The 72,089-nt window shown below is 40.3% G+C and overlaps 1 protein-coding gene across 1 annotated transcript; it reads right to left on the minus strand.

The window, feature by feature from the left end:
* Positions 1-26,915: 26,915 nt before the first annotated feature.
* Positions 26,916-53,876, minus strand: LOC134839695 (outer dynein arm-docking complex subunit 2-like). The gene is made up of 15 exons (XM_063855317.1): positions 53,574-53,876; positions 53,187-53,344; positions 52,925-53,120; positions 43,337-43,580; positions 41,322-41,438; positions 40,321-40,433; positions 39,787-40,035; positions 39,234-39,405; positions 38,350-38,496; positions 37,832-38,041; positions 37,363-37,707; positions 36,659-37,056; positions 36,107-36,410; positions 27,509-27,730; positions 26,916-27,149 (listed from the first exon to the last, which is right to left on the minus strand). The coding sequence occupies exons 1-15, from the start codon at positions 53,789-53,791 to the stop codon at positions 27,036-27,038; spliced, it is 3,207 nt and encodes a 1,068-aa protein (XP_063711387.1). The 5' UTR covers positions 53,792-53,876; the 3' UTR covers positions 26,916-27,035.
* Positions 53,877-72,089: the final 18,213 nt, after the last annotated feature.

Below are 72,089 nucleotides of genomic sequence, written 5' to 3' on the forward strand. Positions count from 1 at the left end.
TTCCCACTCTTCTTCGGGCAACGTTCCCAAGAAAGGTACTCTGGCTGAGCCCTCTATTCTTCTTCTCCTAGGTGATTCCATAAGGATTATTTGTTCGTTATTTCTCGACTTGCCAGGAGAGCTGCTCTCCGGCAAATTCCGTTTCATTTCTGTAAAGGCTGACGGAGGTTCCAGTGTCGAAGTGCCTTCATCTGCTGGCTCATTCGCCTCCAACGTATCCGCGTTGTTCTCAAGATCACTGAGGAAATTGAAATCCAGGCTGGATATTCCTCCTGTCGATGCCCTGTCGTCTTCCCCACCAGCTTGACTTGCATCTTGTTGCATGGGTTCTTCCGCTTGACGGCTTCCTCCGTGTCCGTCATCTCCTGCTGACATATCCTTCTTCGAGCTTGAGGGTCCTTGCTTTTCATTGTCGGCCCCTTCCGGAAATTTCGGTATCATCAGTGTGCCAGCTGATCCATCTTCCTCTTCTCCATGGACCACTTTGATTTCCTCACAGCCGAAGGGTGCTAGGAAGGTTCTCGCCTGCAGCGTTCCTCCTTCTTTCAATTCCGGTTTCACACTAGTCAGGATCGAGGAGGCCTCAGACAGTTCGGTCCTGCCTCTCATCTTCATAGGCGCTAAGCCTAATCCCGCCCATTCCTCGTCAAATCTTCCAGGCTTGGGAGTCGCGGCGTTGCTTATTCGCCTTCTCGTCGCTTGATCCGTCTAGGCAAATCGTGTGTACTGTAACACGGCGGCATTCCTCCCCACAAAGAATGGATCCATCGTTCCCACGAAATTCCCTATTCTCCTTTCATTGGTTTCAAATGCTCTCAACCTAGGAGTTTGTACCACGGAGACTGCTCCGAGCAACATCCTTCTTATCAGAGGGAATTCAGGGATTTCTTCCGTCAGCTTCTCGTAATCACCCCAATCTTTCGTCTCTTCTCTCACCTTGTGATATGCTGCAGTAAGACGAGGAACTCTGGTTATCTCACCTTTCGTCTTATCATAGGGTCTCAGATTCCAAAGCTTCGGAAACACCTCGATGTGTCCTCTCTCTACTTCTCCCATGCGATCACGGAAGTGATCGTCAAAACTGATGACCGTCATTTCTGGCTCTGATATCTTGGCAAACAACAGATCTTCACTCATGAGCTCCCGCAACACGTGCTGCTCACACCAGTTCAGCGCATTACCGTCCACTGCTGATATGAGGTTCAGGTGCAGCACCGACCTCCTATACGCCACCACCTTGACATCAGGGAACGCAAATGTGACTGCTGGTCCATAGATCACTTTCACAAACTCCGTGGCTCCTCTGATCAACGCTAAGGGATCGGTCCTCATAGCCACGCTCAGATCGGTTAGTAGGGGCATGCCCCCAACATGTCGTCTCACATCTTCTTCTCTCTCGATAGTCTCATCTTCTCCCGTTCCAAAGCGATTTTGTTGTAAGAGATATTGGATGAGAGTGTGTCTCAGGTCTCTTATCTTATTCCACGAGTCCGTGGCTTTCTTCATGTCCAATTTTCTCACCTTCTCTCTCATCTGCTCTGGACAACGTGTCAGCTTCATTAATCCTCCCAAGTTTCCGTGGGTAATCGCAATCAACGTTAGAAGCCCATCTAACCACAGGTTCTGAACTCCTTCGGTGAGCAGTACCGCCGGTCCTTTCACGAAACTCTTCGCTCCAAACGTCACGAACAGGGCTAGTAGCTCCACAATCGATACTTCCACTACTGCTTGGAGGAATTCCTTTATCAAGTAATGAGAAACTTTCGGGTAAACTTTCGCCAAGAAGGACGCGGTCCATCCGGCTCCCAACCCTTCCAGCATGCTATCTGTTCGTTCAAAGCCTTCTTCCCCCTTCACTTCCTGGGTCCAGAAGGTTTCCAACAATCTGGCACATTCTATTCACAAACTCAGCTGTCTTTTCTTCAGCATTTTCCGCTAGGTTCACCTCCTTCAACAAGTAGGCATGGATTTTCTTAATCATTATGGGGCCTTGCTCAAAAGCATCTGCACCCAATCCCGCTACTCCAGGATTCAAGTGTAGCCACTGGTTGGCTTCCGGCTTGGTTCTCAAAACCAATGCCTCCAAATGAGCTCTCGTCTCATTTGAATTTTTCCTTCTCGTGTTTTCACCTGTGACTTCCATTGCTCGGAACCATAAGTCGTTGGACATCGCCGCGATCACTCGATGGTCGTCGTCTATTCCCGGTTTCAGTTTGAGCTGTCGACTGAAATTGGACAGTTCCAACATCAGCACCTCGTTCAACACTAACATGTGTAGCGCATGGTCCTTGAATCCTCTCATCGCGTTTGAGATATCTGACCACACTGCAGGTAGTTCAGCCTTGAGTGGCCTCAGGTTCTCCATCTCTATCATGCGATTTGGGGCTGATATGATCACATCATATTTCCCTTCCGAAAGCAAGGTCACGATCGCATACACGAATTTCAATCCATCCGGGAGACATGCATACCCCGGAGACAGCGCGAACACTACTCTCGGTGTCACCTTGGTGAACGAACCCTCCATCGTCGCATCCACCACTTCACCCATTGACTCCAGGGTATCCTTTATCGCTGGCCACACTGCATTTTCTGCCATTGTAGGATCTCTGAGTCTGCTCAGAAAACCTCTACTGTGCAAGTGGTCATTGATGCCAGCAAACACGATCGTGACTGGGTTCATGTCCGTCTGTCTTTGTACCCCTAATGCCAGAGATACGGCTTCCAGTAGGTCCAGGTCGACCGCTGCCAACATTATGACATCCGGCCAAAACAGAGACTTGGAAGTGTACACGAACTCTGAATTCGCTACTATCATAATCTTGGCCTTCCTCATTTCTGCTTTGTCGTACACGGCAAAGATGGTCTCATCTTTCTTGATCGCTTTCAATCCGCCGTACCTTTGGACGTCACCATCTTGACCTACTTGTTTCGGGTATATTCTATCTTTCACATGACCTGGGGGTGAGCTCAACTGCCTGAACATCTTCACATGTTGTCCGATCGGCGCCCTCGTTACCAGAAATCTTCCAAGTCTCTCTTCTCGATTACCTTCGTCGTGATTTAGTTTCACGTCTTGTAACGGTCGGGCGTTCACTGGTCCCATTGTGTTGTTAGAGGGCAGTCCCTCTAGGTCAGCAAATCTCAAGGCCGTCGTGGAGCTGAAGTTTATGCCAGCGGCTATCAACCAGTCTACGCCTGTTATCGAGTACAGTCTACTGACGGATAGCCTCGCTCCATTCAGCATCCTCCTGGCATCCTCGATGAAGCTCACTCTCTGGAGATCCAGCTTCATTAGTTCGTCCTTGTACACATGCCAGGGGTATGGGCCTTGACCAAATCAACGAGCCTCTATCCGGGCGTCTCTCCTCTCGACTAGTACTTGTCGTCTCCGATCTCGTGTCTGATCTAGACGTGCTAGTTGCCTCTTCCATTGGGTTGACAGGCCCTAGTCTTCTCCTAGGATGAATGGCCCTCCTCACCGGCGCTTCTCCCAATCGATCTTGAACGTCTGTCCTTTGACCTGGTTCGCTGGAGCTCTGCTGTCTGTAGTTCGTGACTGCCGGGACCGTCCCCAAGCGTGTTTCCAGGCTAGGAGGCACAAAGGTGGTAATCACCGTGTTATTCGATGTTCCTTCCTCCTTTAGCACTCCTGTGTCAAAGAGTTCCACTTCCAACTCATCCAACCGCTCTTGGAAGACTCGATTCAACCAAGCCTGTCCTTCTATACTATCGAAGTGGATGCCGTCCGTGGTCAGTCTGGCCTTGTCCATAGCTCTCAACTCATGTTCGATGTCCATGAGGATCATTCTTCCGGCATTCCGACTTGCGAGATTCCTCAAGATATTATTCCACCTGACCACTCCTTCGTTGTGCCTTCTCCCTGCTGCTGTCAAGCTCCTTGTATTCATTGGCACAGTGCAAACGGTCAGTACCGCGCAGTTGAATTTCTGCCAGAGAGTAGTAAACAAGCACATCATCATTTATTCCCATAGTGCTTCCTGCTCATCCGAACCTCTAGAGATGTTATTCGTTCCAACCAGGATCATCACATTGGGGATCCTTCCTGGATTCATTAGTTCCACCATCCGATATAACTGGGCTATCGTCGCGCCTCCGAAGGCCATCACCGTGGTGACCCAAGAGGTCCTCAAATTCGAGAGTACTCTGACTAAGCTGTCTCCCAGTATCAGATGTGATGTCCCCAGTGGCGGTTGTTGCAGGTTTACTGCCGGGTTCCAAGTCGCTCGATTGAAGCAAGCTCTCGGATCTGTCTCCGGGACTCCCGTGAAGTTATATCTCAACTGGTTATTCTTTTGTACGTCTACTACACGTGACACTTTCTACGCTGGCATCTTCTGTATTCTTCTCTCTGGGGCCTTAGAGCTCCCCATTAGTGGCGTCGTGTCGCTAATTCCCTGTCTGATCACGGTCTGGGAGAGTCGTACTCTGCCCGTGTCGTCGATCGTTCCATAGGGTGCAATTACCCCGGAACCTGACGCATTCTTGTTGGCGACTAGTCGTCCGGCTGTCTCTATCAGCTTCCTCACCGTTTGTTCCACGACTGGGTCACCCAAGGTGTCACTAGGGTCCGGGATTATCAGTCGACCTGTTGCTGTCGGGAGTTGGGTCTCCGTTGTCTGGCTCATTTCTCGAGTCGACAAGAGCTCCATCGGGGACTGCCCACGAGGAATACTCCTTGCAGGTATCACCTTCTCCACGGCCGTTGTCAACGCCATCCGCTCTTTGTAATCCCGCCTCAAGCGCTCAATCTCTTCGCTCTGCTTTTTGCTGCAGTCCTCAAACAATCTTTTCCACATGTCGTACTGAGCATGGTCTTAGTCATCTCGTCGAGCTCCCTTTTTGTTCTTTCCAGTTCGTCCTTTATTCCATCCAGATCTTGCATGGTTTGGTTCGTCTGAACCTTCTGTTCTACTTTCGCCCTCTTTGGTGGCACAGCTGCTCTCAGTGGTGAACTAGACGAGGCAGCCTCGCTGTTCATCTCCTGATGCATTCTCGTCAGCCCAGGTTTGGGCTTGGAGGGCATAGGCATTTCACCTGGCCGGTAAGTCCTAGATCTTCCCAATCCAGGCTCATTCGCCAAGTCACTCCCTGAGAGAGCCCCGTTTTTCCACCTCATCGCTCTCATGTTCGGGCGGTCTAGTACTCCCCTCTCTCCATATGCTGCCATCAATAGGACTTCCGTGGGGCGGTCCCCACGATTGTCATGCCCCAAGATGTTGATCAGGGCGGTCAGCATCATGACTACCTCTGGGTCCTCCAGAACGAAGTTTCGATCCATTAGCCGACGATAGATCGCATCTATTATCGGTCCTACATATGCCTCTGCCAGGTCCATCAATTCATCCAAGTTGAAAATATCCATTCTGTTCTTCAGGTTCGATTTGATTTGATTCCAAGGTTTTGACTCAAGTGAGCAATTAAATGATCAATCAGGATCTAGAAAAGAGGTCACGAATATCACAGTTGTCAGTCTCACCTTAACTTCTCATTAAAATTTACTTAAAAACAGTCAGATAAAAAGATTTTTATCCTAAAATTTATTAAAATCAATCGGTCTCTAAAATTTTGGAATTCAACCTAAGATTGGACAGTCCAAACTTTGGATCTAATCCTAAGATCGTCATTCAGTTGTTCATGGTCACTAACCCCTTCTTACCCAAGAGCTTAATAACAAAACACATAACATAGCATACATATCACACTTATCACACATTACATACAACTTAGTCCTTAGCCTAACACCCTCTCGCACGTCACTCAGCCTATACTTAAGTAATATTTCTTATGTAAATATACTTGTATTTTAGTATCAGAGAATATCACGTGTACAAGCGCGTACAATTCCCGAGGATGCAGTCATCCTCTGTTTGGATCATACACTGGAAGCGCGAACGTCCATTTCCACGAGGAAGTCTCTCAACCTCGTCAAGGACAAGACTAGGTTCTCTGGGTCCACGTGCTGCTTCTCCGTCGCCCTCGTCACCAAGAAGCATAGGTATTTTCCGGTATCTGTGACGCCGCCGGAGGTAAGGCCGCTACGCCCCCTACTCCTGGTCTTTGCTTACATAGGAACTCTATGTTTTTATATTCTCTCTTAAAATCTGCCGCTAACGCTGTCCTAAAACTCATGTCTGCTGTGATTGCTATCGCACATGTTCTATCTGTGAGTATGAAATCACTGTCTGTTAGTATTATGTTACTTGAATTTTCATTTGGTAGGTTAAAATATGACTCAATTACCCTCCCTATGTCAAGTTTCTTAGGTTCTTTGCCTGTTTCTGCTTCTAAGTCTCCTGTCTCTCTTGCTATTCGTAATTTTTTATTATCAAGTTTTCAGTGTGGGTAAGTCCTACCCCCACTCCCCGGACAAAAATATCCATCGACGTCCCCGTCGATCGCATACCGGGTATCAAATCGAGATTGGAAGCCGGAATGAGTGGTCGCCCTTCCTGGGCAGCCCAGGAAGGATCATCTCGTTCGGTCTTCATGTATTTTATGCTTGAATCGTGACACTGGTCTCCTCTGGGTCCGGCGTCATTTCGTTGAGCCATTCTAAGACACGCATTTTCGTCAAGTCTTGTTCATATGACTGCTGTTGCTCGTCGTCGAAATCTACCTCGGGTTTCGACCGGTCGTCGACCCACTCATCGTCGTGATCATCGACTATGTCAATGTCTTGTGACACAGTTATTTCTTCTAGAACCACTAGTTCTTCCCCTATCTTATTTAGGTCTATCCTGTCCACAAAAAAAAATCGTCGCCGTAAGGGTTATATTTCTTCTTGGATCTTGTCCTGTCATTCTGACGAGTCTGTATCGTGAACGGAAGATCCGGTTCCAAGTTCTTAGGAACCTCCTTTTGTTCAGGGTCCTGCCAGTCCTCCTCTGCATAGGGTAAAGTTTCATCGTCCGCTTCGATCACATCGTTTGGATCCAGGTCCAGCGGTGTATTTGTTCCTTCTTCCACGACTTCGTTTCCATCGTTTTTCTCCCTCGTGCCCTTCTCGTTGACCTCACAAGCAGGGTCCATCATTAGATAATCCCCTTCTTCCATGTCTGCAAGTATACACCAGTCTTCTGTCGATAGATTGTGTGGCTTAATGTTTTCGTAATGAGCGGCTCGGCCAGTACTCAGTCTATAAAAGCGTCCCTCCTGGTGCACTTCCGTAATCATGAAGGGTCCCTTCCACTTTTTAGGAGCTTTTTCGTTCCTTTCGGTGGTATAACGTTCTGAAATACCCATACGTAGTCTCCCACCGAGTAAGCTTTCGCACCAGCTGCTTTCTTGTCGAATTTTTTCCTCTGCCTTGCCTGTGCTTGCTGAGTATTTCGTCTACACAAATTGTTCAACTCCTGTTGACGTCTGATCACATCCCTCACGTAGACCTTTGGAGACGTTTTCTTTCTCTCATACTCTGGGTAGAAAAAGTTTAAGGGTAAAGACTTCTCGTGTCCAGTTAGCATCATGTATGGACTAACCCCAGTGGTGGAGTGTTGCGTGCTATTATACGCTCCCATCACCTGTGGAAGGTATCTGTCCCAATCGGTCATGTGCCTGGAACAATATACTCTCAGCATCGACACTAACGTCTTATTCTGCCTTTTCACTAAGCCATTTGTCTGTGGATGGTATGTCGTGGAGTGAGCCTGAGCAACCTGTGAGCGTCTCATAAGCTCTTTCGTAAGCTCTCCTACAAAAGCTGTTCCATTATCCGATTGAAACGTCATCGGACAACCATGTCTCGCTATCAATGTTTTGATCAGGTGGTCGCATGTCTCTTCCGCCGAGGCAGTTATGCAGGGCACGGCCTCTGCATACTTCGTGAAATGATCTATCATGACCAATACCTGATTATAACCACATTCTGTCATGCATATATTTTGGTGATCTATCTGCACTACCTCGTTAAATTCAGACGACTCGATCGATTGCAAGGTAAATTGCAATTTCCTTGGATCCTTGACCTGTTGACATGACAGACATGCTGTTACCCACTTCTCGCATACCTTTTTCATTCCAGGCCACTCAAAGCGCTTCAGGATCCTCTGATACACTTTGTCGATCCCCTGATGGCCCATCTGATCATGCGACCCTAACAAGAGTTCTGTCTGATAGAGTTGCGGCAACACTATCGCGTTATACTTGTAAAGGACTTTGTCCTCATCTCTTCTCTTGCAAGCCACGATCCCGTCCTTGTTCAAGTATAACCTTCCCTCTTTCTGCATAAAATACTGTCTCAGGATACGGTTACTGTCTTCCTCGAGGTCTCCTTTATCCGGAGAACCATTCTCGATCCACTTTTTCAGGTTGCTTGTCATGCGGTCATTTCTCTGCGCCCTTAGAAGATCCGAGAGTCTGTATCTCGCCTTCAAGTACGTCTTCATGACCCTCATCTGACTATTCAGCTCATTGGGCTGGTGTGTGTCTTCTTCCATCTTAACGCACCAAATCCTTGCCAACGGCTGTGTTTCTTGCTTGAACGGCTGCAGATCAGTCCTGACTACCTCTTTTTGTGGCAACAGACTTATCGAACGTTTCGATACCGCTATTGTTTCCAAATCATCCGTTGCGTTGTCAAAGACCTTCTCACTTGGTATGAGGTAGCGATCACTATCAGGGTCCTGGTATATCTCCCTATCCAGATCACTTGCACGAGTTTCCACTAGTAGTGTGTGGATCGCTAGTTCGAACAGTTCCTGTCTGAGTAGGTGTCAATTCCTGAGTTTCGGGAGTCGTCATCTGTTGAGGTTGTGATGGAGTGTGCGCCCTCCTCCAGATCATATCTGTGCCTTCTTCGCATCCATCTGAACTCCCCGGTCAAAACTTTGTTCCCCAGGTCCTGTTTTTTATCTGGAACTTCTTCATCCATCTCATACTCCCCGGACAAATTTCCTTGTCCCGTGTGTTGACCTTGTACTCGCTGGCTCTTCTCATTGTTCGTCTCCCCGGACAAACAATCTTGCACCAGGTTTCGCTCTACTGTTTCACCTTCTTTTTCCTGGTCCACAAAGGTAACGGTTTTCCTTCGCGTATTGCTCCCCTGTTTTGTTCGTCCGTAAGAAGTACTGGTTAAGACCTCGTGTGGTATTGAGGATACTAGTTGCTGAACTTTTGTCCTACAATCCCTCTCGTTCTCTTCGTGTTGTCGTCTGGACGGCATGATCTTCACTTTCTCCCTGACTGTTAGTGATGCCACTGCTGCTGTCCATTCGGGGTCATCTCTGGTCACTTCTCTTTCTAACAATCCACCCAACATCCGCATCAGTTGCGGTGTGACCTGCACCGTTTTATCCAATAATGAGAGGCTGTTTATGTTCATGCGAGAGAGTTCTTGCTGGACCAGGTTTGAGCGTAGCAACAGATCCAAGGGGACCGGGTCCTCCTTGGATAGGATCTTTATCTCGGCTGCCTTCTCTACAGGACATCTCGTTAAGGGAAGCGCTTCATAAGTTTCTTTGTCCAGAAACGAAAATCCTTCCTTTATTTCTGGCTGATTGGCTTGCTTCTGTTCCAATCTTTCATAGAACTCAGTTTTCTTGCTGAGGTTGTCAGCATTCTGGTGTTTATCACGCATCTTGTGCTCGATTATCATGTGGTAGCCATCCAATCTTACTATCCATCTACCAATATAACTCTGATCCATCGATTAGGTCTTCAACCAGGATAACGCTCTGTTGTCTACGCGTAACTTAAAGGAAGCGCTCCACAAGTATGCGCGGTATTTTTCCACAAATGTGACTACTGCAAACATTTCTGCTTTTGGTGCACCATATTTCATCTCAGTGTCACTCAAGACCTAGCTGCCGTATGCAATGGGACGGAAAACCGTTCTTCCATTCCATTCTTGCTCCTGATGCAATATTCCTGAGATGGCTACTACCGATGCGTCTGTGTCGAGAACATACATGCCTTTTTCTGTAGGCATACCTAGCACTGGCGCTTCGCACAGTTCCCGCTTTATGTTCTCGATGGCAACTTGTGCTTCATCGTTCCATTCGAACTTTTTTCCTGTGTTGCGCATCAGCTTCTGAATCGGATACACCTTGTCCGCATATCCTTTTATGAACTCACGGTAGTAGTTGGCAAACCCTAGGAAGCTCAGGAGCTGTGTGTCCGTTCTGGGAGCCTTCCATGTCAACACTGCTTCTACTGCTTCTGGGTCCGGCCTCACACCATGCCTGTCCACCATTCTTCCCAGGTACTTGATTGAATCCCTAAGGATTTCACATTTGGATGGTTTGCACTTCAAGCCTGCTCTCTTCATGCATCCAAAGACCTCATCGAGCCAATCAATATGGTCTTCCAGGATCGGTGTTGCTATGACTACGTCATCCACATAACACATCACAAGATTCCCGTACTTCTTGGTCACTCTGGTCAAAGCCTGAGCCATCAGTCTTTGAAAAGTGGCCGTTGCATTGCACAGGCCGAAGGGCATCCTCTTCCACTGGTACAACCCTAATTCGCACGCGAATCCGGTTTTCTCTCTATCCTTCTTCCGCAGAGGGACCTGCCAGAAGGCAGAACCCAAGTCCAATGTAGTGAAAAACTTGGCATCAGCAAATTTAGAGAGGCTCTCGTCTATTCGCGGTATCGGGTACGTATCTTTTATCGTTACCGCGTTCAAGTAACGAAAGTCGCAACAAAATCTAAGCTGCCCTCCTTTCTTTTTCGCCATCACTACCCCGCAAGCCCATGGCGATTTCGAGGGTTCTATCATGTCGCATTCAAGCAACATTTTTATTTCCGCTCGGCACGCTTCCGATTTGTGTGGCGTCATTCGCCTTGCGCCTTCCCTATGGGGAACGGCGCCCTCTTCTAGTTCGATTTCGTGTTCGACGAAATTACAGCAAACGATATCCGCCTTATGTCTTGAAAATACATCCGCGTTCCGATTTAAAACCTCCCTTAGTAACTCGAAATCTCCCTCGCCTATTTTCCCTTTCAAATGTTCTATCTCTGGCAAAACTGGTTTGTCAGACTCTAGTTCATATGACGAGGGGCGTTCCGGAAAATTTGAGTAGCTCGATAAGCCGTCATCCGTTTCGGACTTCATTGAAAACAATTTATGAATAGATTTTAATTCAATAATTCCAACCACTTCCGAACTAAAGTTAACCGGTTCTACCTACTATAGTAGTGCAGTCACGATGTAACACCCTAATTTAGCGCTTTTTTTCGTTTCAAAAAATATCGATATGTCAAAAATCGCGATTTGTGGGGGATCAAAATATCGCTATTTTGACCCTAAAACCGGTCTGCTTTCTGTGTTTTTCAATGAAAAACGATATAGGAGTATTAATATAGGCTATATAAGTAATAATATTAGTAATACTATACCCCTCCGGGTATGTTTAATATCCGAATCAAGGTGCTTAACTCGGATATTCGCAGTTCGGTGAAGGTTCACTGCAACGCAGCACTGTCGAGCCCCCCACAGATTACTATCTTAATTTTTGTACCAAAAGGGATACAAAACTTGTTAACTATACCCAACAGTCGATTCTTGTGGTTGTTGAGCCCTTTCTTGTTGCTCCTTGTACTGCTTGCCGGATCAGTCTTCTCCCAAGACCCCTCCTGATTGAGCGCAAATCAGCAGACCCTTCCGGATTGAGCGCAATTTATCATTAACGTGCTTAAATGCTCAAATAATCCTACAGTACAAGCCTCACAAACGGGCCACAAAACTGATCGTATCAATCCTGACTGATATAAATGCCTGTAACAACAATATATCTATCAACAACAAACGGGGGGTTCGGATCACATCTTGTCTGGGGGGATGATTTCTACTGATTTTTTTTAAAAACTTTTTTTACTGTTTTTGGTTTTTCGGTTATTTTTTTTATGTTTTTTTTTGTTTTTTTTGGGTACTATACTACTTTTTGTTTGGTTTTATGGGAGATGACGGGACCGCAAATCCCCCTCCCTTCCTGGTTCGTGAATATTCGGTCTTAACTAGGTTAAAAAGCTATTCACGGTAATCCGGAAGGCTTCCGCGTTCCGAACTACCCTTCCGCCCCGGCGGTTTTGGCCTATTAAGGGCGTTAATGTGAGCATCCGCTCGGCGCGGAGTGCTCGTTAACGGTTCTGCCGGTCATGATGTTAAAAAAGAATAACACCCAGGAACGCGATAAAAACATCTATGTAACATTCGCCCGGAAGATACATATCGACGGAAAATAAAGCTAGGTTTTAAGACGCCTGGCTAACGTCTAAACAGAGCTCTACATGCTTTTCACCGTCTCTACCAAGCCAGTTCTTTTGGTGGTCTTTCTAACATCGGGTCGACAAAAACGTTACTGCTTTCGGCTTCGGTCAAAACACTCAAATTAACTTAATTACATGCAGAAATAGTGAGCTCATGGCTGGGTTTCAGTATCCCCAGACCACGAGGTCACTCCTAAAATCAGGTCTACTACTACACTTATTATATTATGATTGTTTTTGTTCAGTAGATGAAAATCATCATCTTCATCGAAGATGGATCAACACTTTCCCCCAACTCCTAGCTTCTCATCCTCGTAAAATGAATTCAGATGTTAATTAAAAATTCAACTCAGGGCATAGTAGGGAAGCTAAAAATTTATGTAAAACAGTTTCAGTCCAAATCCCGAGACCCCTCCGGATTCTTGAATCCGGGGAAATAAGACTCTTATTCTCCTTCCGGAAGGCTGTCTTCCACCTTTCACCGTTGTTCCCAACGGCCTTACAACAATTGTAGCGACACAATAGTTGCAACTCGGAGCGGTCTCTGTTACCTCTGTTTTTGTTGTTGTTTTCCAATCACAATTTTTGTCGTTATCGCTATCGCAACTAATGTTGTTGTTGTTGCTGTGTCTTATTTCGGTTTTTCTGCCAAAATGGTTGTTTTTGACGTTTCTTAGAATTATTACGTCATCAATTCGAATTTTTAAAATTTAGGAACTTCCGAATCCTTCAGTCTTTACGTTTTCTTCAATCGTCCAAATAACGCTCTTATTCCTTCAAAACCGCCAATTCGGAAGGTTCGCTGCTAAAAACTCGAAATTGCTGCATCTTCATTTTTGTCCATTCTGGTCGAATGTCACAACAAGCAGCTATACTGTTCGCTAGTTTTGAGCTTAATTGAAGACTTATTGCAACTCTGAATTATTGGTTTGACAGTTTCAACGTTGATTTTTTCACGGGATGACGTTCAACCATTGGGAGCCAAATCTATCTTGGAACAAACTAAAATTGTTAAGGTCCGATGGTTCGAGTCGTAAAAACAAGTCTGCAACTTTGCAGTCAAAAACTGAATTTTACTGTGTACTCGTAGTCGGTCCCAGAAAACAAAGTTCGTACTTTTCATTGATCAAGCTTGTTCCGATTTCAGAATGTTTCTAAGGTCTCGGATTACTAACTTAAAGTCGTCGGCTTAATTTCCATCAATTTGTTCCGATTTCAGATGTTTCTAAGGTCTCGGAATACTAAGTCGTCGGCTAAATTTCAATCATCTAAATACCAGATGTTAATTTTCGACTACAACTGTTTGACTATTGTCTGAATTGTTTCCGCAAAAATGAGTGGGGCCTCAGGATCGCCTTGCTGAATTCAGTCTTCTGACAATATGATGGAGCTTCCGTAAAAAAGGTAACTGCGTTTACTATACGCGCAATAGGTATATTTGTACAAATTGGGACAATTTGAAAAAATATGATTTAGGCTTTTTTCTCTGTAAAGGGGGTAAAGGCACTCTAAAAAGCTAGTTTTAAAAAAGAATGCATTTTGAATTGTCGTTCCGCCGCTCAATTACGTTTAGAAACAAGTCTGCACCTATTTCTGTTCCTAGTTTAGTGCCGCATCCGACCTTCCAAGAAAACTTTGTCGCTCGGAAAAGGCCTTCCTTCCAGCGCAGTTAGACGCAATACGTCTCAGCGTGTTCTTCATGGCAATCGACCTCAACCCTCCGTCTATCTTTATGGGGGCGATAAGCTTTGCGCCAAAAATTTAAGGGGTCCTGCTGCTGATCCGTTCGGAAAAGACATTATCGCTTTGTATAGATCGAGTTCGCTTACAAAAAACCATCCAAATTTTTTGCATGTGGATCTAAAAATTTGGCTCGCTGAGGGCGCTTAGACAACAATTTTCAGTGGTTATCAGCTGAAAAAAGAGAAATTTTGTCATATCGACATTATATATTTCGCTTCAAAACGTTTACGTTTTTTTTTTCTGTGGAACTATTAATATATGATTAATCTAGGTTCAGCAACCGCGTCTGCCCAGCAACGAAAAATGACTGTAGTCTTAAATTGTTCTGCCTAAACACTGAGTAACATCAGCTCAATAACACAAAATGAAACCAATTAAATAATACAAAAAATAACAAATTACTACTGTAGATTAATCATCTCATTGCTGGTTTCAAAATCGCACAAATTTTTATAATATAACATTGATGACTTATATAAAATATCTTTAAAGCTAGTTCTCACAGAAAAGATTTACGTCAATGGGAGGGAACAGTCTAAAAAACGAAAAACGTCATGTATTTTTTTGAATAAAAAACTGAAAATAATTGGGACTAAATTTTCAGTGTCAATTCCCTGCTTTTACTCATCGCGCGAGTTCAATACCGGTTTCTCTAACCTGATATGTTTTGCCTCGAGTATGAGCAGTTTAGTTTAGTTGTTTGACCTATCTATGCTTTCCTAATTAATATCTGCGCTATTTCCCTCAAAATCTGCATTGCTGAAGGTGCAGTGCAGGCCTACTGGTGAGTCTGCTTTCTTATTTTCCGCAATTTTAGTGGACAAATAACGAACAGTTTGTCCGACATAGCTTAGGGTACATCCACATGACAGTTTATAAACCACTCTTGACTTGAGTTCATTAGAAAATACTGACTTCAGCGATGATAAACATGATTGTAAACAGCATTATAAACATGATGTAACCTTCGTAACCTTCTTGAAAAAACTGGCTTTGGTTACCCTTATATTGCATCAACAGCTTTGGGTACTTTACAACCTTCGCTCATTAAAATAAAGAATTCCGCTCATTGTCCAGGGGCTTGCCTTTACACCCGATGATTTTTGCTCAGGGCGTCTGCTGCAACATTTGCTGACCAATGTTCAGGGTACTGATTTGTCAGCCATTGCACCCTACTAATTTCAATAGCCTTGTCAAATTTCCCCCAGTTAGATGGACTCATGAATACCCTATGTTCAGTTCATTGGATAACACGACGCTTGACTGAGTTGTGGCGCAGCTTCTATAGTTCAAAATAATCCGAGTATCTATAGCTTTCGATACCAATTGCAGGTTATTCCCTTGTCCTGCTATTTATTCATGTTCAAACTCGGGAACGTCAAATGCCCCTCTGAAGTACTTTCGGCTAGAGTGAACTATAGATTTGGATGGAGAGAAATAGCGGCATCAAGAAAACTATTTGGCCCACTTTTGACTGTTCTAACAAAGGCATCCACATAACTGAGGAACAATTTTAACTATCGAGTTTCTTTCTCATTTTTTCCGCATCTAAGATAGAATATGTTTCGGTATCTCTCGCATTCAACTTCTTTTGATCTATATGCTACTTTCTAGCTGCACCAAACCGTTCCACTACACGGGCACTAAACCGCTCTTGTCATCCGCTGACTGTATCTCAGCTCCGGCCGGTAGTTCTTGTTTTAAAGCAGACTCGTATTTTTTCAGCCATAAGTTTGCAAGAATTACAATGAGGGAAACGACCATTGCTAGACATTCAACTTGAACGTACCATGAATCATTACACTTGAAATATACCTTGAAATATACTGACCACCACATTCAAAAATCTGTTTGTTGTGGCTTTTCAAGTTTCAGAAGGAGACTCCTTGCTGTACAGCTTCTGCATGGCGAATTCATATGCTTCCTTCAGGGCTTCCAACATTAACGCATAAGTTTTTGGCATCAAGAGATATTATAGTTTCATCCGGATCTAGAGCAATGTATTCAATTATTTCTCGGGCATCCTTAGTGCTGGTTTCGATAAATTGCTCCATCGATGTTGTTGACAAATTTGCCAGCGTTTTGTTAAGACTTTCATACGAGTTGCTCAGAAGAGATAAAAATGGTCGTAGGGGTGTGAGTTGTCATCTCAAGTGAGAGTCTTGTTGTTATTTCACTCTTCGAGGTCTTGTTAATTTGTCCTGGGATACTCCTAGTTGTCATACTTAACGGCTCAAGACAACTTCTGATCAAAAGCTAACAGAAAATTAGTTTAACCTACTGACTTGACGGTTAAAGTAAAGTTTAAACTAAACACTCTCGAGCATTCGGACGGAAAAAGTGCACGAAAGTAATGAATAATCTTTTCATTTCTCAAAAGAGTTATTACACCTTTTACACATACTGGGGTCTTTTTTCTAGCGTCCGAGACTTGCCCGAGCTGTTATATTTGGTAGCTCGAGGCAATCACACAATCAAAACCTGTTTTGATATTTGATATATACTGCCAAAAAATTGATATATAGTTTGATTTTTTGTACGCTTTTATCCGTCTGCCAAAAAAATTCATTAGTTTAAATTGATCTAAATTTAGATAAAAAAACTAGTTTTTTTTTGGTACGCCTTTCAATATCACAGGAAACTGAACTACGTAGTAGCTCACTGCGCAGATGAATTTTCTGTTGGGAGAACCTCGGATATTCAAAAGCTTTTATGTAAACTTTTGAATCAAAAACAAGTCAAATTTTGACCAAAATTGGGTTATTTGGGTCTAAAAGGGAGATATATAAGAGGCAATGATGGACGCAATCTATTGCTATTCATTAGTAACTATAACTAAACCCTCCTTTTCCCTTAATTTGCCGAGTCAAAGGAACTGTCTGGAGCATTCAGAATCGATGGGGAGTACAAAAGGACCGGTTCCGATGTGACTCCCACCAAATAAAGTTTATTGAATTAGTCCCCGAACAACACTAAAAATACTCTACAGATACCCTGCAGTCAAGGTAATTGCTACTGACTACTTCAGCTGTCTGGAGTACGTCTATACTAGTTCCACACTACCCTCCGGTCACCGGCCAAAATATCAGTTACGTGCTTAAACAACAAAAAACCGCTCGAGTACATTGAAACACTTGATCTATTATTCAGAAAAGATACCTTTCATTCTGAAAAAACGCTTAAAAAAATCAGATCGAAGAATGACCGGAAACAATGAAAAAACTGCCTTTTTATGTGTTTTAAAGTTTTTAGTCTTTTATGGTTTTTTAACCCCTTTGATCTTTTTGATTCAGGTTAATTTTTATATATATTTTTTAAAGCACCATTTTTGGTCAATTTTATGCGCTGTCTTTTAATTGATTTTGGTCCTAGAACCATGGAAGTTGCGGGCTCATGACTTTCCACCGAGCCACCGACTTCTGGAAATTTTGGTCTTAGTTAAGTGAAAGCTAGCTAAAAAGCTAAACCGAGATATTTGGAGGATTCTTACCCTCTATTTAGTAAAAGACAAGTCGTTAGCACCATTAATTTGCTTGGAGCGAATTATATGTCGCTAATGGTTTTCGCATTCATAACGTATTAACCTGTTTGACCAAACGTTCGCTGATCATTATGGTCAAAAAATTCAAAGTTATCCGTCCCCAGAGCGCCATAAATTACCTATGTAACATTTATCCGGAAATTACTGAGCGACAGAAAAAAATAAAACCCCTTTTGATAACTGGCACGTTTTTTACAGGCGTTTTTCACGGTCTTGATTTAGCCAGTTGATTTTGGTCTGTTTGAGGGTCAACGAACTAATTATCTAGGCTATTTGCACATCAGTTTTTATGAGTGTTACGTAGTTCTTCGTCATGTGAGCCCAACTGAAACAAATGCAATGAGTGTGAAGGCCGTTTCTAAATGGTAAAAACACCGCTAGCAAGCAAGTTTTGATTGTTTTTCTAGGGTTGAAATCATAATTTTTACAGATGCACGGATTTAATCAAAATTATATAAATGCAGACTTTTTTTCATTAGTGCCGAAAGTGTTGGAATTTTGTAGTAACATTGAGCTATCTAGTTTTTTTAGATTCAACAGTGGTTACTTCAAGAAAAGCTATTCTAAAACAAGATCATCAACAATTCAGGCGGGTTGACCGAAAATACTCGACATAAACCTTTCATTTAGTACAAATGCTTAATAACCAATTTAATACAACTATATGCTAGCAAAACACAGTATGACACTTCTGTAATTAATTTTTTTTCCATGTACGAAATTTGTATGGAGGCCATTTTCTACACATATTTGAGGAACAATTTACATCTTTTAGGCTGTCAACAGAACGAATCTTAGTTAGTTTTCGACTACATGCACAATCAAACACAAACATGGGTCTCAAATACCCAGCAAACTTGATTAAGACCAAAAACGAGGCTGAGAACTGTTATTGGAGTTTCTTTATGGGACAGTTACCTATAGTTACATTTCTGAAAACATAAGCAATAAACTGAACTTTTCCATGAGCTCAATTACTTATGCTCTAAACTAAACTCTTATTACAAAAACAAGCTCAAGTGGTCAGTACAATCTAGTTGCTAAAAAGTCAATAGCTAAAGCAAAAACAATCTTTAGGAACTGGGGCTCCTTCCTTGCTCTAACTGGGGAAAACTTCGCTGTCTCCATTTTCGAGATTCGGAAGGTTTGAATCGATTCTGAATTCGCAACTGGGCTTTTCGGTTCTACTCAGCTTGTCGCCAAGACTTTTATCTTTACTGGTGTGCTAAATTGACTGCTACTTTCCCGCATTGGAGTTCCACGAATAAAAATCGATTATAATTGAGTTTCCTTGTCAGTGTCCACAAAAGTAAAAACAAATCGATTATAATCAATTCAAAATGAATTATAAAATTACTATTTTTCGAGGCAACAAAATACTTTTATTCATCCATTATATTCGATTTTTTTTTCACTATTGTGGACACTGACAATAAAACTAAATTATAATCAATTTTTTTTTCACTTTACTGAGATACGAATTTCAATGCACATAAAGTCTTTTCTACATTTTAAATTAAAGTTGGTAACGTTGGTTACTTGTTGTGCAATTTTTTTTTCTGCCTAACTTTGATATTTTTGTTACTTTTCTATGTTACTCGAAAACTGATTTTTGTTCCTTTCAACAATTTTTTTTAATTATTAGAAATTTTGGGGGGTATTCAGGTAGGGGGTGATTTCAGGTGGGGGAGTGGAGCAAAGGGGCACACGTTAGGGGGATTGAAGGGGAGCAAAGGGGGCAAACGTTAGGGGGGGGGAAGAGAGCTTAATGGAATCTTTTTGCAATTTGAGTTAAGGTTAAGAAATGGATTAGGCCGTACACTAGTTTTGCAAAGTTTCCGCATAACTCACTTGACAAATGCAGAAATTCTGGCAGAATTTTGCACGACGCGTGAAACAAAAATAAAGTGGAAAAAATCCATTTTCATGTGATTTCCTACTTATTATATAATCAATTATAATGGGTTCCAAATGAATTATAATGCATTTTGTTTTGGCGAGAAAAAATCGATTTAAATCCATTTTTAGTCCTATTTTGTTGTCTGAACGTAACATGGGAATCGATTATATTTACAACATTTTAGACCACAAAAATCCGTTAAAATCGATTTGTTTTTACTTTTCTTAAATGCGGATCAATTCTTATCTCTTTCCATCGTTCTTGCTCGTCATCTCAACGGTTGTTTTTGGTTCTCCAGAACTGTCCAAATTCTGAAAATATTTAGCTGGTCAATCGAAATATTGAAACTCGATTTAGAATAATGAACCTTCTCTTGGCTGATTTTCATAGCTTTGAAAAGTTTCTCGTCACGGAGTCGGAACTTGACTGTGCCTTCTTGTGAAATGGTAGATGAAACTAATAACTCGGACAAACTTTTGACATTCAGTCAACTCGGACAAACTCGAAAAACTCTTGACATTACAGCATCAAGTTCAACTCAAATCGGAAAAAATGGCAACAGCCATGATAAATCAGAACTATCGACAGTATAAAAAATCAGCTACCGAAAGAAACAGGCAAAAAAACTTGCTTCTCCAGGTTTCTATTTTGACTCATTTGCGTAAGTCAAAAAACTGTAAACAGCAAATACCTATCATCTAGATGCTTTCGCAACTAAAAAGAACAAATTGGATCTTAGAGCGTGTTTTGTTTTGTACTTTGAGTAACTGAGAATAAGCAAAAAAAATTTCCGAGTCAGAAATTTTTCGGAGTGCAAAATTTTTTGTAACTTATTTCAAAGTTTCAAAAAGAAAATCGTAAGTTTGCAATTTGCTCGATTTTGCCAACTGCAACAAAAGCATCAGTTATTGCATCTAATTGAATCTTTTAAATGATAATTGCATCTAATTCATTCAGCCAGTTATTGCATCTTTTAAATGATAATTGCATCTAATTCATTCAGCCAATCGTTTCGTTTTTTTTTGCGACTTCAGTAAATTGGATTCTACTTTCGTCATAGGTTTGAGATTTTAGTCAGCATAAAAAATTTGCTACAATTTGCAAGATCAACTCAAAATAAACGTAGAGAGTTTTAATGCTCGAGCGTGGCGTGGTTTCCGGTTGAATTATTATTTTATATAACCTCTGTCTTTCTCGAATAAAAAAAGTCAGGGCAGCTTATTCAAATTGTTTTCAACCGAAACTTTAATGATTTTTAGATAAACTAAAATGTATTCAAATTGTTTTACTTCCTGTAAAAACTACTGTGTGTTTCTCTCTCTATTTATCCATCTATCTATCTATTTATCCATCTATCTATCTATCTATCTATCTATCTATCTATCTACCTACCTATCTATCTATCTATCTATCTATCTATCTATCTATCTATCTATCTATCTATCTACCTATCTATCTATCTATCTATCTATCTATCTATATATCTATCTATCTATCTATCTATCTATCTATCTATCTATCTATCTATCTATCTATCTGTCTATCTATCGATCTATCTATCTATCTATCTATCTATCTATCTATCTATCTATCTATCTATCATCTCTCTGAACTGAATGATTGAAGCACAACTTGTTTTCTTCTTGCAGTGCATCCTAGGAGAAGCTGAATTCTAACTAATCCATCGATTATAAAACTCCTTGCGATGTCACCATTTTCGACTAGATACGCAAATTTCAATATCTATAGCAGATACTATAGCAAACTTCAATATCGACACAATTGTTAGCGGTTTTGTCACGAGTGCCTTATTTTTTTTATTCTAAAGTTTTTTTGCCAATTTTTCAGCTCTGGTTAGGAAGATATGTTTCAGAGTTGAGCCATACAAGAAAGATCAAAACCATCTCTAATCACCAGAAAACATGGAAGTATCTAAATCAATTTTTAGAGTAATCGCGTGTTTTGACTTTTTTGTGATATTTAGATGGGTCTTTATATATCCCATATAGTCTTTTTGGTTCTAGTGAATCACTCTCTCCAAAACTGTTGGTTGTGGTGTCGAGTTTAAAACAGTTTTTATTAAGAAATTTGCTGAGATCTTCCAAGGAGAAAAAATTGAACTTTAATTCAAGATCTTTTTCCGAATGTTTTTTAAAACCAGATGCGTATAAATTAATGTATTTAGAGTTCTGAAAAAAAATAAATGAGAGAGTACGCTCACAATCAAGTCGGCTCAATCTTTTTAGTGCTGCTAGATGTATCCCGCACTGGATTTCCATAGATAGAAATCTACTATACTTGAGTTTTATTGTCACTGTCTAGAAAATGAAAAACACCCCAATATAATCAATTACAAATTAAGTTTATTGCTATTAAGTGATAGAACATTAAAAAGCGTTGCAAATCAAATATAAACAATTACTTTCGCATTTAAACTTAAATACGATAAAACTTACTTTATTTTTGCCCACTTTATTGACATGTTAAGTTCGATGCACACGAAGTCGTTTATAAGTTTTAAGCTAAGGTTTGGGGTTGTTGTTTATTTTTTTTTCTGTTTCTTTCTTCTACGCACTTTAGCAAAAAAATGCAATTTTTAGTCAAAATCGTCAGAGCAATTGCCCAAAAATTAGCAAAAGACTTATCAAGGGGATAATTTGACCTGCACTTTCAACAAGTTGCCCAAATAAAATTCTGTTAAAACGTTGAAACGGGCCAACGTTCTGTTAAAACGGGCCAACGTTGAGGGAAGGGGTGGTGGTGTTGGTGGTTGTGGGAATGGAATCGTTCTGCTATTTGTGAATATTTAGGTTTAGAAATCAAATAAACTGTGTATTAGTTTTGCTTGAATTCTGCATTACTCATTTGATAAAGGCAGAAGTTCTTGCAAAACTCGCACGACGCCAAAACATATGTTAAACACCGAGGCAAAGACACTTGCGAGAACACAACCAAAAAACAGTTTATCGAGTGACATGACAAAAAAATAGAAATAAGCCTAGAATTTGCAAAAAGTCGAGGCTCAGCAAAACTCAAGTTAGCAAAAATCTGCGACCTAGCAAATTCGAGTCTCACGCACTAACCATTCAGCCACGGATGCTTAAAATCCCAAAAACAAGTCACTAATAATGCAGCTACGTTTGCCAATAAATTGCCAATTCGATGCAGAAAAAATAGCGTCAAATACAAATAAATACAATTTTGCATAAAAAAATTGCAAAACATAAAACCACATTATGTATAAATTATGCTTTTCAAAAAATTTCGAGATATATTGGGCTAGACAAATTCTGAAGTCGAGATTTTTCAAATTGTTATGTTGTTTGGAACAAATGGCTTTCTTCGGTTCACTTGATGAAAAAAAATGCATCAACTGTGTAAACTTAAAACTATTCGAATGTCAAAGCACATGTTATCAATAAGCTGCAAAGGTGCAATTAAATATCGAAGGTGCAACAAAATATCAAAATATATTAATGCCAATTCGATGCAGCAATTTCGACGCAGCAAATTTGGTTGCTTTAAGTCGCAACAATAATTGCGACTTTGTCGCAACGAAAGTCGCAACAATATTTGCGACTTAGATTGGAAAAAAAAAGAAAGTTCGTACTATAACACCTTGCTTCGCAAGTGTAAAAAAAACACAGTTAATTGATTTTAAACGGATTATATTTAGTTTAAAATGTGATAAAAACGACAAAATATAACCGATTTTTTTTTTCATTTTGTTTCTGAGAGCAACATCGGAATCGTTTACTGACCAATTTGAAAAAAAGCCATCATTTTAAAAAGTGTGTCAATTTTTTTAAAATTTAAATTATATTTGATCGACCTTAAAGTGCAATTGGAACAATCAGGGCTTTCTTCCTATACGGGTAGTCTCTTCTGTTTCATTTGTGGACTTGGTTATTTATTGCTTTCAAATTTTGCATTAAAAAAATCTTGATTTTGAAACATCAACTTCAAAAACAACTCCCTGCTGCTTGCAAACAGCAAATTTTTTTATCATCCAAATCTAAAAAGGCTATAAGTTTTTTAGATGATTCCGGCAAGAATTTTCCCCAGTGATTTGCAAGAAGCATGAGTGATAACTTTATTTTGACTACTATGTTGCGGATATAAATTCTCAACTTTGTTTCATCAAATTTGTAGCTTCCAAGTTTTCAGAAAGTAACCATTCAGTCATAAAATTGTCTTTTTGTAGGTTTTAAACAATAAAGGATAACAGTATCAGCTTCCCCCCCCCCCCCTCCTCACCTTATTTAAACATCAATTCTATGGTGTAACGAAGGGTTTTACAAGGTTAAAGATAATGATCAAATAAAATTTTGTCAATGTCTAATTAGTTAGCATGACAATTTTTGTTACAATCGGATAACTTGATCAAAATTTAACTAGTAAATGGGGGGGGGGGGGGAGGAAAAGGAGAAGGAGCTACAGTACCTTCAAGAAGTTTTTATTGCAAAGAGGGCCTCTTTGCGAGAAAAGTTTCTTGAGGTACTGTAGCTCTTTTTCTCTCCCCCACCTGCAAAAATTTCACCAGTAAAATTTTGCAGGTGGGGGAGGAAAAGAGCTACAGTACCTTCAAGAAGTTTTTCTTGCAAAGAAGCCCTCTTTGCATGAAAAGCTTCTTGTTAGTATTATGCTGCTCACTTAAGGTTTTTTTTCACGTGTCCCTTTAATGCTGACTTCACTAAAAGATAAACTTTCAACCGAGTATCCTTATTTATAAACTACTTTCCGAAATAACCACACCCCAAACATCGAAACTTTCTAGAATAAAATTGACAATGATTTTTTCAGTAAAATAACCAGATTTTGTTATTTTTTGTCCAAACAAACTGAGTGCGTTTGCTGAATATTAATAGAAGCAGCATTGCATTAAAATTATTTTAAAAAAACGGATAACAGTTTGTTACTTCACAATGCATTTTTCGTTTTAAATTTTTTTGATCAATGCTTATGTTTCAATAGTTTTTTTTTCAAAATAAGATTTTTAATAGAGCAAGGCTTATTTTTCAAAGAAATACTTTTTCTAAGTTTTTGATTGCGAATTTTTTGGCGCCCACAGCTCAGGGCATATCTTTTGAATACAAAAGCTAGCCGACCAAATTTAAAATCTCAATCGAAGACAACAGACATCAATTTTTTTCAGCCTCTAATCTTATATCAAGGAACTGAAGTATTTCAATTGTTTTGTTTACTGACAGAGGAAACTCGATTGTCTAGAGTATCTGTCCAGTACTTATACACTGAGTGCTCAGATTCGCAACTTCAAAGCTAGAAAATCTTTAGTTTGTTTTACTGTAACTCAGAATATGTTATTTCGATTCAAATGAAATTTTTCATGTCTGGTATGCAACGAAATTTAAAGACATGCAGTCTGCACTGGTGCAAATTTTGATGAAGCAATTACAATGCCTAAAAGTTTGAGTTTGTTCGAAATGATCCTACAAAAATTGTTTTCCCACTCTTCACGTTATAATAAAGCAGCTTCAATTCCTTGTCTTATGATGGCGAACATTAGGCTTGTCTTATCAAAAGATGTTAGTGAAGTTTAACTCAAACTGACCATTATACCAGACATGTTTCTACAATTACACAGTAAAAAAAAACGTTTTCTTTTTCAATTTGATAGATTTGAAGTAACCGATTTAACTTGATTTGAAGCACCTGGAGTGACGCCTCTCTCAAAAGGGCCTGAGTGGAACAGTCCTGCAAATAACTGTTGATTGATTTTTTACGACAATTGTTTAAATCATGTGAATTTTTTTGTTTGTATTTTTCCTAAACTTGTAAGCTGTTTGGCATAGATAATTTTTCCAGCAGCTGTTGAACTAAACAAGGGGGTTTGTTTTCAGCTCGACCTCAGAAGAAGGGGCTTAAAAAAAGTATAATTGTCAAATTTAGCTTGTGACTCATTGCAAACAGCAAATTACAAAGAACCCTGTCGAGTCCTTTGACCCGGTTGCTATAGAGGTGTGCACACGTGGCTGGGCTCATGCAGATGAACGAATCGATCCCCCGAGGGAGCAGAGTTTTGTGAAAGTGGTCTGAACGAAAGAAACAACCCCGAACATATATATATTCCTCAATTTTCTCCAAATTCGAAACATTAAGACAAATTAACTTGCCTTAATTCAATCTGAAACGCAATAATTCTCCGCTTACTCTTGTTTTAAGAACGTAAATTTTTGTGCGTTACGCACACCCGAATTGACCAATTTTCCAATCGGCATGATTGTATAAAAAACCATCACAGGTAAAATATCTTTTTGAAATTGAGCTACAGACAGCAGAATCTTTCAGATGCTATAAAAAATTGTTAAAAATTCTTAGTTAAAGATTCGAAAATTGACTGATTAAAAAAACCACCCCAAGCATAAATATTCTTCTGCACTTTCTGCGAAAGTCGGAACAAATCTTCAGACTGCTAAATCCCGAAACTGCATTTGGCTACGAAATAATTGAGTTTTTAAGTGTATATTAATTAGTCTTCTATCTTTAGGAGCCCTCTTGAGGTACGTGAAACCTACTTGAAAAATCATATCATTCTTGAGCTGTGAGTGCTTAGAAGAAATAAAAAGTACCAAGTAGAACATTTTGTTCCAGCAGATTTTAAATGATGCTGGTTTAATGGATTTTAAATTTTGCCACAATATTTGGAACTGATAGCAGCAATTACTTGCTGTGCTGAAAAAGACGTATTGGAAATATCAAAAACTTCCAGCCATTTCTTCTCGACACTGAGATTAAAGTTTTGATTTTTTAAATCGAAAAGTTCGAATAATTTGAATAACTAAAAAGTCTTCGATATGATAATTTGATTTCGTAAACTGTTTCGAGATACCTAATTTGGCGATACTCTTTGAGAAAAAAAACACTCCTTCCCAATTCGTAGACGGAGCCATACGTTAAGACTCCATTTGCTCATCAACTTAAAAAACTGCTGCATTAAGCAGGGGCGGATTTAGGGGGGGGGGGGGTTGCGGACGCCCCCCTCTCAGGGATTCGACCCCCTGCCGACCCAAAGGGTCCCCCCTTTGATACTTTTTCAGAAATCCGTTTTTGGCCGACCGACCCTAAAATTTTTCTAAAGGCGCATTCGGCGCCAATATATACTAACTTTGAGGGGGAGCGCGCGCCAAAAAAAAACGCGAAATTTTTCAAAAAGTGCCCAAAAACGGCTTTTTTGACTGTTTTTTAAAAAATTTGCCTGCGGCGCAGAACATTTAGCCAAAATAGGGGCAAAACAGTGCTCTGGGAGACCTCGAAAAATCAATTTGGTCGACCTAAAAAAAAAAGTCGTCAAAATTTTGGAACATTTTTTGAAAATCCGCCCCCCCCCCCTCGAGAAAATCCTAGATCCGCCCCTGGCATTAAGTCTATGAAAAAGTTGGGCTGCTGCATCCTTTCTTCTGTTCATGTTTCTTAACTTTGTGAAAAATCTCAAGATCTTGAAATTTTAAAAGAAGCTCCATAATTTCAAAAAAAAGGTGATTATAGAATTGAATTTACTATATACAATTTAAGCGTTCAACTTTGAAATGATTTGCAAGTTGATATGAGATGGAGTTTCCCTGTGGTGACTGTGTTAATGTGTGGCTAGCTTGGATCTCATTTGTACTTGGCCTTTTCATTACACATGGCCAGACGGCGGATGTTTCCCAGACACTGGGCTGCGTTTTCTTGGAGGTCGTAATTCTTGGATCCAACCATCTCCATCAAAACCTGAGAACCAAAGCAGTCATAAATGAAGACTCAATTGCCGATTAGAAAATTATGTGTTTTTTTTTAGAAAAAACAACAAATTTGGCTGCTCAAGTGTAGTTTTTGTGCTCAAGAGAATGTTTTTTTTCTGCTTGCGATATTGAAGTAAATACATAGTTATTTTGTCCAATTTGGAAAACATCTTTCACCTTGCAGATTAGAGTAATTTGTAGACAGGCATATATTTCAAATTTGATTAATATTATGTTGATAAGTTATTACGACTACTCAAAAATGGGCTTTAATTGTTGAAGTGAAGTTGGGTAGTCAAATACAAGCATCACTTTAAAATAAGTTTTCACCCGTTTATCACTACTCACTTTCACAACACCCTCTCTGTGCATAGTGATGCAGTTCTCGGGGTCCTGCGAGAGTTGGTTGAGGGCGAGGGTGGTGGCCCAGTGCACTTCCTCGTCTTTAGAGCCCAGGTAGTGCACGAGGGGTGCCACAGCGTCCTTCTCACCAAAAGTGCGTCTGTTCGATCCCCACTTGCAACACCTGGCGATGGCCTCGGCCAGGTGGCGACGGAGCAGGTCGTCTTTCTAAACAGTTTCATTAGATATTCGAAGTGCAGATTCTTTAAACGTGCCAATTGCCACAATTGACTTCGAACCAAGCTAATCATATGGAAAATCGGAACTACGTTTTCTACCTTCAGAAAGACGAATTTGATGCGTAACCATGACAAACAATTGTCATGGTTACCCACCCATCAAATTCGTCTTTCTGAAAATGTACTGTTGAAAATCAGGGTTCGCTCACATGATCATGACTAGTATACCAGGGGCCAGTGTTGGTCCTTTAACAACACAGAACGTTTTAAACATGTTTTAAGGGTGCCGGAAATCAAGCTGACGGGACTTCAAGCCGAAATGTATAATGAGGGACTTCAAGCCGAACATTTTGTCAAAAACTTGAGAAATATGATTACCCGCATCCAAGTTTAGGCGTAAATAATCGATTATAACGGATTATTATGATAATTTTTTGACAATTATAATCGAGTATAATTATGAAAGTTAGGTGCTTAAGGGATTTATAATTGATTTTAATCGTGATATTTTCCAAGAGATTATAATCTCTTATAATCGATTATAATTGATTACAGTCCTTACTAAAAACCCTTAAAATCAATTATAATCGATTATAATCTCGCGTTTTGCCAAAATTTTGCGATATTCGAATTATATCTTATGGTTTATTAATTTTGTGTCAATAAGAAAATCTCTAAAAGAGAGATCTCTTGAACACTTTGGTTCATCTGAACACAAAGTTTTACCACGAAACAAAAGTTTCATAGAGATCCTTTCATATGAAGGGAAATGTTCTCGCCGTAAATGAAAAATAAATTTTCCGAATCAATCATGAGACTGAATCAATTTGCTGATGTTTTGGTGTTTAAAAAAGCTTAAAATATGCATCACAAAACAATCCTAATGGGGAAGAAATGAAAAAAAAACTTATAATTTTGAATCAATTGGAAAACTTTTAAAATATTTTTCTCATTTTTCATAGAAACCAATGTCCACAAAAAGCAAAAAATATAAGCAATTTAGATGCAACTTCGAAGACAAAAATGGACAAACAAAAGGGATTATAATCTATTATAATCAATTATAATGGATTTTTGTGCAAAATTAATGAAATAGAAATTTGAATAAAAATAATAGATTATAATCAATTATAATTTTATCGAAAAATAAAATGATCATAATTGATTATAATTTGATTTTGAAAAGAGTGATTATAATCGATTATTAATTGATTAAAATCGATTCTTTTTCAATTTTAGTGAGACTGGTACTAAAATCGTAATATAATCGATTATTAACGCTTGAAACTGGATGCGGGTAGTTTGAAAACTGTTTCAAAAAATTTCTCAATTTCTTCGGCTTGCTTAACAAATTATTATTGGCTTTTTCATAATTTTTGCGCCTCTAATTGATGTTTAGGAAAATTAAAAATTATAACATAGTTAATGGGCTTTTTCATGTGTATATAATTTATGCATTTCAAAATCCGGCTGATCTAAAAATCTTATGCCCCTCTTAAGTGGTGCATTGTTATTAAGAACGCTTATGGTGAACTAAACTTGCCTAATTTTTGAAAAATAACCTTTTTATTGATAAAAAATTAGTGTTTTTAGGTGCTTCTAATGTTTAAATTTCGGCTTGAAGTCCCTTCGGCTCGAAGTCCCTTCGGCTTCACGTCCCGTCGGCTTGTTGTCCTAGACCCGTTTTAAACACTGTTTAAAACGTCTGTCAGAAATAGCGTGTTATTTTCTCGTGTCATAAATGACGTCAAAACAAGTCAGCCAAGCTCGCTAGCAAGAACAGTTAGCAGTTATATGTTGCTAAGTTAACGCATTGCTTAACCACTTAATTGTTAAATTTCTCGCTACTAGAAACACGTTACAACAGTATTGTTTGAAACAATTGACGGCTCTTTTTCCTTCTCCCCCCCCTTCTCACATAAGTATCGATTTCATGGGGAATCGAGTGGTTTTACAAGGTTGAGTATGAACACTAAATATGTTTGTCATGGCCTAATCAACCCGTATGCTAAATTTGATCACAATCCGATTATGTTAATAGAAAAATAACTCTAAAAAATTTGCAGGTGGGGGGAGGAAAAAGGACCTAAGTGACAAAATAGTGTATGGTCTACGCCTACTGGAAGAAAACCTGACCCCGTCTGGGCAGAGTATGAGAAACTTGATAACCATGAAGCAAAATGCCGATACTGTGAAGCAGTTTTTGCCGGAATTCCCTCTAGGATGAAGAAACATTCCGAGAAACACAACTATCCTCAAACTCCTGAAAATGATACTGATACTCCGAGCACTCCGAAACAACAAACAATCAACAACTTCATGGTCAGAACGACTCACTATGACAAAGTAAAGTTCGACAAAGCTCTTGGGAAATCCTTTTTTGCCTGCAATATCCCCTTTCGCGCTGTTAAAAACAAACAATTTAGAAACTTTGTTGAGATGTTACACCCAGGATATAAACTGCCGACTAGAAAAGTTATCGGAAACGAAGCTTCGGACGAAGTATATTGCGACCTGCAGGAAGAGGCGAAGGTACAACTGAACAGATTCCTTGTTACACATGCTATCGACGGGTGGTCTAACGTCTCCAATGATCCTATCGTTGTGATGTCGATTCAACATCGTCACAAGATATATATTCTCGACTCTATCGATAGGTCAGGGTATGCCCATACTTCTGATTACCTAGAAACCTTGGTAAATAATGGGATACAACGTTCCAAGAAAAACTACAAGGCAGAAGTTGTTGGAGTTGTGTCAGATAATGCTAGTAATATGGTGAAGTTGAGACGGAGCACCGCGGAGGGGACATCAATCACCGAGTACGGTTGTTCAGCACATTCCCTGGAATTGTTGGCAAAAGACCTGAAAACTCCACTCACCAAAATTGTGACGGTGGCCAAACTTCTCAGAAACGGCCATCTGCCCCAAGCATGGCTCAAGGTTTCCGAGGGATCAACTTAACCGCCATTGGCTTGCGAAACAAGATGGGGTAGCAGTGTCAAAACCCTGGAACGGTTTATTAAGAACTGGCAACTACTTCGTACCATAGTTTCATCTAACACTGACCAGGGATGCGTAATAATATATTGCAATACTATTGTGTACCCGTTACCCAATATATTGTATTGGTTCTACCCTGCCAATCAATTATTGCAATAATTGCAATTAATTGCCCGATGCTTTGAGAAAAGACGTGAAAAAGAAGGTTGTTGGACCCAGCAGATAACTTCTGCATTCGCTTGTTCCCACATTTTCATTCAAATCGGTCTCCCCCAAGGACGGCGAAATAGAAATTCGCAACTTAATTGCTCGTATGGGGAGTGCAGTCAAAGGCTTTAGGCATGGCTGTGCTCTGAAACCAAGTGATGGCTGAAATGAGTCAATTTGCGTCGGCAACACTTCCGGCCAATCACTGGCAGTTGCGGTGTTTGTACGCTTTGATCATATTGTTACACTATATTGTCGACAGGACACTCAATTATTGTATTGTGTGAAAGCTGACAATCAATTATTGTAGTATATTATATTGCAATATGTTGTGACCGCAATATATTTTTACGCATCCCTGACCCTGACTATTTCTCCAAACAACCTGCAAAGGAAGTTCAAAAAATATTGAATGATTTAGTTGTGTACCAGCACAGTGAAGAAGCACTAAAGTCATCGAAGCCTGTTTGCTTAGCTCTGAACAAAGTCCAAGGCGACCATGTAACAGTTGCCGACTCTGTTGCAGCATGGAAAGCTCTATTAGCTGAGTTTCGTTTTTTTTGGGAGCGAAGCCAGAGAATGGATTGAGCTAGCAGAGAAAGGATACTTTAACACTTTGGTGCCACCATTGTTCACTGCGTATGCCATCCTCGGTATTTTGAGAGGGACCTATCATCATCTGAATGGAAAGAAACAGCAGGCTGGGTTGAAAACGAAAACCCATTCTGTTATTCGTATTAAATGAACTTATTGGAGGTGGAAAAAACAACCTTGAGCAAACTTTCCGTTCATCCAATTGTGAAATCGGGAACTTTTATCGGGCTCAAGTGTTAATCGGTACTGTTCCAGAAGTGTGCTCCGATATGTGCTTGAGATTACTTGCACTTGTTTCCACCTCAGCCGGTCTCCAAAGAATTTTCTCGACGATGGGAATGGTTGAAAGACGGAAAAAGAAACAACTTGGACAGTGCAAAAACTGCAAAAATTTCATTTTGTATGTGTGCTCTAATGATTGAATTTCAATAATAAAAGTTTTTGCTTGGTTTTTACTTTTGACATTTTAAACATTAATGACGCTACAAACGTTAAAAATGACATAAATTGACCAACACTGCGAGGGGCGGACCTAGGATTTTCTTGAGGGGAGGGGGGGCGGATTTTCAAAAAACTTCGGAAATTTTGACGACCTCTTTTTAGGCCGACCAAATTGATTTTTTCGAGCTCTCCTAAAGCACTAGAAAGACGCTGCTTTGACCAAATTTTCTGCGCCGCGAACAAATTTTAAAAAAAAAATAGGTCAAAAAAGCCGTTTTTGTGCTTTTTTTTGGAAAATTTTGACTAAAAAATTGCGTTTTTTTGGCGCGCGCTCTCCCGCAAATTTAGTATATATTGGCACCAAAGGCGCCTTTAGAAAAATTTTAGGGTCGGTCGGCCAAACATGGATTTCTTAAAAAGTACCAAAGGAGGGACCCTTTGGCTCGGCAGGGGTCGAATCCCCGAGGGGGGGGGGGGGGCGTCCGCTCTCCTCCTAAATCCACCCCTGTACTATAGTATTAAATTTGAGATTTAATAAAGCCCAAAAAGTCAAATAAAACAATGATTCAAACAAGGATAGCCGGTTACTGTGCAAGAAGCACAGAATGTTCCGACCTTAGTCTTAAAAATACAAAAATACGTTTTTTTTCAAGAACTTAGGCATATTGGATTGTCATATTAAAATAGGCAAATTGGCAAACAGTTTGTGTAAAAAATGATTAAAAAACAAAAAAGTCGTTAGAAAAACCAAAAACATTTACAATTTTTTTCAAACTTTTTCGCAGATACTTTTTTAATTTTGAAAAAAAATTTGATTACCAAAATGGCGCAAACTCCAAAAACTAACTTTTATGCTGTTACGCATCATTTTACTCAAAAATTTCAAAAGGGTTTTTCTAGACACTGTCGTTCGAATCACGACTGAATTTTTAATGTTCGAATCACGACTGAATTTTTAATGTTCGAATCACGACTGAAAGAGCTTTAATATGATATATCATTCGACACTTTCCGATGATTATTTGTGGTACGTGATTTTGCATGGAAAAAAAAATTAAAACACTCAAATACAAAAATCCTTACCATTTTCAATGGCCGGAACAACAACCAGGAGTTTCTCTATATCTTTGAAAACAATTATTGAAAATTGAAATATTCTGGAAATGAATGATAACAAGGTGTTGTGAACTTCAAAAACGAAATCATAGACGCAGTTTTGTCACGCCAATTAATTACCTAGAAACCTTGGTAAATAATGGGATACAACGTTCCAAGAAAAACTACAAGGCAGAAGTTGTTGGAGTTGTGTCAGATAATGCTAGTAATATGGTGAAGTTGAGACGGAGCACCGCGGAGGGGACATCAATCACCGAGTACGGTTGTTCAGCACATTCCCTGGAATTGTTGGCAAAAGACCTGAAAACTCCACTCACCAAAATTGTGACGGTGGCCAAACTTCTCAGAAACGGCCATCTGCCCCAAGCATGGCTCAAGGTTTCCGAGGGATCAACTTAACCGCCATTGGCTTGCGAAACAAGATGGGGTAGCAGTGTCAAAACCCTGGAACGGTTTATTAAGAACTGGCAACTACTTCGTACCATAGTTTCATCTAACACTGACCAGGGATGCGTAATAATATATTGCAATACTATTGTGTACCCGTTACCCAATATATTGTATTGGTTCTACCCTGCCAATCAATTATTGCAATAATTGCAATTAATTGCCCGATGCTTTGAGAAAAGACGTGAAAAAGAAGGTTGTTGGACCCAGCAGATAACTTCTGCATTCGCTTGTTCCCACATTTGCATTCAAATCGGTCTCCCCCAAGGACGGCGAAATAGAAATTCGCAACTTAATTGCTCGTATGGGGAGTGCAGTCAAAGGCTTTAGGCATGGCTGTGCTCTGAAACCAAGTGATGGCTGAAATGAGTCAATTTGCGTCGGCAACACTTCCGGCCAATCACTGGCAGTTGCGGTGTTTGTACGCTTTGATCATATTGTTACACTATATTGTCGACAGGACACTCAATTATTGTATTGTGTGAAAGCTGACAATCAATTATTGTAGTATATTATATTGCAATATGTTGTGACCGCAATATATTTTTACGCATCCCTGACCCTGACTATTTCTCCAAACAACCTGCAAAGGAAGTTCAAAAAATATTGAATGATTTAGTTGTGTACCAGCACAGTGAAGAAGCACTAAAGTCATCGAAGCCTGTTTGCTTAGCTCTGAACAAAGTCCAAGGCGACCATGTAACAGTTGCCGACTCTGTTGCAGCATGGAAAGCTCTATTAGCTGAGTTTCGTTTTTTTTGGGAGCGAAGCCAGAGAATGGATTGAGCTAGCAGAGAAAGGATACTTTAACACTTTGGTGCCACCATTGTTCACTGCGTATGCCATCCTCGGTATTTTGAGAGGGACCTATCATCATCTGAATGGAAAGAAACAGCAGGCTGGGTTGAAAACGAAAACCCATTCTGTTATTCGTATTAAATGAACTTATTGGAGGTGGAAAAAACAACCTTGAGCAAACTTTCCGTTCATCCAATTGTGAAATCGGGAACTTTTATCGGGCTCAAGTGTTAATCGGTACTGTTCCAGAAGTGTGCTCCGATATGTGCTTGAGATTACTTGCACTTGTTTCCACCTCAGCCGGTCTCGAAAGAATTTTCTCGACGATGGGAATGGTTGAAAGACGGAAATAGAAACAACTTGGACAGTGCAAAAACTGCAAAAATTTCATTTTGTATGTGTGCTCTAATGATTGAATTTCAATAATAAAAGTTTTTGCTTGGTTTTTACTTTTGACATTTTAAACATTAATGACGCTACAAACGTTAAAAATGACATAAATTGACCAACACTGCGAGGGGCGGACCTAGGATTTTCTTGAGCGGAGGGGGGGGGGGGCGGATTTTCAAAAAACTTCGGAAATTTTGACGACCTTTTTTTAGGCCGACCAAATTGATTTTTTCGAGCTCTCCTAAAGCACTAGAAAGACGCTGCTTTGACCAAATTTTCTGCGCCGCGAACAAATTTAAAAAAAAAATAGGTCAAAAAAGCCGTTTTTGTGCTTTTTTTTGGAAAATTTTGACTAAAAAATTGCGTTTTTTTGGCGCGCGCTCTCCCGCAAATTTAGTATATATTGGCACCAAAGGCGCCTTTAGAAAAATTTTAGGGTCGGTCGGCCAAACATGGATTTCTTAAAAAGTACCAAAGGAGGGACCCTTTGGCTCGGCAGGGGTCGAATCCCCGAGGGGGGGGGGCGTCCGCTCTCCTCCTAAATCCACCCCTGTACTATAGTATTAAATTTGAGATTTAATAAAGCCCAAAAAGTCAAATAAAACAATGATTCAAACAAGGATAGCCGGTTACTGTGCAAGAAGCACAGAATGTTCCGACCTTAGTCTTAAAAATACAAAAATACGTTTTTTTTCAAGAACTTAGGCATATTCGATTGTCATATTAAAATAGGCAAATTGGCAAACAGTTTGTGTAAAAAATGATTAAAAAACAAAAAAGTCGTTAGAAAAACCAAAAACATTTACAATTTTTTTCAAACTTTTTCGCAGATACTTTTTTAATTTTGAAAAAAAATTTGATTACCAAAATGGCGCAAACTCCAAAAACTAACTTTTATGCTGTTACGCATCATTTTACTCAAAAATTTCAAAAGGGTTTTTCTAGACACTGTCGTTCGAATCACGACTGAATTTTTAATGTTCGAATCACGACTGAATTTTTAATGTTCGAATCACGACTGAAAGAGCTTTAATATGATATATCATTCGACACTTTCCGATGATTATTTGTGGTACGTGATTTTGCGTGGAAAAAAAAACTAAAACACTCAAATACAAAAATCCTTACCATTTTCAATGGCCGGAACAACAACCAGGAGTTTCTCTATATCTTTGAAAACAATTATTGAAAATTGAAATATTCTGGAAATGAATGATAACAAGGTGTTGTGAACTTCAAAAACGAAATCATAGACGCAGTTTTGTCACGCCAATTAATAACGCATAAATATTGAAAACCGATGCATTGTATTTGGCTTGACTCAATTGGTATGATTTATTTTTTTTTGAAAACTCAAGTTGATGCTTACGGTGATGGTTAAACTGGATAACATAGGTACAACGTTGTGGTCTGTAATGACAGCCAAATTTTCCTCATCTTTCGCAATCTGAGCAATAGCAGCGCAAACAGCCGCCAAAACTTCAAAGTGGTCAGACTCCAAGAGGTTGACGATGAGTTCCAGACCCCCGACGAAGGAGCGGACCATCTCGCCTGCCTCGCGGTGGTTCATGATGCAGGGACAGATGGCCCAGGCGGCACTGGCTTCCACCTCCCAGTTCTTGTTCTTCAAAAGGGACCAGAGAAGACGCACACCATCGTAGTTGTCAATGATTCTGTATGGAAATTAAAAAAAAAAACAAGTTACTATTTTTTGGCACAAACAATTTAGCCTGTAATTAGTTCATTCAAATAAAAATTTAAAATTTTCACAATACCCTTGCTTATTGCTAGGGTAAAGAACAAAGTGAAAATGATCACTCGTGCGTAAACTCGCAAAGAACTATTTTTTTCTTCATGTTATCAGATATTGTTTCTAATTTTCCCCAAAAAGTTTTAAACTGAAGCCTATGATTAAACTTACGGCATGCTCTCTTTATCTCTGGCACAAGCCCCGATTGCGTTAGTTGTGTTGACCAACAAGGCATGGTTAGTTCCCGTCAACTGACTTATCAACGGAGGAATTCCATTCTTGTTCCTGATAGTGTTACGATTCTCTTCCGACTTAGCGCATTCGCTAAGTGCACCGACAACATTGATCAGGACATCTTCGGGCTGGTCTTCAAGGAGCGAAACCAGACGCTCAATAACACCCATTTTCTGGAACATCTTTACGTTTTCATCGCTGATCGCGCACTTCCAGATAGCGCCAGTAGCTGCAGCTAGGAGTTCCTTATCGTCTGATTGGTCAAGAAGGTCAACCAATGGCTGAAGTCCGTTGAACTTTCGGACAAGATTTCGAGTTTCCTCATCCTCAGCACACTGAAATGTCAAAATATGAAATCAATTATAAAGTGCATTTAGGTTGTTTCGAAAGAACTCCGAAATATTTTCTTGGCTCACAATAACAATTTAAATTAAAAATTGCGCTCGAATGTTTTCAGCGGCCATTTGCGATAAAATTTAAACGGTCAAAAGGTTTGAGAAGTGGAAAAAGGACCACGGAACCAAAAAAAAACTTTTTCAACTTTCGAAGAAAATATATAAACGGTAAAGCTCTCTGAATATCAAAAACAACTTATGATTTTCAAGCCAAGAAAAAACTTAATCAAGTAAAAAATATATGACCTTAAAAATTGCACTAGCGCAGTGCATCCTCAGTTCCAGGTTCTCGCTCTTCAAATTAGCAACCAGATCCTCGATCATCCCTTGCGTCCTAATAGCCAGTCTGTAGTTACTCTCAGAAGCACACTCCTGCAGAGTCCCGATGACGGGAACCAGCATGCTCTCATATTGAGACTTTAGAAGCTTCGCCAAGAGAGGAATGGCACCTGCCTTTCGCATCGCGCGCTTGTTCTTGGTACTCTTGCTGCAAGACCACAGAGCCAGAGCGCCACATCTGGCAACTTCGATGTCTTTGGAATCTCCACCACTGGCTGATTTGCCAACGGGCGCGTTATCCATCAAAGCCACCTGTGGTAAAACAAAAAGTCATGAACGATCCCAACATCCTGAAAATGGTTGACTAAAAAGGCTTTAATAATTTGTTTTGAATTAGAGATTCCCATCATCGAAAGAGGAAAAGTCTGTGACTCACAAGCTTCTTAATTCCGCCGTACTGTCGGACAACTCTTCTAGCTCGCCTGAATTTGGCTACGTTGGCAATGGTCTCTGCCGCCAGACATTTGAGGTCCTGGTTGGGAGACTTGAGGATGTTGACCATCGTCTGCAGACCACCCAACTCTGCGATAGACTTGCGGATCTGCACATTCCGAGAGATTTCCTTCAGGATCTTTAGAGCTCCGATCTGTAAAGTTAAAAGCAAGTAAGAATTCATTCTCTCTTTCGAATTAACCAAGAAATTCAAACAAAAGAAATTGAGCTCAAGATTTCCGCGTAACTATTTTGAAAATTATTCAATTTCAACTGTGTTTTATGATAAAACAGTGATATTTATAATGAAATTCTGGCTGATTTTAAGCAAATTGATTTAATTTCAAGATTAGAGCGAATTTAATTTCCAGCGTCTAAAAGAGACTGCTTGATTTCAACTTCTGGGAGAAAGAGCAACTAATCTGCAATCTATTAATGAACGTCTGCAATAATCCAACTGACTTTGCATTTAACGTCTTCAGTGTCCAGTAGATTGAGCAGCACCTCCAGTCCTCCCACATTCCGGATTGCCAACTGGCATGTCTCCTGGCCCAGGTTGAAGTCCCGCAGACAACACAGGGCTATGATTGTCGCAGTTTGGTTTCCACCCTGGACGACACAAAAAGCCAGAATGTAAAACTTTTAAGAAGACCCGGGTTGACGTCCATAAAAGAAAAATGCTTATCATACAATTTCATATATGGCGACTATGGAAAAAAATACTTATTATACAGTTTTTATACAAAATTGAAAAACTGTATTAAGCGATTTGAAAAAAATACTTCAGTTCTATTTCCATCTTTTGAATCTTTCTGCTCAATAAAAAAGTGATTTTTATTTTTTGATTATAAAAATGCTTATCACACAATTTTCATGTATAAAAAATGATATTTTTGCTAACTTCTTCCAATTTTTTTTGTTAAAAATTGTATTATTTAAAGCTTATTATTTGATTCCAGACCATGTAAAAAATGCCTATCATAATATTTCATAGTATGGAAAAAACGCTTATCATGCTATTTTCATTGTATTTTTTTTGGTCTATGAAATAGTATGATAAGCATTTTTTTCATAATATGAAATAGTTTGATAAGCATTTTTTGTCAACCCGGGGATATAAAAGATATTGGATTCTAGATCAAAAACGTTTACGTTTTCATGGGTCTAAACTTTACAAGGGAATAAGTAGGATTACGCGACTTGAAACTTGGCTCGAAAATTTCATCCGTATACTACTGAATCAAGGTCATTTTTCCCATTTTCAGTCCCGAATTTACGTGGTATTCATTTTGGAATCTCTTATTGTAATTTTGACTAACATTTCAGCAAGTACTTTATTTTCTAACCTTGAGGTACTTGACGAGCTTCTGTATCTGCCAGTACTCGGGAGGCAGGTCGGCTGACCCCCCGTCCTGGCGTCTGTCGGGTGCCTCCTCCTCCTCCTCGCTTTCCGAGGAACTGTCCGAGAAGTCGCTGTCCTTGTTCGTCATAGGAGTGCTGCGCGGTTTGCCACCGGTGCTGAAGGCACACACAGAGTAAATTGGAGTTGGTTCATACCAGTTTACTCCAAATGAATGATTAGGAGAAACAATGATTAAACACGTTAGGATTTAGGGCGATTATATTCAAAAGTATCATTTGAAAAAACCGTTTTCAAGTCTAAGCATAAAAAACTGTAAACATGTTCAGTTTTTTGTATACAATTTGACCGAAATTTATGGCCAAAAATTAAGGATACAAAGGAATTTTTGAAAAAAAAGCGTATTAACTTCATTTCGTAAAAGCAGAAATAATACTTCGCTATGCACTCCTTTTTTTGCAGATGAACCTTGGACATAAGAAACATTACAAAGATCGAAAACACTATAAATAAAGACGATCAAAAAGAGTTCGGCTTACAAGGACTTCTGCCTGGCGCTCTGACTCTCCATCGTGATCTTCCTCTTGTCAGTCGTGCTCTTCTTCTTATCCTTCCCATCCTTCTCCGATGACTCATCCTTTCTCTTCAACTCCCTCTTGCGACCATCCTTGGCACCCGCCTCCTCCTCGTCATCGCTCAGCTTGCCAAGGGTCTTCCAGGGAAGTGACACTTCCTTCCGTTGTTTCTTGGTTTTCTCACGCTGCGCTTTTCGTTTTTTCTCCTGCTCCCTGGGAAAAAAATCAAAATGGCGAGTGTTCTGTCTACTTAAAACCTGTAATACGTGAACAAGCTCCCCTCTAACAATGAATGACAAATTCATAGAAAAATTTAGCATAGAAATAGCTTTTGCATTATGAAAAGAAACATGAATACAATAAATACCCACGCTGGAAAACGCTCAATTCTGATTGGTTGAAAAATAAAACTGTTGATCAAGAGCACTACTTCCCTCTTATATTAAGGGGGGGGGGGGGTTGGTAGATTGTTCATTTGTTCTAAGAACAAACACATACCTGTCGGTGTCCGCTCGTTTGTCCTGTTGTCTCTTGGGCCTCATCTCTCCCTCTGACTCGCTCGAGTACCTCCTCTCGCCCTTCTTCGTCTCACGAGTCTCATTCGCAAACTCCTGAATCCACACACACAGAGTCACATAAGATTACAAAGGAAAGGCATACAGAAATTTGAATCCGTGCCGCAGGGAATGGTTATCACCGTAACCACTATAAAAAGAGAGTTTGAAACAGTTGCGCAATCTTCATTACTTTAAGCATGTAAAGATGAAGTGAGCCGTTCAACACATTTTGGTACTATTCTACGCTACAGATTGTCGGTGGTCTGAACGGTACCGCGACAACTCACAACAAAAGACAACTCGCAAAACTTAAGGAAAGCGACAACCCGCAAGTTTTTTAAAAACAAATTGGAAGAAATTTTGGTTGAAGGTCGCAGGTTGGCGCGCTACGCGCGCATTGCCACTTCGCGGCAATAACCGGCTCTAAATTTAGTCCTACCCTCTGTTGGCAAGTTTGCAAGACGCATATTGTCTTCTAAGGCGAGTTGTCTTTAAAAGCGAGTTGTCTTTTAGAGCGAGCTGTCTTTTGTTGCGAGTCTTTTCTTACATCAAAAATGTTTATTGCGAGCTGTCGTAATACGGCCTGAACATCGGTTTTTTTTCTAGAGGTGTCAGTATATACTAAGTTTTAAGAGTGATGCAAGCCAAAATAAGTGTTCCTTCTAAGTGTATATGTATCATGAACGAATTCTTTTTGATGAAAATTCAAGCTGAATTTTAAGCTTAAGAGAGTTTTGAGTCCGGGTGGCTCTTTCGAAAACAGGCGCATTGTTTTATGAAACATTTTTTAAAAAAATATATATATTTTTTTGCTATTAGTGCACTTGTGATTCTCCTCACATTTCACAATCAGTTGTGTGCACTTGACATAAATTTGTTATATTTTAAAAATGAACAATTCATTGTTTTTCCGTGAAGTTACTTAAGCTTCTAGACTATTACCTTCGATGCAAGATTTGATGCGAACATGGGACTGACTTCCTTCAACAGACTCTTCAGATCTTTAAAGATTTCCCCTTTCCTCTCGTAATTGGGTTCGGCCGTCTCCTTGTTATAGCCCTAAAGAAGTTCGTAGGCTTAAATTGTCTCAGTATCCAATGTTCGGCAGTTTTATAGGGTAGTGTACAGATATTGAAACTAGGCTTGCAGACGTAATAAAAGCAGAAATAAGTTTTAGACAATTTAAAACACAAAGGCGAAGCAGAGCTTCGAGCCACTTGCGATACCTCAAAAACATAGCATGACAAGCTAGGAGACATAAAATGAGACGAAATCTTCCAAGACCAAAAATATTTGAAAAATAAAATCGAAAAAAGACTGCCTCCACTAAGATTTTTATACATGTCTCGACGAATGAATTTGAATTCAAAGTAAATATGTCTTTAAACACAATTGACATAGCGTTCAGGCGAAATGAATCTAGCTGAAATTAAGACAACAAAACCAAAGTAGTCACGCGTTGGGTAGAAAACAAAATTGAGCAAGAAAAAAAACATGAGCTAGAAAGCTTTGAAACTCGGAAGTTTTTGCATCAGCCTCACACTAAAGCATCTATTATCGAGAACCTATTATTACATTCGAAATGACGCGATATGAGCGCTGATAGTTTTTGTTCTGAAAAATTAAGTTTTATTAGCCTGAAATTATCAGATACGAATGTTACTCGATCACTTTACTCGCTCGAAAATTAGACTGAAACTCGCATGAAAATTACCGACATAGGGAAAAATTTTTGGAAATTTTATCAAGTCCCTCGAATCACAGCTGAAAGGGCTTTATTATGTTTAGTATGATATATCACTCGACCCATTCCGATGATTTTTTTGTGGTAATTGATTTTGAGTGGGAAAAAAAAACAAGCCCGAATCCAAACTTCCTCCCATTTTTAATGGTTGGATCAAAAACTTAAGTATTGAAAAACTGCAATTAAACTTAACAGTCCGCAAAATTACTTTCCCGCATACATCGCATTAAACTGATAACACTGAGTTAAAATTCAGAAAGTAGATACCAAATAAGTGAGACATTTTGAAGCGAGTAATGACAGCAAAAAACTATCACCAATGTATCGCAATGTATAACCACTGATCCGAAAAACAAAGGTAACATATCGTCAACTTTATGGCTTTCAAATGCATTTCATCTTAGACATGTCAATGGTTTGAAAAAATGGAATCAAACTAGCTTTAAAAGTCATATCGTGACCCGAACATGGTATGTATTTGGAGTGAAATGCGAAAATTTTGGTTATTGTAAAAACCTATGAACTTTTGGCTTATCAACAAGAACAACAACAGACATCAAAGGGCCATCACAATTTATCGATATCAAAAAAGGATGGTTTAAGGACGTAAGAATCATAAAAGAAACCAAAAACTATCGTAAACAAATTTCTCGTAAGCGAATCAACTAAGAACTGAAACAGTTCAAATGCCTTTTAGAAGAACTACCACATGCAAGATAAAAAATATTAATTGAAAGAAAACGCTTCATCAAATTGCATTGTTTCACTGAAACTCACCACCCTTATCTGTATTGTTTCGTAGCAATTTGATGAGCTAGCTAAGTCTGTTACCAGAGCGTTTCACAAAAATTGCCCTTACTAATGAAAATAGACTATTATCCAGCTTCAAAATCCGTAATATTTACTGGCATTATTTGCATGTATTGATTTATTATACAGTAACTATTTACATAAATCTACGTTTTCAATTACTCGATGTCTGTAATTTACTAATGCGGATACACTCGAAGGATTGGAAAACAAACTGAAAATGTACCCAACCTCTAACCTTTGCCATGCTAGAAAAATCTCAATTGCTTTTTTCAACCAGAGTTTCCAAACTTATAACTCACTGTGTCACCTAAATTTGCATAGAAATACGCCATTGAAACAGACTGATCAAAGCAAGCGCGAACCGCTATGGTTAAAAGTGTTTCTGATAAATTCGAATTACTTGATTTTGAAAGAAGCCAGAAGTGCTCGCTGTGACGCATATCTCATCCTGCTCCAGAGTTATAATCTCGAGGTAGCATATCTCCCCTTCCAGCTGTCTCAGAGTGGGAGCCCGGCAACCATTCTTGAAAACTATATTGGAAGTGTATATAATTTTTTCAAGCAGCTTTCCGTTGCGAAGGTTCGTGTATCGTTGTAGAAGCTCCACCTCATTGGTCACTACATCTGGAGTCAACCGATAGCCCCTAAAGCAACAGTGCTTCGTGAGTTGAGTACTTCAACATGTAACAAAACAATATTTTCATTTACTGGTTGCAAGACAGGCTTGATCGATACAGCAAACATATTTACCTAATTTTTTCTTAGTGCATTAACCACTTGCCAAGTATGCTAGCTCTGGGTGATGTTAATGCATTGAAAAACAAAATTATACCTCTAAAGGAGTAGCTAGTCGCTGTGCAAATAGCACAGAATGCTGCGAACACTAAAAATCGATCAAAAATTGTTCTACTTTTCTTATTTTTCTGCCGTTTTCTTGAGTTCATTTCGCTTAGCAGCCACTCCCTATTTTTCTAATCTACTGTCCCACGGTAAACGACTCGGAATAGTAAAAATTGAGATTAATTCGAATCATGACTGACAGGGCTTTAATAGACCAGGGGGAGACCTGGGAACAGCAGATATGAGCGTTTAAAAGAAGAAGAAGAAGAAGAAGAATTTATTTCTTCAGACAATTAAATGCAAAAATACAGAAAATGAAGAAACACATTTTTAATAGTCATCATTGAATTTATCTGACATTTTGTATAACATATCTGAAGAGGATAGACCAAGGGCATAATAATTGCCCGCTTGACGTCTACCCTGGTAGTAGTAAGACACGAAAAGTATAATAACTATAAATGAAAAGTATTTAAATAATAAAAATGAAAATTTAGGTCCTGAATTGCACATATCTACAATTTCCATGTCTTCTCCCCTCAAATTTAACCCAAAAAACAATTCGAGCTTGCTTTGGGGTATCTGAAATCGCGGAGGTTAGCGAAAAACCCACCAGAGGTCAAAGTTATTTCCCACTTGTTGAGATTGGTCGGAACAATAAGCTCGCTGCATTAATCAACTTGATCAGCTAGATGCCTTTTTTATAATCGGCAGCGGAACAGTCAAGGCCAAAATAATCAAAACTAGCTGTGTGAGTTTCAAAATTCAAAGAAAAAATATATGGCCTTAAACCTCTTTGACTGTTAAGCAAAAATATGATTGCTACTTATTTTGATAAAAACAACCACATTTGAGAAAACTGGATTAACAAGTAAACTTTTTATTGTGCTGGTAAACCTGAAAACTAAAATCCACTTTCGAAACTAGAAGTCGATCACGTTTTTTGCTGTTCGATAGTGGAATTTGCCAAAGAAAATGAACTGAAAAAAAAATGAACAGAAATCAAAAGACAAACCGCAGAAAAATCAAATTTTAGCGTGAACGAATTTTAAGAATTTCGGACCAACTCAAGGCAGATTGTAGATATTATCCAATTACAAAAGGAAAAACCGCCAATCAATTAAAAATTGAGAAATTTCGTATCACAATTTACCTAGAGCGAAGCTGTACTTCCTTTGCGAGCACAAGCGATAAAACGGCAAAAACTCTAAATAGGCAAAAAAAAAGAAAATTTTAAGAATAAAGAAATATCTTTTTACAAAAAGTCTCTTCAAATAAAACTTCAAAAACAACCAAACTAGTCTATTGCAGTGCAAAAAAAATCTGATGTGTTTCATCTAGATTGGTTGAAGGCAGAAATAAAATGAAGCAATTAGGATAGAAAAAAAAACATTAATTTTTTCATTTTCGTTTTTAGTCCAAACCATGTTATTTTGTTTACTACAAAAAAACAACCTATACAGTCCCTTCTTGTCTGATGTATTGTCTTTCTTTAGGTTGTTTTAGATACTATGATTTTATATTTAACGCTAGTGTACATCAAGTATTAGAAAAAGAAAACTTTTGTCTGAAAACTTTTGGTTTGGCATATCTTAAACTAAGGGATTTTCTGTCAAGTATATTCCTCTGGATTCTATATCTTTCATCAGAACAAGTTAGAGCATGATTGGAAATAGTAATTTACTTCGTATTCTGAACAATTTTTATATAGCTGATTCTTAGATAGTTTTCGATTCATCGGCTTAAAAAGTTGATTTTGATAAATGGATCGGTAGTGAAGTTGTTTATCACTGAGGACAATCTCGAGGAGCGACTGGTGAAAAAATTAGCTGCTTATTGCCAAGCGTAAATTGTTTTTGCTGCTCAAATCCTGGTTTATGATTTTGTTAATAACCACTAAACTGGCCAATTTGATTGTATTATTTTAATTTTCATCTGAAAACGGATCCAATTGCTCGTCAATTGGTGATCTCAATTCGTTGAGATGCTTTTCAATACTGTCCTGATTTGTGGAAAGGTTTGTGAGAGTGCTTATTAGATTTGGGTGTATTTGCAAGAAACAGGCTGTTGTGGTCCTCGTATGGCTGCTACTCCAATGTATCCTTAGAATAGCTGCTGGAACTCCAAGAAGTCTTTTTTCCGTTCTTCCGAAATATTCAACCGGAAATTAAGCTTTTGCCATCTAATTGCAGTTGATGAGTTTCCGATACAATTGATGATTTGTAGTTGCTTTGGAATTGACTACCTTTCGTCTACTTCCAACTTTTGTTTGATCACTAGCTCACTTGACAATCCATCTGTCTGCAACGAGAAGCAGTGATGTTGTAGAAGGTCGCAATTTGGTCGTAACTTTGGTCCTCAATTCTGCAGGTTGGAAAGCAAATAGTGGAACTGGGGTTAATTACAAGTAACAGTTGTATTATTTGTCCCCTGTCAATCTCAGTTTTTCACTGGTGGTGGCTCTGCTACGCATATCTGATCCTCGCTGTGAGAACCAGGTGGTATTTCACTGTTCAGTTTCGAAGTCTTCGGTTGGCGTCAACTTGTTATGAATTCAAAAATATAGTCTTCAACGCGGTCAGTATGTCATATACTGAGTCTTGCCTATCTGATCAATTGTCTTCCTGTAGGCTGTTTCGGAGCTGGTATTGTATAATAAATAGCGCTAACCGCTAACAAGTAATTATGATAATTACTTCTAAATCGAGCGATTTGGCACATCTTAGACAGACAGAAGCCTCAGCCAAACCTTTTCCTATAGATTCTATTTTAACAATCAAAACAAATTGGGGCGTGATGGAATAATTTCTTCACTTCGAATCCTGATCAGTCCTTTTACAGAACGGATAAACTTCTCTATATTTGACGATACTAGTTGTCAATGTTCGCGTAATAAAGTAAATATAAGAAGAGATAGCTCCATCTTCAAGGTGCGTTATATAATTGATTATATCAAAATGGCTAATATGAAATGCATGGCATCTGGCCGGGATGTCACATAACTTTTCAAGAAAAAAATCTTTCCTGGTGGTAGGAATTTGAGTATCATATTGTATCTGACCTGCTGCGGTCTGTTGGGGTTGCGAGCAGTTCGAGGGTAACTGCATTTGTGCTAACTGTAGACCGCGTCATTAGCGAAAATGTTGATTTTAGTACATGGCTGGGTAGTGATATTGTTGGTATCATTTGGAAACTTTGTTGAGGCGTGACTGAACAAAAGTTCAACTGGTTACTGCCTAGCGCAAATTGCTTTTGCTGTCCAATCCTTTGATTTGATGCTGTTCAGAACCACTGAGCTGACTAGTTTGATTGCATTATTTTGTGTCTTTTGTCCTATTATTTTCGCTTCTTGTCGTCCATAGTTCGATTTAGCTGCGGTCACCGGAGTTTTGTTTATTATTTGCTGTTTCAATTTATTGCTTCTTAGTGTCGCGATTTTTTCTGTAAACGTAGCACAGAAATGACCCGAATTAAAGGGGAGTTGCAGTTCCCGATCGACCCCTCTTCCGGTAGGCTACTTTCCGAGTAAAGTTTCACACAAAACGGTAATCACACATTCTGTCACAAAAACTAAATGCAATCATGCTCATACATGTTGCGTTCTTGCCAGTGGTTAAGCCCAATGATTCGTGAAATGTTTCAAGAAAACACCCGTTGCCTTCAGCTAACTCTTCAAATCCTTTTCCTTATCGGCCTTGAATCGACTCTGTTCGTATGTCAAAATTATCATCTGGGAGGGGTCCTGGAGACAATCTACCTTTGGCAGGGATGCCTTTTAACCTTTCACACACTAGGTAAAAGGACAAGCTGCCTCATCGGCTATTCTTATTGTAAATTATTGGCTATTCTAATCATCGGTTAAAAATTGTTATTATGTAGGTTCTGTACTATCAAACTTTGATGCAGCTTCTAATCCCGTCAGCCTTTAACTAAATTAGTCTGAAAAACGAAAAAATTCGGACCTGTTTTTCTTGACACTGACAAGTTTTTGAATTTTTTTTTTGAATTCTTCTCACGGCGGAAAAGTCTGTAATATGTTATGACTCCGTGAGTTTTCTATGAGGGTGTCGAAATCAGAAAGAAATGAAACAAACTACGCGAAAGGTACCTCCCGCACTTAGAGGATAGTCAAAACAACAAATATCGATACAGAGACGAAGAAGAGACTAATTGCAAAGATGAAAAAAGCGGTGAAAAGCAATACCACAAAAACAACATCACCTCAAGAAGGAGAAGAGGAAACGACTACGCAAGGAAATCGTTTCAAGGACCCTTTTTGTGAAGGGAGCGGCCCGGCAATAGCCGAACCGAACACCTCCTAAAACAACCTGTAGGCTACAAAAGTCGCCTCAACGGCCGGGTGTTCAAGGTTGGCGAACGACACCAAGCTAGGATTGTAAAATGGTGCCTGATGGACATACATCCAAATCCCGGGCCGAGGACAGTGGACATCAACAGGTGGACTGAACAGAAGCTTCGGGAGATGCGAGCACGGACGAGGAGAGAAAGACGCAGTGAAAAAAGAGGTTCCAAATGGACGCGTATGCTAGAAAACCGGAGCAAACAAGGGAAGGAGCAACTAACGGGGAAAGTGAGGAAGAAAGAGAAAGAACGGTGGAGAAGAAAAGTGAACCAGAAACTCTCAAGGAGAACCAACCGTTACTCTAAGGTAATCACGTGGAACCTGCAGAGGTGCAAAATCCAGGTGGATGGACGAGGCCGAATTCAGCATATCCTAGCAGCAGTACAGGAGAACAAATGGGATATTGTCCTGCTGTCGGAAATATCCTCAAAAGAGGAGGGGGTATGGTGGTACGAAGAGGACTCAGTTCTAATCCATGGGAAAAGAGCCGGTATTATCTTAAGAAACCATTGGGCCCAAGAGTGGAAGAAGCAAGGGAGCCAAAAATGGTTGGCCGAACGAGTAGCCATGGTAACAGTGAACAACATCAAGTTGATCGCAGTCTACCAGCCAGTATCGTCGAATGATATGGAAATCGACGAATACCGAAAACAGCTAGAGACAGCGATATCGTGTAGGAAAAAGGACGAAATGTTGCTCATCGGAGGAGACCACAATGCTCAAATAGGCAGGCAAGATAATACGGGAAAAGAGAGGACTCTGGGAAAGTTCGGGTTACGAGCAAACTCGGAAGCAGGGGACGATTTCGTCGAGTGGGCGGAAAACAATAACCTGTACATCGTGGACACCTATTTTAGAAAGAATAATAGAGGTACGTGGTGTCATCCAAGAACAGGTAATTGGTACGAGCTGGATTACTTCTTAGCTAAGAGACACAGAAATTTAATCATCAAAGATATGAAGGTGGTACGGGAAGACAGATGGTCCGATCATCAGCCCAAGAGAATTAAAGTGAGCTTCAGAGAAAATAAGCAAAGATTTAACCGTACAAAACAAGAGAACATAGACTGGCGGAAGCTACGCATCAAGAAACATCAAGATGAGTATCAGGAACACATAAGCGAGGCCTCCCTTTCAAACGAACCCTCTTGGGCAGAATTAGCAGAAACCATGAAAAGGGCAGCTAAGGCTGCTTGTGGGTTAGAAGATACAAGAAGCAAAACCAGTCAATGGATGGTAGGCCATGAAGACCGTGCAAGAGCGTTCAAAAACGGAAGTCAAAGGGCAGTCAAAAAACGGAACGAGGCGCAAATGCACAACGCCAGAGAAGAGCTTAAAACAGTACGAAAAGAGTATAAACGGAGACTCAGAGAGTGAAAAACAGAATGGTGGGAAGCTCTCTTAGTCAAATGCGAGGAAGCTATGCGTAGGCAAGACATCGGGGAGATGTACAGCATCCTCAAGCAGCTAGGACTTAGAGGTTACGCAGTACCTTATTCCAGAAAGTGCAAGAAAAACGCGAAGAAAATGGACTGACAGAGAAGATCCAGTCGAGGAGGTTCAAACGAGAGTTCGCTCAAACGACACCAGAGGGACGTCAAATGGCCAAGGAGTGCAGTACAATGCCTTCAGAAGAAGAAATCATGAAAGAGTGGGCGAAGGTTAAGGAAAAAGCACTTGGCGAGGACGACATCCGAATGATCTACCTTAAGTCAGCTATAATAGAATTCCAAAAGAGAATATTAAAAGTGATACAAACCATGTTCAACACATCAGCGGAATATTGGGATGATATAGTCAAAGTGGGACTCATTCCACTGCACAAGAAAGGAGCGAAGGACAACTCCGATAATTTCCGCAGTGTTTGCCTGTTATCCACGGTGAGCCGAATTCTCGCTAGAATTTTAACAACACGACTCCGGGATCGGAGCGAGGAATTTGACGCCCTAAATGATAATCAAGATGGCTTTAGACAACACAGATCTACAGCCGACACCACCCAAATAATGGTCAGACTACCGGAAGATAACTGAAGGATATGCGAATCACAAAGTCTGAATAGAGACCGAGCGTGTCTATTAGATCTGAGAAAAGCCTATCCAAGAGTCAATCGACCACTTTTGTCGAAAATACTGGAAAGTTTTGGGTTCGAAGATAATTTCCTAGGACGATTAAAGGACCTACACGAAGTAGCTTCTTACAAAGTGAAAGACAATAAGGAAGTTAGCTCCGAATGGACACCTCAAAGAGGATTGAGGGAGTGATGTCCTTCTTCCCCAATGCTTTTTAACATATTTGATCAGATCTTAATAAGAGCAGCAGAAAAACAAAGGGTAGACAATGGTATAAAAATTACTTGCATACCTGGAAACACCTGCATGACACAAAGGAGAGACAAACAAAATGCTGAGGCGAAGCATATAGACCTCAAATACGCCTTGTTCGCTGTTGACACTACTATCTTGAGTAACAAGGAAAGTATGGGTGTCGCAAGAAACACCACCAAAAGAGTAATGGGCCTCTTCGAAGAGAAAACAAACGTATCTAAAGAGGAAAACATAACTCTGGGTGAAACCAGCGCGGCAGGAACCAGATTCTTGGGTTTTTGGCTGGGAGAAGCTGAAGACACAAGAGTACGATTACAACACGGGATGGGAGCTTGCACAAAGATCAAAAGACGCCTCAAAAACTCAAGGTTAACTAAAAGAACGCAAGCGCGTGTAGTTGAGGCAGTCGTGGAAAGCACCATGTTGTACAACTGCCAAGTACGGACCTGGAATGTGTCAGAAATAAACAGAATCCAAAGGAAAGTAGACCAATGTTACCGTTATGTATGGAGTTCCAAGACCCAGCCACCGCTGAAGCAAATGGAACAAAAACACAAAAACAGATGGAATGTAAGGAAAGAACTCAGAAAAAAATCAGTCAGAATAAAAATCGAAAAACGGAGTATGGAACGCCTAGGACATATGATACGTATGCCCGACGACAGAAGAGTGAAGCACGTAACTTTTGGCTGGTTGAGCAAGTTAGAAAAAGTTGCAAAACCGAGAGCGAAGTACCGTTGCACTCCCAGACAATGGATCAAATTGACGTGCGAGGCAGGAATTGACCAATTAGATATCGAAGAGATGGCAAAAGACAGAAAGCAATGGAAAACGATTATAAAAAGCAGAATGACACATCTGGAAAGACGGGAGGAATCCCATGAGAATGGATGGGGAGGAGGCAAGATAGAACGCTCACAAGGAAAGGAAAGCATCAATCTCGTGGGTAGTCACTGCGAGAAAGTCTGCAAATCTACAACTGGTCGGGCAGTGCATATAAGAAGAATGCACAGAGAGAACAACGTGGAACATACGTGCATCAATTGCCACGCCAAATTCCCAACGAAAACAAACCTGAAGAATCACGAGAAGAAATGCCCTACCAAGTACGTCCCGGCAACAAAGGAATGTCCACTGTGCATTAAAATGATCTCCGCAACCAACCTAGCGAGACATATGACCAGGAGCTGTAGAAAGCGACATAGGGGACCCTAACAGGGAGAATACCGGAGAGAGAGAGAGAGAGAGAGAGAGAGAAAAAAAGAAAACCGTTTTTCAAAAAGGCTCCAAATGGAACGAGCTCGATGCCCTCCAAGTTAAAGTCCAGAATTATACGGCCACCAGACCGGCTTGAAACCTTAGCCTTGAATAAAAAAAAGTTGCTCTCAGAAAAAAGTGAGCTTCATAATATGACACGTCGCGGGTAGGAACATGAACTAATTACTTAAGCGAGCTTTTTTGATCAGTTTTTCTCATTATAGCCCCCTAGCCAAAGAACAAAGAGGGCGATTTTACAGGGTCTAAAATGGGGAAAGAGCCACTAAGCTTGCTTGAGTAAAAATTTTATGTTCTTAGGCTAGTTTATGTTCGGTTAGATGGCTCGTGGTCGATAAGGCCTTCGCCTCCTGATCACCAGATTTTCAGTTTTCCTTTCCAGTTTTAGCAGCTTATTTCCTCTCTCTTCAAATGGTAGTATCTGGCTTTGGTCGTATCTGGCTCTTGATCATTATTAACAATCAAAATAATAATAACAATAATAATTTCAATAATAATCATAATAATAATAATCATCATAAAAAAATAGTAACAATAATAATAATAATAATAATAATAATAATAATAAAGTTTAGGGAAGTACCCAAGGGAGTTGTTGTTTCCGAGTTACAGCCTTACAAAAAAAAATCCTGAGTTTATGTCGAGCTCTGCACTCTTATCATAAACATGTCAGTCTCCATGAGCAAATGCCTTCAAGATTATACTTATTTCCAAAATAGTTAAAGTACACTTCAGCTATTATTTTCTTCGGATGTTCTATTTCGTCAAGATTGAACCCAATCTTTTTTTCTACTGCATTTGCTGAGAATGTACCCCTTGTCCAGAAGTCACTTTCTTGTTTTTGCTTTGACAATTTTCGCGCTTTGAAAAGTTTCAATTCTTGCGCTCTCGTTTTTTGAGTCCGATTTGCATTGAGCTTGAACAACTGCATACGGTAATGATTGTAATTTTGATTTTTTGATGAAATACGTTTATTAAGTTTATTCAAACTGAACCGAAATCTAAATTCTGCGAGTCTCTTTTTTATGTCGATGAAGGGCTAAGTGTACGGCTGTATGATACATTTGTCTTATTACAGCATTTTCCATCCTAGTAAAAAAGAAAATGAACAACACTATTTTTCATTTTAAGGTCTTAATTGACTAAATACTATTAGCCGCTAGAAATGCAAACAATTACTCACTCTGAAAATTGTTGCACGAAAACTTTCATCAACTCCATGTCCAAATTGTTGAAAGCTATATATAACTTGAGAATAGATCTTTGATTATCATCCTGGTCCGATTTACTTTGATCAATCAATCTAGCAAGAGTCCCATCGTCTCCCCCTGTTGTAGCATAGGTTGCACCAAGAATGTTGGCCACTGGATCTTGATTTTCTGCAGAAAGAATCAAATGTTTTAAATTCGGCGTATTCCACAATTTGAAGTACTTAAATTATTAACCTTCAAGAATAAAACGCGCTTCCTTCGTTTTACTTTCCGCAGCGGTTTGCAATACTTTCATAAGCATTGGCATTGAGAGAATGGTAATTTTGTTCCCAGAAACTGACAACAGTGAAGAGTTTCCATCTTTCGTTTTCTCCGAAGACTCAAAGGTTCCACTAAAACAAATTGATGTTAACAAAATCATTCAAAAAACAAAACTTTAATAGCAAATTGAAATCACTTTCAAGAAGCAAGTGTTAGTCACATTATTTTACTTTTATTTTTCATATTTTCTCTGCACACATAATTATACATAGCTATACATAGCTATACATAGCTATTATACACTACTTATTACGAAAAGCATGAACTACAAAAAGCATAATACTAATTTCAATCACTTACCCAGAACCCCCGAAATCACCTGCATTCAGATGGCTGGTGTAAACCAATGGTTTTTGAAATTCCAAGTTCGCGCAGTCAGAATGTCTGTTGGGAATAGCTTCCGTAAATTCCACTATTTCTTTCAAAAGTTTTTCATTTATGGGTGACATGGCTAGTTTTCCTCGGCCACCTGCTGTAGCTGAAGTCCATTCAGCGGCTCTTGTAAGCGATTGGCCCATTATATCTGTTGGTTTACAAACGTTCCTCTAAAATTGATAATAATTTTATTTGAATCGTGAGAGAGAGAGAGAGAGAAAATTTTAATTGTGTTTTGACTTAACAGTCCTCATCAAATCTTCGAGTTTTTTGTTTTGACATGTAAACTTCTATCGAACACTGTCAATCGAAATTTTGAAATGCGAAAAATCAGATACTGGATATCGTAAACAAAAAAAAGAACTCACTCAGGACACCCAGTATCCGTTTGAGCAAAAAAATGTACAGAAAAAATTCAGAAATTTAAACTTTACACATACACATATACCTCAAATCACTATTTTTTATCTGTAAAACGTTGCTTCCAAAAGCTTTAGGCAAGTTTAGACCAGAATAAGCGTTATTCATGACGATAAAGTACTCAGGATTGGCATCCGTTATTAATATTCAGCCGGTTTTTGAAATGCATAATTTATAAACTAGAAATTTGCCTTCAACCGTGGTTTATTTTTCACCTATCCTAAAAGCGTTATTCATGACGATAAATTACTCAGGATTGGCATCCGTTATTAATATTCAGCCGGTTTTTGAAATGCATAAATTATAAACTAGAAATTTGCCTTCAACCGTGGTTTATTTTTCACCTTTCCTAAAAATCAGTTGGAGGCTTAAATTTTATGAAATTGTCAATAACTACAGAAGAAAGATCATGAAATTAAGTAGTTCTTCGAAAACGTCTTCAAATTCATCATAGTTTATGACTTGATGGAAAAATTTTCGGCTTGAAGTCCCTAAGTTTACGATTCGGCGTGAAATCCCGTCGGCTTGATGTCCGGCACCCCAGAAACTGATTAGATGAGCTCTCAACAATTTAGAAGGTGTTTCTTGTGTTTACAATTAGGTTACTAACTCGATGAGTTGTTTTGGACAAATATGATGTTATTTGATGTACATATTGATTATGAAACTCTCAACTAAAAAAATCAACTTACAATTTGAAAAAAAAACTCGTTTCAAACCAACAAACCAGTAATCAATCCCCACTACAACCAAGCTCCAATAATACCAGCGACGATGAAAACGACGACGAAACAACCAGCGATAAGTCTTCTAATGGCAGCGAAAATGTCGAGGAAAAGAATGTCGAAACACCACCAACCACCATCTAAAGTTTTGGTTAATGAATCTAAAACAAACAATGCAGCAAATCCAAGCGATTAAAAACAAAGGATGAGGTTCTCCACAAACGGGTCGTAGATTTTCATTTTTACTTTGCCAAGCAAAAAAAAGACAAAAAATATATCGAAAACAACAAACGTAAATGTTCCTCTGACGGAAGAATGGCAACAAAAAAAGAGAGCGTGAAATTTCACCAACCGCTTGGTCAGTTTTAACACGGAAAAAATGTCAAAAACGAAATCTAAAAGAATCGGAGAAGACTCGGTTGGAGGGAAGTCTTAGCAAAATTTCTATGTGCGAAAAACCAGATAAACTTTCCGTTAAAAATTGAGCATTGAAAGTCCAGCTAATTTACACTCGCTTTGTGTCAGTCGGTCATAATTGGAAGTTTGACCTTGATCAACGCGAGAAACATGATTTTGAGGTGAAATGGAACTTTTCTCGCGATAATTGAAAATCTCAGAAATACAAGATCAGAACAACAGAACTCCAATCGCGGGAAAGTGGTCGGAAAAAGCAGCGGAAAATTGCTATTCGCAATTTCCAGATATGATATCACATTAGAGTAGAGCTGTCTTATCCTAAAACAGAAGGCAGAGCAATAGCGAACAAAGGAGGGACAAATAAGACGTGGACCAGAGTGAACCTTCGATGGGAAGGTGGACAGCCGAAGTCTCCCAATGAAGCAGCCCCAAAACTTAATTCTCAAGTCCAAACTCATTTCTCGAATTCGAACTGATTACTGTTCAACTCCTCGAGTCAAACTTAACTCTATTTGTGCTAGAATTGCTGACTAAATTAATTACTCCAATTCTTGAGTGTGCCGGTATGCAAGTACCCATTTTAGATTTCTTGAGTGTGTTTTATATTTGTTATGTTGATGTTGGGAAAGTTTTAGATTGATCCATCTGAAATGGATCGAAGTTCAACTGTCCAATAAAAGGTAATTGTACGGACTGTTCCGACCCTTATCTTAATGGCGTTCGCGTATTTTTTTTGATACCTAAGTATGGGAACATTCCTATTTTCTAGAGTGGGGCGTATTTTGGTAGTGACCCTTAAGCTGTAACGAGGGTTTTAGTCTCATGTCGCAAGTGAACCGAATTGGCTCCGACCGTTCGAGGTAGAAAAAACAAGAGATAGTGTCCCTGACTCTTGAGCCAAGGGTTATAGGGTCTATTTCTCTTTAACCTCATTTGTGACTTAAGTAGGCGACTGTTACATAGTGTATTTATGGCGCTCCTGAGTGTTTTTACGACATCATGACTACGGAGTCGAACTCACTTGACACAGCTCCGGTCTACATGCCAATTCTAGTTGTACCGTGAAAGCTTTTTAAGAAAACTATAGAAAATTTCCTGGAACGATCTCCGAACGAGGCCTAGCTAACCGAGTAAGGGGGGGGGGGGGGTAACTAGGGACTAGGGGGACAAAAAACGAGCTAAGAGACAAAAAGCGAAACAAAAACCAAAAAAGAATAGAAAAAGGAAAAAAACCATAAAAAACAGAAAATTTCCTGGAATGGAAAAGCCCTATTTCGTGTTCAACAAAATTGCAACATCCAATGTCTACTTTATAATTTGAAAAAAAGTCCTGGTTCCGATCTTGTACATCCTTGATGGCTCACAGCTGTTCGTTCGCTACTTTACCTCTCAAAAGCTCTACCTCTGGTAATACCGGTTTTTCCATTTCTAACTTTTCTAGTGTGGATCTTTTTCAGAAAATTCGAACAGATCGAAAGTCCATCGTCTGTCTCTGACATAAGCGATTTCACAAGACCTGATGAATATTTTATTTTCTCCAATCTTCTCAAGATACAAATCTTATCCGTATGGTTTGGGCAATCAAGCACTTCATTTTCTTTCACATTTTCAGTCGTTTTAATTCGAGTTTTCACAGGTAGAGCGTATCCCAGTTTTCTTCCCCTCTGAATTGTGATAGGTATATCAAGAGTGTTCAACAAGACAATGACGCAAAGGCCACTCTTGGTTATCGAGAAGGATCTTCCTAAATTAGCAGCACTTTGACTATTTGGTTTTGGGACTATGCATATTTGTTTATTGTCATTTAAATCATTATAATTTTTCATCCGCAAACCTACTATCGCCGCTTCGTTTGCTTTCAGCCTTAATCTCCTGCTCAAGAATACTGGAACTTTATGTTCCTTCGCCATTATCAAATTTACCGGTTTAATTACGTACTTCCTTTCCGGGTTCCGAATCCTGAAAAAAAAATCTCTATGCCGAGCAGGAAAGTGGATCACAGGAAGGGGACCCGAGAAGTGCTGGACACCCCAAGGAGACATCCAGCATGGACGAGAACAAACAGAGAAGGGCACACAGGGGTGTTCTGTTTGGTCAATCGACAGACCACTGGGAGACTTGACTGGTACATGTGACCAGCCAAATGGGAAAGTGGTGCTGGTGAGAGGTGCTGGACACGCCAAGGAGACAATCAGCACGGAATCAGAACAACCAGAGTAGGACACACAGGGGTGTTCTGTTTGGTCAATCGGGTATCGTTAAAATCCACATTTCATTATAACAGATAAGTGTAAAATTGGATAAGCGGATTCCCACTGTTTTGAGGATACAATTTTACTTGAGCAGAGCTTGAAAACAGGTTCTACGGTTTTCTCTCAAGAGGTTTAGCACCCATCGCGCTTAAGGTAACTTTCGGCTCAAGAAGGGGGCTAAATCTGGGGGAAATTAGAAGGGGGCTGGTTAAGTTGGAGGTTGGCGGTTGGCGGTTGCAAATTGTAAAAAAGGGGGACACATTATAGTAACTAATCAATCGATATCGTCGATCAAGTTGCATTAGTAAACCCAGAGTCTGGGAAGATTCATCTTTAGACCATGAACAAGAGTTGCAACGCGAGAAAATCCAAATTTAAGATCGAATTAAGATAGGTACCCTGGTTGGATAGGGTGGGGGATCAGAAATAGACAATTTTTGGAAACCCGGAAGGAGAATACCTAATAAGAACATTAATAGGGGGAAGGAAAACGCGTGATAATCAGGTATCAGACATTTTTTCACGAAAGGGAGACATTGGTCACCTTTGAATTTTAGCTGGGTTCATCTTTCTGTTTTTTATCATTTTCTCGCTTGAGTTACCACGTTTTCCGGTTTAAATTTATCGGTTTTCAACGAATAGGTGATCACAAGACTCCAGCTAACAAGTTGGGTTTCAACTTGCATCGGATCATGAAAGGGAGATAATTACAGGGGGGCTAGTAATTAAAACTTTTGGTTGTGTTTTGGTGAGCCTTTTATGCTAGAGCTCAAGTTGTGGTACTGGGGATAGTGATCTAAGGGTCCCAACACCGAAGAAGAAGGATCCGATTGTCCCAACACTTGAGCGAGGAGGTCTTGGGACAGTGCGAGGAGGTCTTGGGACAGCACGAGGAGGTCATGTGACAGTGCGAAGCGTCCCAACACTGGAGTGTTAGGTCTTAAGACAGTGCGAAGAGGTCTTGGGACAGTACGAGGAGGTCTTAGGACAACGCGGAGCCTCCCAACACTTGAGTGCTAGGTCTTGGGACAGTGCGAGGAGGTCATGGGACAGTAAGAGGAGGTCTTGGGACAGTGCGAAGTGTCCCAACACTTGAGTGGTAGGTCTTGGGACAGTACCAGGTGTCCCAACACTAGGAAGGGGACAATACGTGAAGATAGGACATGAGGTTTCCGGAGATGGGACATGAGGTTTCAGCTTTTCATAATGCGCTGCTCGCCCCGTTGCAATTTTGCAAACCAATCTGAAAAAAAATTCATTGTCCTGTGCCAAACCTAAGCCCCCCCTTACTACGTTTCTTTTTAAGTTGTTATCCCAACAATTTTTTGTTAAAATAATTCAATTAGTGACTTTATGAGCATGCAGATCCATTTTATGTTTTAGCACCATCAACTTTCTAAGATTTAATTGTCATGCCAAGTATTTTAAAATCCATCTACCTGCCCCGTGCCCCCTTGTACCTAACTCGTGCCCCCTATAACCTAACTCGAAAGTCCTTTGCCCCTAACTCAAGACTTCCAAGTCCGCCCAAAGCTCAGGTGATACTCAAGTAGTTTTTCTTGTGTAGGTGCACGGTTATCTCTGTTTCTGCAGAGACCACGTGTAGGATGGCGTACAATTCGCTAGGTTTCAACTTGCCCCTATTTGGGTCATACAGCCTCGTTAGTGCGAACATCACGTGTTCGGGGTCTATCGTGTTCCTTTCGTTGACCCTTGTTACCAAAAAGCACAGGTGTTTGCCCTGAACTTGTGAAACTGAAGGAGGAAGCGCAGCCATTTCTCCCAATCCTGGTCTCTGCCTAAATAGAAACTCCACATTCTGATATTCTCTCTTGAAGTCGGCCTCTAGTCTTGTGTTGAAGCTCATGTCCGCCGTTATGCAGATCGCACTTGTCCTATCAGACAAAATGAAGTCGCTGTCCGTGATCAGGATTTTCTCTGAATATTCATTGGGTATTTCAAGTTTTGTCTTGAAATTTCTCCCTATGGTGGGCTCAGCTTCCTCTTGATCCAGTTCCAACCCGTTGGTCTCTCTCACTTCCCTGGGCTTCTTTATCATCAAATTTTTGGTGTGTGTAAGTCCTGCCCCCACTCCCCGGACAAAAATATTTATCGACGTCCCTGTCGATGATGCTGATTCTAAATTATCCTGTGGTATCTCAAGTGGCCAATCGGTAGCTGTCCAACCGAAAAGCGGATCTTTTGTCTTCACATGTTTTTCTGCTGACACGTCGATCTGCTGGATACTTTGCGCTTCTTCTCTTTTGTTCTTGAGGTCACGCATCCGTTCCAGTATCCTCAAGTATGTGTTTACCCTTCTTTCTAACTCGCTCCGCTACAGGTCTATTTCCCGTTCTGGTGTCGAGTGATCCTCCTGCAAGAGTGTTCACTGTCGTTGATGATTTGCCAATCTTCATCGGCTGCCAGCTCTCCCACATTCACTAACTCCATCTGTTTTCTCATTATCATCCATGCTCACGTTCTCGTTGCTGTCATTCTTCTCTCTGGTGCCTTTTTCGTTCTTTTCGGATGCTGGCTCTACCAGTAGGTACTCGAGTCCCTCCTTATTCTGCGGTAAGCAACAGTCTTCCGGAGATGGGACATGAGGTTTCAGATTTTCATAATGCGCTGCTCGCCCAGTACTCAAGGGGTAAAACCGTCCTTGCTGGTGTACTTCCGTTATCATGAACGGTCCTCGCCATTTCTGTAGTAGTTTCGTCGTTCAATTCGGAGGTATAATAATCTGGAACACCCAGACATATTGTCCCACTGCATACGGCTTCGCTTGAAGTTTTTGTTCATCGTACTTCTTACGCTGTCTCATTTGTGCTTGCGCCGTGCTCCTCCCCGAGTTCGTTTAGTTCCTGTTGCCGCTCGACTGCTTCTTTCACATATGCCTGAGGCGACATCTTTTTCCCTTCCTATTCTGGAAAGAAGAATAATAGGGGCATCGCTTTATCCCTGCCACTACATCATGAAAGGGCTGATTCCCGTTGTCGAGTGTTGCGTGCTGTTGTACGCCCCTACCACTTGCGGCAGATACCTAACCCAATCTCATGTATCTCGAGCAATACACCCTCAGCATGTTCACCAGCGTTCTGTTCTGTCTTTCCACTAATCCGTTAGTCTGAGGCTGGTAAGTTGTTGAGTGTGCTTGAGCAATGTGCGATCTCCTCGTCAAATCTTTTGTCAGGTCCCACACGAAGGCTTTCCCGTTGTCCGATTGGAATGTCATCGGACAACCATATCGCGATATCGAATGCGTTACGAAATAGTCACAAGTTTCCTCCGCTGAGGCTGTTTGACATGGCACCGCCTCTGCCAACTTTGTAAAGGGATCTTTTATGACCAGTATTTGATTATATCCCGAGTCAGTCATGCAGATCTTCTGATGGTCAATTTGCACAACTTCGTTAAATTCCGGGCTCTCTACAGACTTGAGCGGGAACTTCATTTTTCTAGAGTCTTTCACTTGCAAATACGATAAACATGCGTTCACCCATCTCTCGCAAGCCTTTCTTAACCCGGGCCAATCAAACCTGTGTAGTATTCCTTGTTGTACCTTATCTATCCCCTGATGTCTCATCTGGTCGTGCGATCTGAATAAAACTTCCGTCTGGTATAACTGTGGTAGTATGATGGGATTATGCTTGTGTAATATCTTCTTCTCATCTTTTCTTCTACATGCTACCACAGCATCAGCTGTGTGATAGAGCAAATCACTTCTCTCTTTGTGGAACTGGCTTAAGGTCTTGTAGCTGTTTTCTTTCATGTCCCCTTTCTCTTTGACTCCAGTTCGGATCCATTTGGATAAATTGCTTGTCATCCTGTCACTCTTTTGGGCTCGTATCAGATCTGACACTCTGTAACTAGCTTTGACATGATCCTTCAATGCCATCATCTGACCATTCAGTTCTGCAGGATTGTGGATGTCGTCTTTCAACTTGACGCAGACTATCTTTCTCAAGACTTCCCTGTCCTCGTGCGGTACCAGGTTTGTTCTGACTTTTGAATTGCATGAAAGTTCCCTGAACGGTTTTCTTGATACTGCAATTCTCTCAAGCTCTTCCCCTCCGTCCACCTCCTGTTGATCTAGATTGTACATTCCCGAGGAAGGGTTGGTTTGTAGTTCCCTGTCGAGGTACCTCATTTTCTCTTCTGCCAATATCATGCAGAGACTATCTTGGTCATCGCTACTCTTCTCTGAGTCTTCATCTCATTCGTCGGACTACCCGGACAATTTCTCTTCTTCAGCATCTTCTTCTGATGCTGGCCACTCCACGGACTCCAGACCTAGTCCAAGGTGTTCGGCTTACTCCCTAAATGACACTTTCTCCTTTCGAAGCGTAGTCTGCCTCAGTACCTCTTCCTAGTTTTTCTCGACTAATGACTGCGCGACTTCTTTGTCGCCAGGTTGCTTTTCTTTCAACGAGTCCTTGCCATTAGCTGCTTCTTTCCTACTCAGTATTATGACTTCTGGCTCGTTTTTGTCATCGTTCTGGACTACGGGTTTAGCGTCTGCTAGCTTCTCGAGTAATCCCCTCAAGGCCTCACCTATCTTCACCCTTCCTGTATCTACTCGATTGAGATCGTAGCCTTTTGCCTTTACTGTTTCCTCACTATCCTTGACTTGAGCATCACTTCCATAGGCATCCCTCGGTTTCTCTTCAAAATAGTTATCTCTAGACGCTCCTCTGGTAGCTCGGGATGATTCTCTAAGGATTTACTTGATTTGTCGAGCCATCTCGTGAGTGGAAGGCTGTCGTACGTTTCCTTGTCCATAAAAGAGAAACCATCCTTGATTTCTGGCCTATCCGCTTCTCTTTGCTTCTGTCTCTCGTAGAATTCCGTCTTCTTACTCAAGCTATCGGCATTTTGATGTTTGTCTCTTGTTCTGTTTTCATAGATCATATTGTAGCCATCCAAGCGATATCCATATCCCAAAGTAGCTCTGATCCATTGAGTACGTTTTCAGCCAGCTGAGTGCTCTGTTGTCGACCCGTAACTTGAATGGTTCGCTACCTAGGTACGCCCTGTATTTCTCTACAAAGCTGACCACCGCAAACATCTCTGCATACTCAAGACATTGCTAACTTAGCTATCGGTCTCAAAACTGTCTTCCCGTTCCATTCTTGCTCTTGATGGAGTATGCCAGAGTTCGCTACCACCGACGCATCCGTATCTAGAACGTACATTCCTTTTTCCGCTGGCATACCAAGCATGAGTGCTTCACACAACTCATTCTTGATTCTTAGGAATGACTCTTCTGCCGCATTGTTCCACGTGAATTTCTTACCTTTATGCCTCATTAGATGTTGCAACGGTTACACTTTATACGCATAGCCCTTGATGTATTAATTGTAGTAATTCGCAAATGTAGTAATTCGCCCTGTAGTAATTCACAAAACCCAAAAAGCTCATCAGTTGGTGCTCCGTTTTCGGTAATTTCCAAAACAACGCCGCTTCTACTGCGTCCGGGTCTGGTCTGATGCCATGTTTATCTACCATCCTCACAAGGTAATTTATTGAGTCCTTGAGTATCTCGCACTTCGATGGTTTGCCTTTTAGTCCTGCTCTCTTCATGCAAGCGAACACCTCGTCCAGTCGCTCGATGTGGTCCTCTAGAGTAGGTGTCGTTATTACCACGTCATTCACGTAGCACATCACCAGGTTGCCATATTTCTTCGTTAACCTTGTCAATGCGTGTGCCATCAATCGTTGAAAGGTAGCCGTGGCATTGCAAAGACAAAAAGGCATCCACTTCCATTGAAACAGCCGCAGCTCGCAAAAAAACTCTGTCTTGTCCCTGTCCTGCTTCCTCAGTGGTACCTACCAAAAATCCGACCCTAAATCAAGAGTTTTAAAAAACTTTGCATCCGCTAACTTCGAGAGGCTCTCCTCGTCAACTATAGGTATGGGATATGCATCCTTCACCGTGACGAAGTTCAGATATCGAAAGTCACAACAACACCTTAGTTGGTCTGCTTTCTTCTTCGCCATCACTACTCCACACGCCCATCTCTTTTCTACATGCATCTGATTTGTTAGGGGTCATACGCCTAACCCACTCCCTGTGCGGTACCACCGACTCCTCAAGCTCTATTTCGTGTTCAACAAAATTGCAACATCCAATTTCTGCTTTATAATTTGAAAAAAAGTCCTGGTTCCAATCTTGTACATCCTTGATGGCTCACAGCTGTTCGTTCGCTACTTTACCTCTCAAAAGCTCTACCTCTGGTAATACCGGTTTTTCCATTTCTAACTTTTCTAGTGTGGATCTTTTTCAGAAAATTCGAACAGATCGAAAGTCCATCGTCTGTCTCTGACATAAGCGATTTCACAAGACCTGATGAATATTTTATTTTCTCCAATCTTCTCAAGATACAAATCTTATCCGTATGGTTTGGGCAATCAAGCACTTCATTTTCTTTCACATTTTCAGTCGTTTTAATTCGAGTTTTCACAGGTAGAGCGTATCCCAGTTTTCTTCCCCTCTGAATTGTGATAGGTATATCAAGAGTGTTCAACAAGACAATGACGCAAAGGCCACTCTTGGTTATCGAGAAGGATCTTCCTAAATTAGCAGCACTTTGACTATTTGGTTTTGGGACTATGCATATTTGTTTATTGTCATTTAAATCATTATAATTTTTCATCCGCAAACCTACTATCGCCGCTTCGTTTGCTTTCAGCCTTAATCTCCTGCTCAAGAATACTGGAACTTTATGTTCCTTCGCCATTATCAAATTTACCGGTTTAATTACGTACTTCCTTTCCGGGTTCCGAATCCTGAACATCGCATTGTTTAGATCAATTGTTACTTCAAAAGTCCTGATAAAGTCTGCCTAAAATAATTGGTCAGACTCATCTAGATTCTCCACCACGAGAAAGCTCATCCAAAGACTGCGTTCCCTCAAGTTTAGGGCTGTTGTTGGTGTCCTGCCTAGTACACGAAGCGCCCCTTTGTTTGCTGCCGACAGCCGTATTCTCGAGTCAATTAAGTCATCTTTGTCGAAGCCCATCCTTTTTCAAGTTTCGATTGGCATGACGCTCAAAACCGCTCCTATGTCCAAAAACGCACGCAGTTGAGTTTTCTTTCCGCTTATGTCTAGTACGTGTGCCGATACGTCTGCCTCTGTCCCGATATGCATCGCATCTTCTTCTTACATAGCACAGTGTCCAATTGATCTTACTTTCAGTTCTTCTCTACCCACGTAGATTTGTCCGGCTAGGTCTTCCTCACATGTTACCGTGGTCTTCGTGTAGATGCTTATTACATCTATGTTCAGAGTTACCTCATGAAAACCATAGGCTTGCGTGTACCTGTTGTCGATGCGAACTGTTTTGCTGCCACCTCTTGTAAGTAGTGCACTCAAGGCTCTAGAAAATGTTTACAGGCTTATTGCACTCAAGTAATCCGCGTACACATCGATGTGCATTATCGTCTGATTGCTCGGTTCACTCGGTTTCTTGTTACTTCGTGCCCGCCCCTGTGATGATCGACATTATTCTCGTTCCAACTTTCGTTATGACGAATGCTTTTTCCATTACCATTTTTAGAGTGTTGCAATTTTTTTTATTTGTTGCACCCTCCTCGCTCGGCTTCTTGCACTGGCATTGTCCTGCATAATGTCTCATTCAACTTCTGCCTCTCAATTTTCTGCTTTAGTCGTTTCTCGATTTCTTTTGTCGCTAAGTTTTGTTTTATTTTGTTTATGTTGATAGCCTCTGCAGCTGCTTTCTCGTAGTTTGTTTCCAGAGAATTCTTGGCCTCAGCCTCCATGGCAGTTTGACTTGCGTTACGGCTTTCACAGTTTTTGTCGATAGTTCTGCACTCGCTGCCTCCGTGTTCTTCAAGTCAACATCGACTGTCCTGTTCCTCGTGTTCTGTAGCGCAGCCAGTGCTTACTTGTGTTTGGGGTGATATTGGTCTTTACCGCCTACCAAAACAACGGACAGTCGAAGAAGCACCTCGCACCTATCGTGATGATTAAACCACTATAAAACTCATGTTTTTCCGTTTGGCTCATATCCTCTTCATCCGGTGTGTATCCCAGACATTTCATACCTTGTTTGTATGTCGTGCAATCCGCTACATGATGATCTTCTGATCCGCAATCCCAGGTGCTTGCCCATGTCATGGCGTCAGGTGCTACATTAGTGTTCGTGTTGGAGTCCCCTGGTGCATTTGCCGAGTTTGTGGTTCCATCCTTCATGATGGTCTTGGACCCCCACTCCCTATGCTCATTGCGCACTCCCGCTTATTCCGTTGTGGCTCTATAAAATTGTCTCTAGTGCCTTGTGGTTTGTCTGTTGCCAGTTTATCTTGTGCTATTGAATTTCTCAAGAGAGCATCCAGTTTATACTGTATGGCACAAGAATTTTCAGCTTGGTGCTTGTATCATTGTATCCATCCTAGTCTCCAGGTTCCACAACTTTTCATTCACAGTGTCGTACCGCTTCTTCATTTCCTCCATATCATTTTTGATATGTTTCTCCCGCTCTTTGTTGGTGGTCTCTATTCTGTGCGACATCTGTTGTAGCTTATCCTCCGTGGCCCTTGCCAAGCAATAGTAGTTGTCTAGGTTCTCGTTTTTGTTGTGTCTTGTTTCTTTCTTTAATTCTAGGCGGTTCTCTTAACTGCACTTCAGCTTTATGTCTATGTCATTCAATTTTGTCATCAAGTCTCCCAGCTTCACCCAGGTTGTTCTTGTTTCCTTAGTTCGTTCATCTGGGCTAACTGCCGTGGAATCTTCTAATTCCTTCCTGGTTTCCATGGTTATCGACAAAACCGTCCCAATGGTTTTGCTCTTCTCGTTTGCCGTTGTTGCCTCTTCAGCTCTTGATTTCATTCCGACCATTGTAGCAATCCTCTTAGTGAACGATGTTTTCTTCGTTTGTGAGTCATTTTTTGTCGTCTCTGGTGTGTTGGTTGCCTCTTCTTGATTGCCTATTGGCGTTGGGTCAGTCTGATCTCTTCTTCTTTGGGACAGTCAGATCTCTTGTCTTTCGATGTTGAGACAGTCGGATTTCTTTTCTTTTGTGTTGGGACAGTCGTATCTCTTGTTCTTTAGCGTTGGGACACTTACATCACTATTCGCGGTACCATCACTTGAGCTCTATTATTAAAAATTTTCTCAAAACCCAATCTTACTAATCAAAAAGTTCTACCTACTAGCCGCCCTGAAATTGCCTCCCTTTATTAATCCAATATAAGTCGGAATACGACTTGTTAGCAAGTGTCTCATGATCACCTATTCGTCAAAAGGCGATAAAATTAGATCCGAAAACGTTAAAATTTAAGCCTAAAAAGGTTAAAAAACAGAAAGACGAGTACACACAAAATTCAAAGGCGATCAGTGTCGTCTTTTCGTACAAAAAATGTCTAATACCTGATTGTCAAGCGTTTTCCTCCCCCATACTGGGGTCTTATGGGGTATTCTCTTTTTGGGTTCCAAAAACTGTCTATTTCCGATCCACCCCACCCGATTCGACCAGGTTACTTACTTTTATTCGATCTTAACTTTTGAAATCCTCGCGTTGTTCTGAGTTTGTTGATGAATCGTCCCAGAGTCTGGGTCTACAAATGTAACTAAATCGACGATATTGATTGTATAAATTCTACAATGTGTCCCCATTTTTACAATTTTCACCCGCCAACCTTATCTTTACCAGCCCCCTTCTAACTTCCCCCCTATCTAGCCCCCCTCTCAAGTCGAAAATTACCTTAAGCGCGATGGGTGCTAAACCTCTTGAGAGAAAACCGTAAAACCTGTTTCCAAGCTCTGCTCAAGTAAAAACGTATCCTCAAAACAGTGGGTGTCCGCTTATCCAATTTTATTTCCTATAATGTCATGTGGATTTTAACGATACCCGATTGACCAAACAGAACGCCCCTGTGTGCCTTCTCTGTTTGTTTGATTGCGTGCTGGATGTCTCCTTGGCGTGTGTCGAGCACCTCTCAGGTCCCCTTCCTGAGAACTACTCTCCCACTTGGCTCATCACTTGTTCCAGTCAAGTCTCCCAGTGTTCCGCTAAAGTTGCAAGCTATCTGAAAACCCTTTACAACGCCCCACAGTCGGGCAACTGTACAACTTTGCTAATTTGATCGAAACGATCGGTTTTACTGAAAAACAGTATGGGAATATTATTTTAATTAAATTAAAAGTTTGATCAACTAATCTGGTATCAAAGCCACTGTCCTTTTTTTTTACAGTTTTTGTTCCTGTTTCTATTCTTTTTCGGTTTTTGTTTTGCTTTTTGTCTTTTTGCTTGATTTTTGCACCCCTAGTGGCCCCTTACTCGGTTAGCTAGGCCTCATTTTGGAAAGCGCACCGGGAAATTTTCTCAAGTTTTCTTCAAAAGCTATCACGGTACAGCCGGAAGGCTTACACGTTCCCGCTGAACCGTACCACCGGTACTCTAGCTTGGTCAAGTAGCCGGAGCTGTGTCTAGTGGGTTCGACTCCGTAGTCATGATGTCGTAAAAACACTCAGGAGCGCCATAAATACACTATGTAACAGTCGCCTACTTAAGTCACAAATGAGGTTAAAGAAAAAAAGGCCCTGTAACCATTGGCTCAAGATTCAGGGACACTATCTCTTGTGTTTTTCTACCTCGAACGGTGGGAGCCAATTCGGTTCACTTGCGACATGAGACTAAAACCGTCGTTACATCTTAAAGGCCACTACCTAACCCCCCACTCTAGAAAATAGGATGTTCCCCGTGCTCAGGTCTCAAAAACCTAAAACACGTGAACGCCGTTAAAAACAGGATCGGTATAGTTCCTTTTTATCGAACAGTGGGACTTTGATCCATTTCAGATGGATCAACCTAAAACTCTCCTCACCTCAACATTACAAAATAAAACACAGTCAAGAAACTTAAATCGGGTACTCACATACCGGCAATCTCTCTGGAATTGAGTAACCAAATTAACAAGTCACTCTAGAATAACTGGGATAATTAAATCTAACTCAAGGAATGTGACATTCGACCAGAATGGCAAAAATGCAGTCTCTGCAGAATTCAGGATTTTAGCAGTGAACCTTCCGAATTGGCGATTTAGAACGGATAAGGACGTTATTTGAACGATTGGCCAAACGCTGAAGGCTAGAAGATTCTGGAATTCTAAATTTTAAATTTTCGAAGTAATGACGTAACATTTCTGAGAAATGTTAAAACGGCCATTTTGGCTAAAATAGCAGAAAGAAACAGAACAAACTTTATCTGCGATTACGAACAGTACGAAAATCGAGACTAAAAAACAACAACGAACTACCGAACAGCAGAGGACGTTCCGAGTTTCAACTATTGTGCTGTTACAATAGTTGCAAGGCCGTTGCGAACAACGGTGAAGGGTAAAAACCAGCCCTCCGAGTTAGCGTGAACCTGAGGTTAAGGAGCTTGATTCGCCGGATTCAAGAATCCGGAAGGGTCTCGGGACGGGAACTTTTATGAACTTGTATTGAATTTTAGCATCCTGTCATGTCCTGACTTGAATTTAACTGATATTTTGATTAGTTTTGACAAGGATGAGGTGCTAGGAGTTGGGGGAAAGGGTTGATCCATCTTCGATGGAGATGATGATTTTTATCTACTGAACAAAAACAATAGTAATATGATAAGTAGTAGCCCTGTTTTTAGGAGTGACCTCGTGGTCTGGGGATACTGAGACCCAGCCATGAGCTCACTAATTTTGCATGTAATTCAGTTAATTTGAGCGTTCTGGTCGAAGCCGGAGAACAGTAACGTTTTTGTCAGCCTGATGTAAGAAAGACCACCGAAAAGTACTGGCTTGGTAGAGACGGTGAAAAACATGCAAAGCTCTGTTTAGACGCTAGCCAGTCGTCTTAAGACTTAGTTTTGTTATCCGTCGATATGTATCTTCCGGGCGAATGTTACATGTATGTTTTTATGGCGCTCCTGGGTGTTATTCTTTCATAACATCATGACCGGCGGAACCGTTAACGAGCACTCCGCGCCGAGCGGATGCTCACATTAACGCCCTTAATAGGCCTAAACTGCCGGGGCGGAAGGGTAGTTCGGAACGCGGAAGCCTTCCGGATTACCGTGAATAGTTTTTTAACCTAGTTAAGACCGAAAATTCACGAACCAGGAAGGGTGGGGGGAATCATGAACCCCTCATCCCCTGAGTGGTTTGTGACCAAAAACACTTAAAGATATCAGCAAAACCAAACAAAAAGTAGTATAGTACCCAAGAAAAACAAAAAAAACATAAGAAATAACCGAAAAAACCAAAAACAGTAAAAAAGTAAAAAATCAGTAGAAATCATCCCCCCAGACAAGATGTGATTCAACCCCCCCGTTTGTTGTTGATAGATATATTGTTGTTACAGGCATTTATATCAGTCAGGATCGTTACGATCAATTTTGTAGCCCGTTTGTGAGGCTTGTACTGTAGGGTTATTTGAGCATTTAAGCACGTTAATGATAAATTGCGCTCAATCCGGAAGGGTCAGCTGATTTGCGCTCAATTCGGAAGGGTCTTGGGTGAAGACCGACCCGGCAAGCAGTTCAAGGAGCAACAAGAAGGGGCTCAACGACAACAACAATCGACTGTTGGGTATCGTTAACAAGTTTTGTATCCCTTTTGGTACAAAAAGTAAGATAGTAATCTGTGGGGGGCTCGACAGTGCTGCACTGTAGTGACCCTTCACCGAACTGCGAATATCCGAGTTAAGCACCTTAATTCGGATAATAAACAAACCCGGAGGGGTATAGTATTACTAATATTATTATTCATATAGCCTATATTAATAGTCACATATCGTTTTTCAGTGAAAAACAACGAAAACATACCGGTTTTTAGGGTCAAAATAGCGATATTTTGATCCCCCCACAAGTCGCGATTTTTGAGATATCGATATTTTTTGAAACGGAAAAAAGCGCTAAGTTAGTGTGTTACATCGTAACTGCACTACTGTAATAAGTAGAACCGGTTAACTTTAGTTCGGAAGTGGTTGGAACTAGTTTGGTACCAAAAACCAAATTTTCCCAATTTTTGATAGTAAGAAACACTAAAAATTTAGAAAATTTTTTGAAATTTTTGAGGTAGGACAGTAAAAATAGTTGTTCGGACAACGTCCACTAGTGAATCTACAAGTCTTAAAATCCGCTACCCGAAAGCCTTCCGGGTTGCAGAGAAATCGAACATAACGTGTTTGATTTGGTGGATTTATCAATCCGGAGGGGTCCAGGTAGCATAGTTTTTCGCAAATTTTTTCTACAATAGCGTTTTAGATCGGGTCTTTTGCATTGAACTAGAAGAGTATAGGCCTTTTGAGCTCGGATCAATAATTTTTAGGTCGAAAGGACCAGATTTGCGGAAAAAGTTAGGCGGAACCTATAAGAGAGAAAATTTTTTGAGTTCGAAAAAAAGACGTTTTGGTTAATAACTTTGGAACTACTGATCATATCGAGTTGATCTTGGTACCAATAGATCAGAAATTAGCTGAGCTTACTAATAGGATCAGAAATTTTTCGGAAAAGCGAGCGAGAAAATTTTTTGAGATTGTTTTTAGCAAATTACAAAAATCCGGAGGGGTACACCCTTCACGTTTTATAAATTTTTCTGAAAAACCCTTATACCTCTACCAAAAGTTGATAGCGATTGAACTAAGTAACTTAGGACAGTTCTAGACAAAGAGGGAGGGCTGAAGGCACAAGACAACCATAATACAGTCGAAATTAGGCAAGTGATAAGACCCTTCACCGTTAGTGTGAATTGTCAAATAAGTGCCTTAACTTCAACCCGGAGGGGTCTAGGAAAGGAACCTATACCCTTCCCAGTTAATTCAAACAGCATAAAAGCAACGCAGAACGTATCCGGAGGGGTATAAGCTGAAATTAAGAAAACTACGGGAAGCTACTTTGACAGAGGTAAGGGCTCCCAATCCGGAGGGGTCGAAATTTTTCAAAGTCAGAGGGGTCCGAATCCGGAGGGGTCTACTTTCCACAAAACCGGAGGAATCCGAATCCGGAAGGGTCTTATAGTTGCTAATTCGGAGGGGTCCAAATCCGGAGGGGTCCATATTCTGACAGTCCGGAAGGGTCCTATTTGTGCCAATCCGGAGGGGTATTATTTTATTAAGGACTTAGGTAAACGAAAGAAAGACTAAAAAGCGAGAGGTATTAGGTTATTAATACACAGGCTAGGTATCAGTGACTGCACTGGTAACTTGCCTCTCAAAAAGAACCAGACTAATACAAAACAGGTCCGAACTCGGATATTCGCGACACTAAGTCTAAATTAAAAAGAGCGTGACTCATTGGTGTGGATTGAAACATAATACGTTTTTGGGGAAAGTGACTGCCCTGAGGATTTTAGTAGGTCTAGCTCGGGCAGTCCGAAGGCAGATAGGTAACACAGTACTCGGTGGGTGCAATAGACGCCCACTTGAGAAAATTACTGCCTTCAAAGTTTTGTCTGTTTGGTGCAGCACCAAGCAGGGAAAGCTTTTTCTTTAAAAAGACAGGTTCGACTATTGTACTGCGACCGACTAAGAGTACAAGACGCATACGTTTTTTTAAAATATACATTCATATTGTGTCAATATATAATTTTTGTTTTTGATTTTAAATCAACCTAAACTGTGCTTGATTGG

The sequence above is a fragment of the Symsagittifera roscoffensis genome, chromosome 2 (genome assembly GCF_963678635.1).
Source record: "Symsagittifera roscoffensis chromosome 2, txSymRosc1.1, whole genome shotgun sequence".
NCBI classification, from domain to species: domain Eukaryota; kingdom Metazoa; phylum Xenacoelomorpha; order Acoela; family Convolutidae; genus Symsagittifera; species Symsagittifera roscoffensis.

Bases quoted from the DNA above. Each gene is read 5' to 3' on its own strand.
- LOC134839695 (XM_063855317.1), bottom strand. From the start codon at position 53,791: ATGGGCCAATCGCTTACAAGAGCCGCTGAATGGACTTCAGCTACAGCA. The intron at 38,497-39,233 runs GTTAGAAAATAA...TGTGTCGTCCAG, and splicing joins AGCTCGTCAAGTACCTCAAG to GGTGGAAACCAAACTGCGAC. The intron at 37,057-37,362 runs GTCATATATTTT...TTGACATTTCAG, and splicing joins GCGCTAGTGCAATTTTTAAG to TGTGCTGAGGATGAGGAAAC.